Source organism: Pan paniscus, chromosome 9 (genome assembly GCF_029289425.2).
Source record: "Pan paniscus chromosome 9, NHGRI_mPanPan1-v2.0_pri, whole genome shotgun sequence".
NCBI lineage: Eukaryota > Metazoa > Chordata > Mammalia > Primates > Hominidae > Pan > Pan paniscus.
In genome coordinates, this window is record NC_073258.2 from 58032426 (window position 1) to 58104514 (window position 72089).

The following is a 72089-nucleotide window of genomic DNA, read 5'->3' on the forward strand; positions in this document are numbered from 1 at the left end:
TTTCAACTTTAGAATGATTTCCTATAGATATTCTTGGGAGTTTGGCTCAGGTGATGATATCAGTGCCCTTTTAGGTTTTGGTGCAAATTACAGAATTCTTCTTACCCCTTCTTCTCCTTTCTCTATCTCTTCAACCAATTACCAAAAATGAGGACAGTAGCATTTTGAACCAGAGTATTTGATTCTGAATCTTTTCTGATTCTATTCATTTTCCCCATGATTTAACCACAGACACCAACCTTTTTGGGCCAGCTTCTTCTTGCTATATATAATGCTATATAATAATATTCTTCCTGCTAAAATCTTCCAGTCACTGTACAGGTGGTTGAAAATGGAAATAGGAAAGTCACAGTCTCTGCCCTTAAGTGTGTATGTGTGGCAGGAGTGAGGGCAGGGTGTCAGTGAGAGACAGGACTATCTGGATTTCCTAGGCTAGGAATTCCTAAGCCTAGCTGGGGAAGGTGACTGCACCCACCTTTAAACATGGGGCTTGTATCTCAGCTCACATCCGACCAATCAGGTAGTAAAGAGATCTCACTAAAATACCAATTAGGCTAAAAAGCAGGAGGTAAAGAAATAGTCAATCATCTATTGCCTGAGAGCACAGGGGGAGGGACAATGATCAGGATATAAACCCAGGTATTAGAGCCGGCAGTGGCCACCCCCTTTGGGTCCCCTCCCATTGTATGGGAGCTCTGTTTTCACTCTATTAAATCTTGCAGCTGCACACTCTTCTGGTCCGTGTTTGTCTGGCTCGAGCTGAGATTTTGCTCACCATCCACCACTGCTGATCATCGCCGTCACAGACCCCCCACTGACTTCCACCCCTCCAGATCCGGCAGGGAATCCACTGCACTTCTGATCCAGTGAGGCACCCATTGCTGCTCCCAATAGGGCTAGAGGCTTGCCATGTTCCTGCATGGCTAAGTGCCCAGGTTCGTCCTAATCAAGCTGAACACTAGTCACTGGGTTCCATGGTTCTCTTCCATGACCCATGGCTTCTAATAGAGCTATAACACTCACCACATGGCCCAAAGTTCCATTCCTTGGAATCCATGAAGACAAGAACCCCAGGTCAGAGAACAAAAGGCTTGCCGCCATCTTGGGAGCTCTAAGAACATAGACCCGCCAGTAACACTGGGAAGGGGGTTGCCTGTGTGGTAGCAAAGCTAGACAATTAAAGAGACACATATGGTGTAGTAGAAACCAGCTAAGGCTAGCATAAAATAGACACACCACAAGAATATCTTCCATTGATACACTGAACCATATGAAACTAACGATATGTGAGCAGTTTGACATGCAAAAAATGGCAATGCAATACAGGTTCTGATAGGATTAAGCATTAGGTATTATAGAAATATAGTGGAATAGTTATATGGACCCAGGAACTGCCTTTTTAAAATTCAACTTTAGGGCTCTTTCCTGGTTAGAAAAGCAATAAATCAGGGAAGAATCTTGAAGGATGAATTTGGTTGGACAATTCTCCATTTCCACTGCCACTCTTCTTACCCAATCTACCATCATCTCTTGCCTGGGCTAGTACAAGCTTTTCCTAACTCGTCACTTACATTCTTCTCCATCTTCTTTCTACACAGTATCCAGAATGAGTGATCCTTGAAAATCTCAAATTGGATCATGTCCTTCAGCTACTTAAAACCTGTCAATGATGACCAGTTGTACTTCAAGTAAAATCCAAATCCTCTCAAGGTACCAAGGTACAAACATGATCCTGTATTCGCTACCTCTCTTACCCTTTCCACACTATTGCTCTCTCTGTCTCATTCAAAAGCTCCAGGTTTACAGGCCTTCATTTTCAACTTCTCCAGTAAGCATTTTTATATCTGTGGCTCAAGCCTCAGAGGAAGGTTTCTTCATTTAGAGAATAATAAGAAAGTCATATAAATCTCAACTCCATGTTAAAACCTTATTAAATACAACTTTTATTATTTATGCTGCACAAATAAAAAGCAAAGAAACATGGCCCTTTTATTAATCATATGGTAAGAGACCATTTTCCTTCAGGCATTTTGAATTATTGAAGATACCTCCCCTCTCTCCCCCATGTATTCTCTTTCTTCCTTTGCTTTTGGTTGTGTTGTTTTGTGTGTCCATAATTGATGTGACAAAGAGCATTTAATGAGCCCTGGTCTGGTGATCTTTTCCTGCCCCACACCACCGCCTGACATTTGTTCTAATTCGGACTTCTGCTTCTGACCTTTGCAAAGCTCTCTAGGTAATAATCTCCCAAGATAATAAGCTCCCCAGATAATATGTTCTCTAGATAATAAGTTCTATAACATCAGAGCTCACAATACATCTCCCATGGCTACCACAATTTCATGTACATCAATAAGTATTTATGGAAAACAAGTTGTGGATTCAGCTCCAACCATATATGTGTGGCCTATTAAGGTATATGAAATAAGGACCTGTCACCTAATATTTCTTACCTAATATGTTGGCAGGGGAGAAGGAAGAAACAATACAAGAATTGGCCCCAGGAAATATTTATTCTAAATCTGGCACATGCAAAACCCCGAGATAGCCATCAAGGACAAAAATCGTCACTGGGAGGTGGGAAGCCCTGAAGGAAAAGCACTAGTCTTGGTGTCAGGAGACCTATGCTTGTGTTTTCACACTGACAGGATGTGTGGATCTCAACAAGTATCTTCATCTTCTGAACCTATTTCCTCATCTATAAAAGGTCACTAACACCCATTTTGAAAAACCACATGTAGGTTAGGAGGATTCAATGTATGTGAAAGAGTTCTTCAAACTCCTAAGCACTTGCTGTGCTGATGGTAAAGGTGATAATGAGGAGGAAGGAGTGTCTGCTATGGGCAAACCACTGTCCTAAAACTTTTAAGTACATTGTTAATTAATCTGCATCAATAAGTCTACGAATTAGATTCTATCATAATCTCAATTTTAAAGATGAGGTTCAGAGAGATGACAAATTTTGCCCGATATCACACAGTCATTTTAATGGTGGAACAGAAATTTTAACCCAAATCTATCTGGCTCCATAGTTAACACTCTTAGCTACCATATTATATGGCCAATCTAACTCCCTTATCTTTGGGAAATACTTTTATTTATAGGTCAGTGACACAGAGTTACAGATCCTGGGTACAGCCTGGGTCTGTAACTTACTCAATGTATAATGCTGGGTAAGTCTTAACCTCTCTGTGCCTCATCTGTTAAATGAAGGAGTTGAACTCTAGGATCTCTCAAGTTCATTCCCTTTGAGTTCATCTAACATTATATGGTCTTCGTTCTTGTTGGTACAATAGTTTATTAGGTAATTGTTTATTAGATAATTAACAGTCCGAGTCACCTTGGCTATCTGCCAAATGAATAGAAGCACACTACAGATATTAGAGGGGATTGAAGGGAAGAGATTTCCAAGGGCTTTGGCAGGTGGAGAAGGCTTTTTGGAGAGGATAGGCCTGAACCATTTCACCATTAAAAGCACTTTTATTATTTTTCTCCATAGTCACTATATTTACAAAGATTTTATGTTTACTTAACATTGTGGCATGGTCTGGCAAAAGAGAGCATCTGCAGCCCCTCCAGGAAAGAAGAGAAATACTGTAATCCCTAGAGAGAGTCAGGCAGGAGGACAAAATTAGTGGCTGCATGCTTACTGCAGACCAGCACGGTATGAGAACAGTATTTTGTCATCAGCTGTGAGTCGGCTAAAAGTTGAAGCCAAATGTTCAAGCATTGTTAGGAGTTGAGTCTTTTCTTTGATGAAGCATATGGGAGCCTCATTCATCCACACTTTCCTTGCCTCCACATCCTTGCCATTATGGGAATGGCATATAAGCCAGTGATTCTCAATTAGAAGTGACTTTGTCCCTTATGAACTATAGGCGATATCTGAAGACAGACTAAATGCCATGACTTGGCTGGGGAGGAAGTGGGAGCTTGCTACTGATATCTAGTGGACAGAGGCCAGGAATACTTAGGGCAGGCTCCCCACCCTCCATCCCCAGCAACAGAGAATTATCTGGTCCAAAATTTCAATAGTGCTGAGGCTGAAAAACTCTGATACAAGGGAACAGCAGTTACAACAAAGAAAAAGAAAGCCAACTCACCAAGAGCAGCTGTAAATAGAAACATCTTATTTTTACTCTCTCCTCTCCTCCCTAGCATTAAAAGGAATAGAAAGGAAAGCACTTGGAATCCCCAGGCCAGCTTGTGGAAGGTTTTGGGGTAGTGTGGGTGGAGCTTTAAACTGAACATGAGATTGATTTTTAAAATAACTTTTTATTTTGAAACAGTTTAAGACTCACAAGAGTTGCAAAAATTATAGTATAAAGTCCCCATATACTCTTTAGCTAACTTCTTCCAATAATAATGTTATATAACCATAGTAAATGGCAAAAACCAGAAAAGTGACTGTGATGCAATAATACTGTTAACTCAGGTGCAGATATTATTTGGATTTCACCAGGATATACGTGCACTCTTTTTGTCTATTTGTTTTGGTATATAGTTCTGTGACATTTTATCACATGGGTAGACTCAAGTACCCATCACCATAATCAAGATACAGAACTGCTCCAAATCCACAAAGAAACTCTCTCATGTGTTACCCCTTAATAGGCGCACGCTTCCTTCAACCCCAGTCTCTAATAAACACTGATCTGCTCTTTATTACTGTAATTTAGTCATTCCAATAATTGTATATAAATATAATTTTACAGTATATTGCCCTTTGAGGTTTTGTTTACTGTTTTATTTTTCATTCAGCATAATGCACTTGAGTCATCTAAGTTGTTGTATGTATCAATAGTTTCTTCCTTATTACCGATGAATAGGAGCCCATTGTATGGATGTACCAAAGTTTATTTAACGATTTACTTGTTGAAGGATATCTGGATTGTTTCCATTTCTTGGCTGTTATAAATAAAGCTGCTATGAGCTTTTGTGTTCATCTTTTTGTGTGAACATAAGTTTTTATTTCTTTAGGAGAAATACCCAGGAATGTGATTGCTGGATCATTCATATGGTAAGTGCATATTTACCTTTATAAAAAAAAAAACACCAAACTGTCTTATAATGAGACTGTACCATTTTACATTCCCATTAACAATTCATGAGAGATCCATTTATAAGGCTGATGTTTTAAAATAAAAGCACTATGTGAAAATAACCCAAATGAGATTGTTTCAATAACTAAAATGACTTCACAGCTAAGATATCTGAGTACAATAATATTAAAGGAATCCACTGCTAACCTGGAAAGTGAGGTTTCAAAGTACACAGGAGGTAGCAGTTATTAAGGAAAATAACAATTATTGTACATCAAGCAGATTCTCCTCAGTCAAACATATTATATCATTAAATACCATTTTCTTTGAAAGGTAAATTTCTGTTTTCAGTTTTTATTTCTAAAGAATATAAGTCACTGTTATTTGGAGCTTCCAATTACCATGTGATAACACATAGCATTATCCTGAGATAAACTAATTCCAGCCAAGTGCAAAGAACCAGACTTCCTACTGAGACTAGCTGACCTAATATGAAAAATTAGTACTTTTAATAAACCTGGAAGCAACTGGATCTGTCAGTTAATGATATGGCTATAATATCCAGTAAAGGACTTAACCTTCCCAGTCTGTCATAAATTATAGCAAACAACAGTTCTTATCTCATATACTTTTTTAAATTTGATAAGGTATGCAAAACATTTAACACAATATCTGAGACATAGTGAATACTTAGCTCAATCTATGATTTGGAATGAAAATACCTACCTGTCTATTATGAAGAAGAATAAAATAACAAATGTGAAGCATGTAACCAGCAGTAGAAACATGATAAATGTGAGCTGAATATGTTGCCACCTTGAGTTTTTACTCCAGGAGGTGCACACAGTACCAAATTAAAAGGGAGTGCTGGAAAGGGGCCAGTTTAAAATTTACCTGGTTCTTTCCTCAATGCCTTTGAATTATTTGACCGTAAAGATTTCAGATGGGCTAATCATCATGCTTTCTGAGTTTTTTCATTGTAATTGTATTTAATTATTGTGATGAAAATGACACTGTTCCCCATAAATACTCTAGACCCACTCACAGTTTCTTATATTTATATTCATATATCTAGGATCTCTCAAGTTCATTCCCTTTGGGTTCATCTAACATTGTATGGTCTTCGTTCTTGTCGGTATAATAGTTTATTAGGTAATTGTTTATTAAGTAATTAACAGTCCAAGTCACCTTGGCTATCTGCCAAATGAATAGAAGCACACTACAGATACTAGAAGGGGTTGAAGGGAAGAGATTTCCAAGGGCTTTGGCAGGTGGAGAAGGCTTTTTGGAGAGGATAGCCCTGAACCATTTCACCATTAAAAGCACTTCCATTATTTTTCTCCATAGTCACTATATTTACAAAGATTTTATTTTTACTTAACAATGTGGCATGGCCTGGCAAAAGAGAGCATCTGTAGCATTATATATATATAAAATATGTGATAGTTATATTCTTTAAAAATTATTATATGTTTCTTGAATCATATTGATTTGTATACTGTTGGAAATGTTGTTCAGGAGATACAACATTTCTGCTGAATGTGTTCATTCAACATTTAACATTTCTCTTCCTGAATGTGTAGAAATATTGTGTAGGAGTGTTGTTTCCTACATAACAAACATGTAAGCTCTCTTTGTTTATTTCTTTAAGTTCTGTTCTGGTTCAAGCAATTTATGCAGTATCAACAGAAATAAATCCACAAGCATCTCATGAGCATCTATTAGAAGCTCAGCACCAACCCAAACTCTGGGAAGGAATATAGTCATCAGTCAATGAATCTCCTAGTAGGATAGTGCATTCTGGAAAGTAACCTCAGAGTAGATGGCAATATATATTTATGGCAATATAAATCAAGAAACTTAGAAAGATGCACTCCTTTGGTGTTGCAGTTATTAAGCCTTTAATGAAACTTTTAATGGCAGCATAAATGCTGAAAGGTAATTTGATAAGAAGTGTCAATAACTTTAGCATAAATTCTGAAAGGTAATTTGATAAAAGGTGTCAATCACTTTAAAAACAGTCAAACCCTTTAACGCAGCATTGCCTACTCAAGGCATTTATCCTACAGAAATAACACAAATAAATACTATCAAAAAGGGTTTCATTACAGCATTATTAACAGTGGAAACAATTGGAGATTCACATAACCAATAATAATGGTATTTCTAAATAGAGGATGGTACATACTTAATTTGGAAAATTATGTAGCCATTTAAAATTGTGTTTTTTTAAAGAATATTTTACCTAGAGAAAAATTAAGAAAAAGATGTTAAGTGGATAAAAGCAGGATACAAAACAGCAATACTATTAAATGTGTGCAGTTTTATTTCAAACATATGAATAAATGTGTGTATATTTGTAAATATGTGTGTGTGTGTGTGTGTGTGTGTGTGTGTGTGCGTCTAATGATCTCCCTAAAAGGGACAAGGCCATCAGTATGTGGTAGAATTACAGGTCATTTAAAAAAATTCTTTATATGTCCTATAGAGTCAGAAAAATATAGAAAGATGACTAATAGGTTTCTATCCTCAAAAAGAGTTAACATCCCAGCAGAAAAGATATAATTTACACATGGCATAATAAAAAAATATACAACAGAATATGAGAACTAGACTTCTGCTGTCTCATCCTCTGTTCCTCCTTTGGGAAATTACCTCTCCCTCAACGTGATTGTGTCTCTAGTAAGGCAACCTCATCAGGTAGACTTGCAATTTCCTGGGCTCAGTCACAAGTGGTGTCCACGATCCAGGCCAGCTCACCTGGTATCGCTCTTTGTCGGGCCACAGAATGAGTGAGAGTCCACCTGGGTCCCATTTTTACACTTTAGAAAAGAGAAGCTCTTTGTATGAATTTGAAGCCCAAACTTCTAGCATTGACAAGGAAGTAATATACCTGAAAATGAAGCTAACCTGGAGAAGAACCGAGTTGAACATTGAGAAAGAGAGACATTAGGACAATATCCTGAAAAAAAGTAATTTTTGCCCAATAGAACCAGCCATGCTTGAAGACATATGTAATCCTGAACTTTTCTGTTTTGTGAGCCAATAAATACCTTTTTTTATTTTCATTTTTTCAGACAGTAAATTCCATTTTCCCTTAAATCCATTTGATCTATGTTACTTGTCTTTCAACTCACATGGTCATTATTGATATAAACACATCTTTCAAAGACATAGCATGAGTTATTGAATCAGGGGAGAAACAGGTCACTTCCAGCCTGATGACTGGGAAAGGCTACTCAGAGAAGAGGCAATCCGAGCTGGACCTTGGAACAAAAGAGAGAGTAAGCATAAGGACCAAAGAAACCTGGAATTTATAGAGGTATAAATGTAAGGTATTTGGTAAGATGCTTTTACTGAAGGAGAGACTTTGTGTTGGGAAGCAGGAAGTGATGGGCTGGGGCCAACACTGTAATTATCAGGCTAGTGGGTTTAGAAATTATCCTATAAGCAATGAAATATCCATTAAAGAATTTTAGTAAGTGTGTGACCTGTTGAAAATCATCCTTCCAGAAAAATAATTAGTGTGAGAGTTATATCTAATGAAAGTATAAAATTGGCACCCTCTTCATCCTTTTCCTCCTGTAATCTCTTCCCAGGGTAATTCACTAGCTAATTTCCTAGTCTTCAGTTTTCCATACTGATTTATCCTCCATACATTGTCTGGTGGACTTTTTGAAAATATGTCTAATTGTGGCACTTAAAAAGTCAGGATGTTTCTTAATGTCCATGCTGCAACATGGATAAATCTCAAAATAATTATATTGAGGGAAAGAAACCAGACCAAAAAGGAAAAATGCATAGTATATGATTCCATTTATATAACATTCTAGAAAAAAAAATGACAGAAAGCAGATCAGTGGTTGCCTAGCAATGGGGAGAAGGTGAGGAGGAAGGGTGAGAGTGTGATTACAGGGGGATGAGAGGACTTTAGGAGGCAATGAGATAATCACTGTCTTGTGTGCTAATGGCTTCATGGGTATATACACATGTCAAATTTTGCACCTTACATATATGCAATTTAGCATTTATGGAATTGTTACACAGTTATACCTCAATACAAATAATACCTCAATAAAGCTAGTTTAAAAATAAAGTGACAATGACGATGTGGTCCAGTCTCAAAGCAGAAAGCAAAACAGTACAACTAAAGACCAGTTTTTAAAGTAGTTCAGGCTATTTTCATGTATTTTCTGAACTCCACAGCATCAGCTCTCTAAAGCACCCTTATTCTTTCTTGATCCAGCTTCTTCCAAATTCCTTTGCTGTTCCCACATCCCTTTATTCTAAATTCCTTGAAAATTTTACCTTCTACCATCAGCCATAAGGGAATAGATTCTCTATTTTTTCTAAATCATATTAAATCCAGTTCCAGACTCCAAATGTTGGCAAGAAGTTCTCAAATCAAGTATTTTTGTTATTAACCACTGCCCTTTTATTGTTTAAGGATCTCAGGGTACCAGAAGAAAAGAAATAATAGAAGATGCCTCATCTTCATTCTGTGGTCATCCTTATCACTGTTGATCGTTCTGCTACACAAGGCTATTTTTTTACCAGTTAGCATTCAGTAGTTCCTTCATTGTGCCAGGCATTAAGCTAAATGCATTTTCTTACTCCTCATAACAACCCCATAAGAAAAGACACATGGCACCCCCTTTTCCCACTCACTTGCCATCTTAGTTCGGGCTAGTCACTTACCTTCTCTGATCACCAGTTGTCTCTTGTAAAGCGAGATGTAAAACTAGGTGGCTCTTCAAACTCTGACATTGGTTTTTTTCTTTATTTACTATACATACCAATGCCAAATAAGGTGCCAGAAGAAAGAAGAAAGGTGGATTGCACACTGAAATTGGGCTCATTTTCATAGACTGAACCTACATGGACATTTACTGGCCTAAAGTAACTTTATCTCTTTCTTTTCTTTTCTTTTCTTTTTTTTTTTTTTTTTTTTTTTTTTTTTTTTGAGATGGAGTCTTGTTCTGTCACCAGGCTGGAGTGCAGTGGCACGATCTCAGCTCACTGCAACCTCCGCCTCCCGGGTTCTAGCAATTCTCCTGCCTTAGCCTCCTGAGTAGCTGGGACTACGGGTGCATGCCACCACGCCCAGCTAATTTTTGTATTTTCAGTAGAGACGGGGTTTCACCACGCTGGCCAGGATGGTCTATCTCCTGACCTCGTGATCGGCCTGCCTAGGCCTCCCAAAGTGCCGGGATTATAGGCGCAAGCCGCCGCGCCCAGCCAGTAACTTTATTTCTTGTTCAGCGTACTCAGAACAGATTAAGACTACAAGAAATCCCTGAATACACAGACACATTTAAAGTTCTTGGAGACCATCTGGTCCCTGGAAGAATTCAAGACTTGATTTCTGAGCACATAGAAGAAGTCTGAGGCTAGGCAGGTTTTTTCTGGGATCTGGCAGGGACCCAGCCAGGACATGGTGTAACACGGGCAGTGGTATTCCACGGACAGGGTGATGGGAGCAGTCTACGCTGGTAGAAAAGATGACTTTATCACTGGCTTTAACAAAATTATTTTTAAGTGGCAATCTTCAACCATATGTGCTGCTACTTCCAGCAGTCTCTTCCAGGACTGCTGATTCAGCATGGCAAACTTCCCCAAAGCATCCAAGGCCGCAGTGCCAAGTAGCAAGCATCCTATGCCCCCAAAGATACCACACAACACAATATATACCCAGCTTCAATATGGCAAGACTGGGCTCTGCCGCACGGGAAGCTCAAAGCCTCATCACAGGAAACTCATACATTGCTACTGACAGTATAAGATTATACAACCCCTATGGAGGGCCATAGAACAAAACTGCCTACATTTTCACCTTTTGACTCAGCAATTTCACATTAGAAACTTACTGGGAAGATACACGTCCTAGATATCCACACAATGAATATCATGGATATTAATTATCTGTAAAAAATAATACACTCTACGGTGCTTAGGGGTGAGGTGTCACAATGTCAGTAACGAACTCTCAAATGAATCAGAAAAAAAAATGGATGGATAGTTGAACTGAATGAATATAGATGGATGGATAGAGAGCAAAGGATGAATGGACAGAAATGAATAATGACAGAGATAAATGATTGATCGATTGACTGATAGCACATGCAATGTGAAATAAATAAAGCAAATATGGTAAAATTCTGAAAACTCATGAACCTAGATGATAGAAAGATAAGTATTCACTTCCCTATTCTTGCAACTTTAGGCTTGAAATTTTAAAAAATAAAATGCTGGGGAAAATTAAACCAAATTACTTTGTTCCTAAATGACTGAGGGACCATGGGCCAAGGACCTCATGAAACTATAGGATAAACTTACGGCATTTCCCAAAATTGAAGTGAGGCTAAACTGGATATTACTGAGCAGGAAGCAAAATAGCCATGAAGTTTTAAAATAAAACTGCATCAACCAGTCACTTGAAGCCACTTGAAGCTTGAACCCTAGAGCGTACATTTATTTTCCTTAAATATTAGAGAGTATTTAGGGGAAAATTTGAAGAAGCCATCTTCATCTCCACACCTTTTAAGCTATCTAACTCCTTGCATGAGATTTCCTCTCTTTGAACCTGATTTCTCCTTTGAGAGAAATGGCATTAACACTTATCACGCACTACTATTGTGAGAATTAAGTAAAGTGTCACATACCACTTATCACACACCCCTATTGTGAGAATTAAGTAAAATTAAGAGGTATGTAAACATGAGGGATGCATGGCAAATGCATCACAAGTGTCTCTTCTCTTCAATTTCTTTCTACCAATAGTGTACCTAAGAGACCAGCTAAAGGTCATTGGCAAACCTAAAACGATGTCCCATTCCCCGAGATATTCATTCGTGCATTATTCATTTACTTAGCAAATATTTAGCAAGGACCTAATTTTATGCCAGACTCTACAGTGATGAACAAAACAGGCAAAAATCCCTGCCCTCCTGGATGTTGGAATTTAATCCCCTGCTCTTTCCTCCACCACTCCCTGTCTCTTACTTGACTAGTTGAGCACCGTTTGGGGTGTTCCTGAGAACAGGCCTCTGTTTCTCCTCTTCCCCCATGAGATAAGGCAGCAGCTGAGACCACAGAAGTAAATGATTGCTTTGAGTTTGTGTGAAAACAAGGCCACAGTGCCCCACTTGAATCCTGCCCATGGCAGGATCACGGCTAGCCAATAGCAGGCTGTCAGCACAGCTAAAGCAGTCCTTCCTGAATGTCTGCTTTGAGACAATGAGACTCTTTTAAGCCAAGGCACCAGTAGCTAATTTGAGTGTTTTTCAAACAAACTTTGTTGAAATTATAAAGCAGCACTTCAGAACAGTCGCCCTGGGAAAAATGGGAGTGCAGTTTACACAGTGTTCATACACACAGAGCCAGGGTGTGCCTCAAGTTAAATGAACCCATCTGGGGAGCAGATCGGCCGTGATCATAATGAGCAAATCAGCCCATGATAAAAATAGTTGCACTCACACGCACTTATAATAAAGTAGATCTCAAGGAGCTCAAAGCATGTTATAAACAGATAGGTAAGTAGTGAGCCAACAGAAGAATCCCTTTATGTTCAGTCCAACATTCTATATGGTTCTGTAGCTAAGAAGAAAGGTTATGTTTTTCTCTGTGTGACACAATGGATCCAGCTGGAATAGTTCCTATGGAGAACGTAGAAAATCTTGCACTCATTATAAAATCACAATTATCATAATAATATTAGCTTGGTACAAAAGTAATTGCTGTTTTGCCATTACTTTTAATGGCATTAACACCATTACTAACCTAATAACAGATTTCTGCATTAAAACCATACTTGTACTTTCATTGTCTCTTTTGAGCCTCACAATGGCCCTTTAAGATAAGCAGAATAGGTATCATATCTAATTGAACAGAGAAAGAAACTGAAGTTGAGAGAGGGTAAGTGCCTCATATAAAGATGCACAGCTTTTTAGAAAGAAGTAGCATAAAAGAGACATGAACAGTTTTTATGCTAACACTGGCACTTTTTTGCTCTCTTTGCTATCTTCAAAAACGATCTTCTTTCTCTGTTGGTTACAGAGTCTGAATCCTCAGAACCTCAAAGTGGCATACGCTGGCATCCAAGCCTGTTGTAGAATTCTTTTTAATGATTTCCATTTTTTTACCATAAAGAGCAATGCTTTGGTTTTGAGGGTGTTACTATAGAACTGTCCATAAACTTCATCTTTTGGTTGATTTATGACATTGCGGAGCTGGAGAATGTTCATTTCTTAATTTAAAAGGAGTGAAGGAGCCTGAAGAAGACAGATTCAAAGTGGGGCAGCTGTGATTCCAAAAATCAAGCCCTTGTCCGTGGGAGAAGGAAAGATCAACGTGCTTCTTCAGTCTGTGATGAATGCTTTGATGTTCTTTCTCCCACTGCTTTTATTGAACTAATACATGTTTGTCTCTTTTTCTTGCCCATTAACTGACTGTATTCCCACTTCCTTTAGGAACACTGAATTATTCAGTTCGGAGTTCAGTGCCTGGCGATTGCACGTGCTCACTGAATATTGCTGAGGTTGAGTAATATGCTGACTCGGAGATAAATAAATGATATCAGTAGCTAATATTTACTTCTGGGACATCTAGGTATTATCTTAAGCACGATACGTGAATTAAGATATTTAATCTCTACAATGGAAAGTCTATTAGGCATTAGTATTATTAGCTTCCTCTCCATTTTAGAAATGTGAAACTGAGGCACAGGAAGGTTAAGGCACTTGTCCCAGTTCACAGCAGTAGAAGCAGCGATTCTGGATTTTGAATCCCGGAAATCTAGCTCTCTACAAAGAAACCACATGCTTAGGAATGGAGGGAGTCGGGCAGTGTGTCTTCTTTGTTTTGTTTCATTTCAGCAGCTCCTCATACAGAGAAAAGAAAGTTTTGTTCAGCTCACGTCTCCAGATTATCTAGTGTAGCCATCAGAAAATAATAAGTTCTTGTGAAAACTTCAATAAATTACATGAAGACAAGATGGTTTTTGGCAGCAGGAAAAATTTATATAATACCTCTGACCAGTTTCAGGCTGAGAAATAGGGTCACTGGGATTTTGAAGGTCAAACTGCTCTGGCCAAGGGATACTGCCTTGAGTATCTTAAGTAATTGAATACACATATTTGAGTCACAGTAATCCCTATTCTGCTGCCCTGTTGAGAGACGATGTGAAAATTGCCCAATTGTCTTAAAGATGGTGAAAAGTCCTAGAGGCACAATGCTGGCCCATGGAAGCCACTCCATATGGGTTTGGTGGATGGATTCATAAGTGAATGAATGAATCATTCACCTTCAGCCAGCAAAAGATGCCTGCTTTTCAAATAGCTCAATGTGGGATTCACATCTCAGAATCTTATCCTTAAAAGAACTTTGGTTTAAACACTTCTTTTTGTAATGGTTGTAATCTTCAGCATTACATCTGAGGCAAGGAATTTACCAAATTTTCCACCAGGAAGCATTAAAATATGAGGGAGCCAGGGGAAGGGGGTGGGGAGTGGTTATTGAGAAGGGGTCAGTTCTCTGTGATGCTAGGACATTTGTTTCTGACTTTGGGAAAAAATTGAACATAGCTAATATATCCCCATATTCCGACTGCATCCAATCTGAAAAGGAACATTTTAAAGTTGCCAAGCATACAGAGAGCTTTTGCTAGGAAAGCTCTCATTATGAATACCTTCTGAGTCTTCCAAACACTTTGCACGCAAATACCTGAGACTGCGTAACTTACAATGAACAGAAATGTATTGGCTCGCAGTTCTGGAGGCTGAAAAATCCAATATCACAGTGCCAGCATCTGGTGAGAGACTTCTTCCCATGTCATTACAGGGCAGAAGGCAATAGGATGACAGAGAGGGCTTGAGGGGACTGAACTTTCCCTTTTATAAAGGCACCAATCCCACTCGTGAGATGGAGCCCTCATAGCCTAATCACCTCTTAAAGGTCCCACCTCTAAATACTGTTACTATGGCAATTAAATTTCAACATGAATCTTGGAGGGGGCAAACATTCAAACCGTATCATCATGATATGGCAAAATGACATTCTCTTAAATTTACTTAAAGTGCCAGGCAACTCCTCTGGACAAGCCCCTGACCTGCCCTCACCAAACTTCCAACCAGATTCTTGCCCTAAAACCTCACTTATACCGGAACTCTGGAGCTGTCATGAATTTACGCCTAGGACCTGCAAATACTCGGTGTGCATATGTTGGATTTATAAAATTCCCATTCAGAAATCATAGACAGTACAGGGGATTTCTGTTAATACCACAGCACCTAAGTTAATTTAATGTAATGCTGAAATTTGTGCTCATTCTTTCCTTTTGCAGATGGGAAACTAAAGCCTAAATGAGTAATTTGCCTGATCTTCCACAGCTAATAATGGGGAAGCCAAAATATGATCTGAGCTTCAAAATCAGTTTCTTTCTTTGATTCCCTGTTTTTATTAAAGAAACTGCCTTTTACATTATAAAAGTAAAATACTAATTTGTAGAAAACTTAGAAAGTATCACAAAAAATAAAGAAAATAATATTGAATAATGTTTTAATGCAAAGAGAAATAATGCCAATATTTTGGCATATTTCCTTCCAATCATATACCATCTAGTAAATACAATTTATTGACTAATTTTTTTCTTTTTTATATGGCAAGCAGGAGTCCATGCCATTAAAAACTTCCTGTTTAGTATCTATATAATATTCGGTAATACATACTTTGTACTTTATTTTAATATCTATGTAATATTGAGTATATACAGACTTTATTATATAGTAACACAGTCTTTATTGCTAAATATTTAGATCATTATTCTGATCTTAACAATTATAAATAATATTGAAATAAATCTCCTTCTACATAAATCTTGAACTGAAAGACTGATAATTAAGTTAGTACAAATTCCCAAATGTGAGAATATATTTTTTCTATTATATGTAGCCTCTTTCCTTAAAACTAAGACCCTTCCCCCTACCACCACCCTGAAATTATTACTCCTGCTTTGTTTATAAACCACAGAGCTGTTATTACAAATGTCTAGATCAAGGTATGGGAAACAGAGTGAAAGAGCTGGAGATTTGGAATCAGAAAATCTAGATCAATGCACCAGTTCACTTCTCACTCACAAGGTGATCCTGGAATGTTACCTGTGAGGCTTTCTGTCCATGTTTTCTCATCTGGAAAATGGGGCACTAATAGCACCTCCCTCAAAAGATTGAACTGAGGCTTAAATCAGATCAAACATGAGACAACAGCTTTGTAAACCATCATGTGGTCTCACAAACATCAGTTGTGATTACCTTTACGTGTGCTGACAGATTTAAACAGCTTTCAAAGGGAAATCACAAGAGAGAAAACCAGTTTATGTTGATGTGCTTTTTTGGTAAAATAAAACCCAAACCGTTCTTTATTTTATTTTTTTATTTGTAATGTTTTTGGGTACATAGTAGGTGTCTATATTTATGGGGTACATGAGATGTTTTCATACAGGCATGCAATATGAAATAAGCACATCACGGAGAATAGGGTATCCACCCTTGCAAGCATTTATCCTTTGAGTTACAATCTAATTATCCTCTTTAAGTTATTTTAAAACGTACAATTAAGTCATTATTGACTACAGTCACCCTGTTGTGCTATCAAATAGTAGGTCTTAATCATTGTTTCTATTTTTTGTACCTATTAACCATCCCACCTCACTCCCCCAAACCCCCACTACCCTTCCCACCCTCTGGTAACCAGCCTTCTACAATCTATGTCCATGAGTTCAATTGTTTTGGTTTTCAGATCCCACAAATAAGTGAGAACATGTGATGTTTCCCTTTCTGTTCCTGGCTTATTTAACTTATTGTAATCCAAACCTTTCTTTTAAAAAAGTTTAAAAGAATTAAAAGGCCCTCGGGATAAATAATAGCTGTCCAAAGAACATTTCCCAAGTCCAAGTTGTGTCATCCTGGAGATTTTGAAAGCTTTTGCTCATATGTTGGATTAGCACATCTAAAAGTCTCTGATCACAGGCAAGTCAGAGAGGTAATGAACCCAACACGCCTTGAGGCTGTGCAAGAGAATCACCAGGACCACAGCTTAGTCCCTCCTCTCTCAGGGAGGGCCACAACATGAGGCCAGAGTGTGATTGGCCTAGGCTCTTTACTAAGGAGCATTTAATGACGAAGGAGGATGCTTCCACGAGACTAGAGAACAGAGAGAGGAGAGGTGAAAAGCAAAAGAAGGAAGGAAGGTGGCCTAGCCTTCATCAAGGCAGAAAAGATTCAGGACAGGCAAAGAAGTGAGAAGCTGGGAAGGTGCTCACTATCAGGTCTGTGAAGAGACAACTAGGCTCAGAAGTTTTCAGTGTAGGTATCATACTGCAATGGAATGAAAAGGGAGAAAGGCAGTCATTTTATGGTTCAATCAGAGGCGAGGATTAGAAATTTCAAGCATTAATCCAGAAATCCTAGGGATTCAATGACAATGAAATTTGAAGAAAAGTGTGGGGACAATGGGAGCATTGTAGGAAGGAATCAGTCATACCCGGGTGAGAAGCATCAGCCAAAAGGAAAACCCATAGTAAATGGGGAAGCTGAAGTCTATGCAAAGCAGGAGGCAAATGGGAAATGCAGCACGCCCAGGAAAAGCCTCAACGTGTACACCTGGCAGGAGATCCAGAGGCATAATCAGGAGGCCGACCAGTGGCTGGTCATCAATTGCAAGGTTTACAATGTCTCCAGCTGGGCCGACAGGCATCCAGATGGGCACCAGGTCCTCAACCACTGTGCTGGGGAAGATGCCACGGTAAGAAACTCCAAGCTTTCCCCTCAACCCTCTCCGTCTTTCCCCCGGCTGCTGGGTGGCTGAGATCTTGGCTCTCCTCCCAAAAGCATTCCACAATCACTCATCTCCTCCCAAACCAATTTTTCAGGATTCCTCTCTAGCAAAATTTTAGTAGTAAATTAAGCCTCAAGGTCTAGCTATGAGCTGCACCTGGTTTGGGATGAGTTCAGATGCTGCCAGTGAATACTATGTTTGCATATTCTGAGTTTTGTTTTGTTCTTGGTGGTTTGTTTTGCTTCATTTTGAAGCTGAGTCACTGTCGTATAAGAAGAAAATGATAAATGTGTGAGTAAAATCTAGGAAAAAAAAAGAATATCTGAACCTAAATAGAAATTTATAAGACTCTTACAAAGTTGACATTCAAAGATGTAAATAACATGCCTCACAGCCAGCAAGTAATGGTGCCAAATTTTGAAATCAGGTCGGTTTGATCCTAAAGCCTTAAATATCTGGATAGTAAAAAATAAAATAAAATTTCTACTTAATATTTGATTAAAATGTGTCTCAAAATCTTAAATGCCTTAAGGAATCTCTTTTAAAATATTCCATAAAGAAGTCAGTTTTCTCTCAATTGGGACTTTTATTTCCCACATTGTACAGACGAAGAAACAGAATTAGAGGAACTAAACAACTAACTCAAGATCAGAAATTAATGTATGACAGAATAGAAATTTAAATGCAGGCTTTTAAAAAGTATGTGGCTCCTGTTGGTTTTACAGTTTAGCATACAACTTCTTTAACTGGTTTTAAAGATCGGATTGAAAACATTATTTTGCTAAGTACCAGTCTATACATGGTACTGTACTAATAATAACAAAATTCACAAACACCTGCAAGATTTCATCTTTTGATGCCATCTGCATCTCTTTTCCTCAATTCTTACTTTTCCCCCAATTTCTCATCCCTCTTGTCTGTCTAGGTTCCTGTTCTTCCTATCTTGTTTCTACAGTCAGATGAATACCTTTCTGAGTATGCCCTGCTACAGCCCCACCACTTCTCTCAGATATACTTCTTAAACAAAGTTCAAACTTTCCTTGGAAAATAAGCATGAGCTTGTACACAGTGCCCAGAAATCAGAGAGCAGAGGGTAGAAGAAGCAAGAAGAAGAGCATTTGTGTAAGAACAACAGGAGAAAAAAAAAAAAACAAGAAGAAAATGTAAAACATACTACAGATGCCTATCTATCCCATCCCCTCATTTCTAAAACTCAGAGAAAATACAGATGAGGCTTTGCTAACACAAGTCACAGAATTAGCTCAGAGGATGTGTTCGCAAAGATGTGAGCCTTCAACCACCTTAAAAATAACTGATAGCCTCACTCAGTTTGAGGCAGCCCAGATAGATGATAAAGTTTTAATTTGCTAATGATTTTTATCTCCTAGAAGTCAGGAAAAGACCCTGAGTTTGTGTCCAATTATAGCCAACAAGGAGGAATTGATTAATATAATAGAAACCATCAGAATCTTGTGGGAAAATACCCATGCTACCTTAGGATTTACCTATGTCTAGGAAGAAAATCATAAATTGGTCAGTAACGTATCTTAGACTTTAGGAAAATAGATAAAAAATGTCCAGAGGAAAGATTCTTCTAGAGAAAATGGCTTAAGAAGAAACAGGGAGTGCTAGAACAATCCACAGTACTCCATGACTCAGAGTACAGGGAGCCTGAGCTTTGGAATAGGTTATGTGAACCTAGGAATGTTATTGGGATGTTCTGAGCCTCAGCTTCCCCAACTGCAAAATGAGGCTGACATTACCCATCTGAGTGATTTATGGCAAATAGAACCAACACATGTAAAGTGCTTGGCATTAGTGCCAGATACTTAGTAAAAGTTCATTCAATCTTATCTATTATCAGTCTTATCACCAGCATCTTTATCCTCAGAAATATAATTATTATTTCTTGTTTGTTCACCACTAGCTTAGAAATCCTGTGTGATTGGGAACAGAGGGCTATGTAATGAAGCCATCATGCTTTCCAGTGAAGGAGGGAAGATCATAAAGTCAGGAGGCATGAGATCAAATGCTCACCCTATAGCTTAAGAGACGTTTGCAGGTCGAGCCTCTGAGGGGCAAGTGTGAGCCAAAGTATTCTCACTGTGTGCCAGCCCCAGGCCCATGGCTGCACCTGCCCAGAGAAAGCACCCTTTTCTTATATACATCATAATCTTCTGTAGGTCTCCATCATCCTCATAAAAGGTGAATGATGGTATCTATGTAATCTATCCCAAAGGGTCATTAATTCATACATTCATGCAGTCAGTTATTCCAAAACTCTTGTTAGGGTTCCAGCCTCATGGGAATGAAACAGGTCTGCTTTGCATCTGGGCTCCACATTTACTAGGAATGTCCTGAGGTTCTTGAAGCCTCAGCTCCCTTATCTAGAAAATGAGGATAATAATACCTTCACCTTAGCGTTGCTGTAAAAGTCAGCAGAGATCAAATGAAGTGCTCACTGTGGTGCTTGGTACAAATTAGATACTCAAAACATAGCAGCTCTTGTATTTTATTATTACTTCAGTCTTCTGAGATGGGTTTCCATTTTCTCCAAGGAACTTTACTAAGAAAAATAAATCTATAAAACAAAATTGGTATATAAGTTCCTGTTATTGCACATATGATTTATCTGGTATTTTCAAACGATATGGTTTAAAACTAATGTCACTATGCTAATAACTAGAGTTATGGCCACATTCTTTTTATCTGTAAGAGCTCACCTAGGAAAATCCAGAAACAACCTGTAAGTACAACAAGGAGGATTGATTCTATAGATTATAATTACAATACAATAAGCTATTTTGCAATCATTAAAATTAGGATTATAAAACATATTTTTCTTCTTAGAGAAGGGTCTCACTCTGCTGCCTAGGATAGAGTGCAGTGGCATGATCATAGCCCACTACAGCCTCCAACTCTTGGGCTCAAGCGATCCTTCAGCCTCAGCCTTCCAAATAGCTAAGACCACAGGTGTATGCCATCACAGCCAGATTTTTTAAATTTTTTGTAGAGATAGGGTATCACTATGTTGCCCAGGCTGGTTTCCTAATACCTGGCCTCAAACCATCCTCCTGCCTCAGCCTCCCAAAGTGCTGAGATTACAGGTATGAACCACTGCACCTGACCTACAAAACACTTTGATGACAGTAAATATATATGAATAAATAGCTGGCCACAAATTTTGTATAAAACAACAGTATGTTCTGAGCTCCATGAAAAACATAATTGCAATCTTATGATGCATTCAGAGAGGCAGCATAATCAGAACAAAGAAAGCAGTTTTATTATCTTGTGTGCTGTTTAGCACACTCCTTATTTCTGGACACAACACTCTAATAGAGAGACTAAGAAACTGAAGTTCTTTCTCATGAGAGTCAGAGTCCAACATGATGGGAAAGAATGACAAAAGCTTATAGGAAATATGGCAGGATCCATTTCAACTCTTTGGAGGACTGGTATGTGGAAGAAGGAAGAGTTGTGTGCAGCACCAAAAGAGGGCATTCTGAATGGTTTCAGATGAGCAGAGCCAGCAGAGGCAAGGCTGGGGCAGGGGAAAGGGAGGGTGTATACGGAAATGGAGTATAAATATGATTCATGGCGTAAGCACCCCACCAGAATGGGCATCTCAGCCTGGACACTTCCTTTACTTAGCACAATATTGGCCGAAACTACATGCTAACTAGTGGTAGTGGTTATGACAGAGGAATTCACTGGCTAAGAGAAAAGGAGAAGACAGATAGAAGATGAAGAGAGAGAAGAGATAGAGGAAGAGAAAAGAGAAAGCAGAGGGAGAGAAAGGATCTTGTGTGCTGAGCTAAGGAGTTTGCATTTTATCCTTACTGCATTGCTGCCTCTCTTCCTACTATACATGAGAATGTGTCCCTAGCACAGCATCCCTCCCACCTTCATCCTCACAACACAATCACCTGGCATTTCTAAGCCGCTGGTAAAAGAAAAGTAATAATCAGTGATAATTACATCTTTCCTGCATCATCAAAACTTTTAAAATTATCTGATTCTCATGGAAATGATAGTTCTAGTTGTAAAATAGATGGAGGAGAGGAGAGAGAAAGAAGTTCAAGTGCTAAGAGATGAAAATGGGCCATGAGGAGACATTTCTGGAAGTTGAGTCTGGCAGTTAAGTGAAGGATGAAATCCAGAAGAGCCTCCCAAAATGAAGGAGGACCAGGGTGGAGTCCAGGGAACATGCTGAAGGCCCAAGCAAGGTGTTGGCTACAGGAATGGAGAAGAGGAGCTGGGTGGGAAGGATTTTTAGAAAACAGAATTTATAATATTTGAAGAGTGACTTGATAAACTAGCAGGATTGAGGAGTCTAAGCTGACTTATAGATATCGGGCTTGGGCAACTGAGTGGTGATATCTATTACAAGGAAGCCCAGGAGAATGCACAGGTTTGAAAGGAAGTGGAAGGGGAGGGGAGAGTTGATTTCATTTGGGCTGGAGCTCAGCTGAAAGCATTATAGAAAAAAATCTCAATATAAGGAAGAGTTTTCAAGAAACAAAAGTGTTCAAACAATAGAATGAGTTGCAGTGGGAATATAACCCTCTGCTTATCCCTATGGGTGAAGAGGAATCTGGTGACTTTCTGTGATCATTCCCACTCCAAAGCAGCTGTCTCCCAGGACAAGGGCAAAGATGCTTTCTCCACACAAATTGGCCTGTTCAGAACTCACTGTCCATCTGAAATTTGTAGAGACTTGCTCTAGCCATTGCCTTAGGGCAGGTGAAATCTGAGAAGGAAACAGAAGAGGAATTACCCAAAGGTGTGGGAGCAGGAGTCTTCATCTGTGGCTAGATATAGAACAGTCTCGTGAGCTTTTTTTTTTTTTTTTTTTTTTTTGCAGTGAGTACACCAAGGTCTATATTCTAGTTATCTTGTTTTATGGATAACTTGTTTTATGGATAACAACACTCTCTATGGATGGTTTCTAAATTTACGTTTGTTCCTTAGTAAACTTCTTTTGGGAAATTTCAACCCACCTCAAATGAACTAAGTGATAATCATATATAATCATGGCCACTTATTGATGTCTGACTCCAAAATCTAAGCTCTTAACCTCTAGGCTGGGTCCTCCATAGGTTTTAGAATGACTGAATAAATGAATGAAGGAATTAATGAGCTCATAGAGAGGATTAGGTAGTGTTATCTACATTTAGGAGAAATTAAGTAATTTCTGTGTGTGAAACAGCCTACTCCTCTGCTACCCTATACTATGCCTTAGTGTGAATTAGGAAAGGCACACTCTCTGGGTGATTGCAGCCCTATAGGCACAAGGTTCGGCAAATGGAGTGCCCGCTGGAAGTCAGGCCACACTTGCATCTTGGCCGAGTGCCTTTGTACAGGTCACAGCCTGTATACAACATTTAAGTTGTAAAAACAGAATTTTATCTCACACCCTCTGACTTTATATACTTTTTTCTTCCACTAGGGATCATACTGCTTTTACAGGAAAGCACATGACTCCATCTCCCACCAAATAACAGCAAAAAAATTAGCAGTTTATCCAAGGTATTTGTGAAAGCAAGGCAGTAATCACATCTTCTCCATGCTGTTACTATTTTGGAAATAATCAGTTATGAGATGAGCTACGGTATAAATTTATGAATAATTTAAATAGTAAAGATGATGATTGAGAAGGAAGCCAAAAGACTAACAGATGAAAATGTGAGATGCTGAAGTCACAAAAAGGTCAGAAAATAGAGATGCCGTGGATAGGAAGAGACAGCAGCGCTTAACACCTGTATACTTAGAGTGCCACACTTTGATTATCCTAATACCTTGTTATAGAAATGCTATATCTGTTCATTCATTCACCCTTTCCCTTATTTGTCAGGTGTCTATTGATCACATGCTATACTTTAGGCACAGTGATTGACATTAGGTATACATTAACCAATAATAGTACATGGTCCCAGTCTTTAAAAAACTCACAAACCACTAAAAAAAAGGGTGAGTACACAGATTCATTATAGTATAAGTATAGTATAGTATAGTATAGTATAGTATAGTATAGTATAGTATAGTATAGTATAGTTTAGTATAAATTTGAAAAGCTCTAGGAACAAAGTGTCGTGTGAACCCAGGAGCAATCATGAATCATTTTCCTGAGTGATTGGGGGAAGCAGTGTTTAATCTGGGCCTTGAAGGGTGAGAGGAGCTTTTAAAGAGAGAAAATGAAGGAGGTAGTCAAGGCCAAGAGAGCAGTAAGTGTAAAGCCTCAGAACTACAGAAGGCCACGGAATGCATACTGAATGGGGAGGCTCCAGTAGAGAAGATGATGCATGAAGGGTATAGAGAAGGTGAGTCTAAGGAGGCAGGTTGGAGACAGAAGCAAATGTTTTACATGACTCAACCCTATGGTGGGGACACGCCATTACCATCTGCCAAGCAGATACATACTGATTTAGCATCATCCCCAATCTGTTATCACTCCTTTCTTGGGAGGACTTTAAGAACACAAACTATATGTGTTAAGGCTGGAATGGACCTTTAGGGCTTTAAGTCTTTAGAATTGCATAACCTTGAATTCAAACCCTGGCTCTGCTATTGAGTGTGGCATTTGGGGCAAGATACATCTCCCCTCTGAAACTTAGTGTCTTGATCTGTACAATGAAAGTGACAGAACCTCACAGAACTAAAATGGTGACTATGAGTTGGCCCATAGAATGCCTTGTACACAGGACACACTTCATAAACACTGACACTACCCCTTCTGCTCTTCATTTTATCCCCTCTCCGTCTTTCAGCAGGAACACATTTGGCCCAAGAATGTTGGTAACAGGACTTGCATTATTGCAGTCTTTTCACGAAGAGAATTTCACAACTTAGTATCTAGATTCTGTTTGAAAATTCTTTCAAATAGAATATTCTACCTAAACTCCTTCCTTGTGCTGCCCCAATGATGCAGGAAAGAGTTCCACAGAGCAGGCCTGTATCTACTGTTCTGAAAATCTCTGCGGCATTCCCGTATGTGTTGTCACAGTTTTAACCTACGAACCTTCCTGGGGATTTGAAGAAACAATGAACCCAGAAGAATATTATTGTCAGTACACTGTTCCAGGACTCTAGATAGCTGCTCAGAGTACAGCGAAATTGCAATTGATTACATTCTATACTTTGATCTTGATCCATCAGGATGTCTTCCAACCTAATCTGCTCTGAAACAACAAGCAGCACATGATTTTTCAGTACGGGTCACAATGAGATATTTTAATCACCCTCTTCATCACTGAATCACTCTTCCTGGTTAGGGGACCTAAGCTTTAGTATTATAAATGTGAAAAATTTAAACACCTTTGAAACTACTTAGTCCAGCATTTCCCAAGGGACTCAGGGGGCATGTACAGAAGCAGAATGGACACTGGTGGCATTTTCTGTACAAAAGAAGCAATGGCACTTCACTGCCTGGACTGATTCTAACAGATAAAGGCCCATTTTACGTCATTGCCTCTGGAGACCCATAGGTGAAATGAGTCTAAAGAGTTGATATTGTATCCTTCTAATTAACCTTGTTCATTATAAAAATACTTCTTACTTCTATAAGTAAGCATTATTATAATACTACAATAATAAGTAGGCTCATATGTAATTCTTGGATATATCTAAAGTTGATTTACTATTTGAAGATGTAGCACTCATTATATTCATTAATATAATTCAGAGCTCACTCCACATTAGGCATTGAGGTAAAGGGAGGAAATCTCTGAATATTGAAGAGAAGGTAGGTAGTGGGTTCTTATCAGTGGAGGTATACACATACGAAATATATCTGATGTGTTTAAAACATAGTAAATGCCATTTGGCATTATTATTAATTTACTTAACCCTCATAATAACTTCATGAATTGAGCGGGTATTATCATCACCCCCATTTAGGAAAAATAATATAGAAGCGTCACAGGCAATTCAAGAGACTTGCCTACAATTACTTAGCTAGTAGGTAGCAATGCTAGAATTTGCATGTAGGAAAGCTGGCTCCAGCGTCCACTTTCGTAATCAGTATAATGCAACACCACCACTGCAGAGTAATTTGTATGGCTTCCATATATACAGTTTACAACTTTGGTAATATTTCTTCATTTTTAATTACTCCCTTCCCCAAACCATAATAGCAACAAGTCTAGCATCTCCCTCTTGGAAAATCTTTCTTCTTTCCAGAAACAATTTAAATCCCTGGAAGAGAAGACTCTCTTTCTTCCAAACATAAGCAGGATATAGGAACCATCACTGCTTCTCATAGCCACATGGAATTGCTACCTAACATGAACCTGAGGTGGAAAAATATAGTTTGTCACCTCTATTCTGTTTCTGGCTGTCACCAAGTCTCTGCACAGGCCACCATAGCATTTTTTTAATAAAGAGTGAGGAGCCTCCTTCAGTGACAAGCTTAGCCAAAGGTGTACTATTTTAGACCACCCAGGGCTCTAGGGCTGTGCTCTTATAATCTCTCATGCCTTTGCCTTAAGGAATCATCAACTTTAACCTGTCCTTCTCTAGAATTAACTAATTCAAGGGGCCTTATTCCCCTGGGCTTTGGCCAAGAACCCAGAGAGAGCCCTCAATGGAAGATATAATTTGCATAGCCAAACTTGGTTGCCGCACTGTCTCAGATAGTGTGAGCAACTTTCACATTAAGACTGATGCTGGACTTTTATAAAGATTTATCCCAACCCATAAACTCAATTATTTCTTCTGGTGATAAATAAAATAGTGATCTCATCAATGCTCCAGGATCCCCTGACTGTGTTGGTCATACCTAGAGAAGCAGTACACGTAGTAGGTGGGTCTCCAGCAGGAAACTTTCACAGAGATGGTTTTCAGGGATAATTTCGATCAATCAACTGGAAACATCAACTTGGAGTTACAAGAAAATCCTCTGCAATGAGGTCTGTGCTGATTCCCAGACTGAGCACAGGACAAGATAAGAAAAGGAACTGATCTGTGGATAAGCATGTCTCTTCAAAGCCTCTGACAGGTATCTCTGATTTACAGGATGTCTTCAGGGCCATGCATCCAGAGCTTGACATTGTGCAGTTGTACCTGAAGCCACTGCTCATTGGAGAACTTGCCCCAGGAGAGCCCAGCCAGGAAAGACACAAAAATGTGAGTGAGATGTCAGGATCCAGGGGTGTAGAAGGATGGAGACGAGGCATATTTTAAAGCCAATTAATTGTTTTCTGTGAAGGGTGGGACCACAGTAGAGTCAATGGATGGAGTCCACGTATTTCAAAACAATGCCTTTTTCTTTAGATCATGGGAACTCTTAAATCTTAGTGAATAAAAAGAATAAAATTCTTATCCCTTCATCAAACAGTAATTTCATGTCTCTAAGCACCTACCTCATGCCAGGGAACTTACCGGTATAATTTCCTTTTCATCGACTGCTTTTAATTATGTTTTATATCTATGTCTATGTTCCCAGCCCAAATATGTTGCATGAGAGGCGAGACTATGTCCACTTTTCTTATCCCTGTGTCCTGAAGACCTCCTTTCACAGGATCAACATGTAGTAGGAACTCCAAAAACAGCTACTGATTGAAAGATGTCACCGTATCCTAACTGCAGCCTTTTTACATTTGGGGAAATTATCATTCAGGGAAAACAAATTACTTTCTAAAAGTCTGACAGCTGGTGTATCAAAGAGCTGAGACTCCAAATCACTTCTCTCTGGCTCCAATCCCTTAGGTATTCCCAAGGAAAAATGCCATTCTTTCTTTAATATTTTGGCTACATGAATACTGTCTTCCAAAGGACAGAGTCTCCATAGGACTAAAAATTCACTGGGATGGTTTTACATAACGCCGAGAGGAATTTTACTTAATATTGAGTAATTCCATTTTTCGAAATTTATTTTTTGTAACAGCTTACATTTGCCTGACTCTTGAAATAATTTTTATAACGTGTGGATCGATAGACCCCTGTGAAGCAGAGAGAGCAAGGATTTTATTCTCTCTTTAAAAAATGAAGAAACAGACTCACAAAGGGAGCAGGACTAATCTGAGGACATAGAACTGGTTGCGGGCAAATCTGAGACTAATACGTAAACTCAATCTTTAGGCCCATGTTCAACCCACAGCACAGCTCTGTTCTGAAGAGTGGGTTGGTAGGATGGACAGCCTGCACTCACGCCCCAACCTTGCCATTCTCGAATTGTGTGAGTCTAGGCCAGTTCCCAAACCTCCTTTGGCTCAGTTTCTCCCCCATAAGATACCGAAAACAATGGTACCAACCTTATGAGAGTTATTGGGAAAACAATTGAAAGAAGTAAAGTCATCATTTAAAGTGCTTAGAACAAGGCCTGGAACACAGTAAATGCTCAATACATTTTACTTATTATCATAATCACGAACTGATGATGATGCTAGTAATTTTTAAACTTTCAGATATGTCCCCATCATTTGGGTCAGGTAGCTCTAGGTTAAAAAGTGAAGGTGATACAAAACTTTATTGTTTTCCCTAAATTTTTCCTGTAAGAAAAATAAAATTGCACTAACGACTGAGACCTATCAGATAATCATTATCTAAAAGAGTGTTGGTCTCTGGAGATAAAGGTCTACCATAAATTTTCTTTAATACATTTATGTGGATATTCAAGTTGCTGTATATAGAAAATTAGTATTTGAGCATAAAATTGGGTGTCAGGTGTGGGTTTGAGTTCACCACCTGTCACTGACTTGTTGACGACTTCAAGCCAGTCACTCTTCTGGGTTTTTCTGACCTCCCTCAACTCTGCAATAAATGTTTTGCAAAAGATGACCAGGCTGGAGGCACCCTAGAGATAGCAAATTAATATTAGATAAGTATTAAAATAATCTGTGGCCACAAGAATTCTAAGATTGATGGGGTTTGGGAGATGAGCCTATCCAGAACTTTTGCCAGGCAATGGGTCCTTTAAAAGTTGTATCTGTGAATTTTGAAATTTTTGGCTTCTAGAATTATTTTCATAGCTCTTTCTTTTTTTGTTTCTGACATTTCTCCTTTCTTACATCTGTACAACCCTGTTATAATTCTCATAACCTGGTCACTTTCCCAGTTGTCCTAGTTTCGAACCCATAATAGTCAATAAGCCAAGAGATATTTCTTTCCAACCTTGTGAGCTCCCCAGTATGATGCGGCAAGCTTGTAAACCAATACTAATGTTGTACATGAACACTCACACATGCACATACACACAGGGCCCTTAAACGAGACCTTTCCAACTGAGTACACACACGCTAATAAGCCCTGCCTTGTTTTGGGGGATCCACTAAGCAGCTCTCAGAAAATTCATCCTGAGAGCTAATCTAAGTGAACTATATTGTTCTACAATCTACATCTTCCGTGAAATAACCCTTTCTACACATTAAGCAACTGATGGCCTGGAAAGCACTTTGTAAATTATACCAGTATCTGGTAACACAGATCCATATAGATGACCAAGTTCCCCCAAACAAAACCAGAGCTCACTCAACACCTGAAATAATTCTGGTGGTTTACAAGGCAACAGTTAGGCGCATGTATCTCTCCCCTGCACTCTCCTCTCCTTCCCCCTCCCCTGAAAAAAATCTAATTCTGAATTCCATAACAGCTTTAGGACAGTTTACAAGTCATTATTCATCTTTCACTTCTGCAGAAAACAACAAAAAAATTTCATAAACTTTTTAAAGGTTTTATTTGCTGGTTCATTGTTTTGGGGTTTTAATTCTGGACAATTAAATGTATTAATAAAAGAGATGTATACAAAATTAATAAAATAAATTATTAATTATGTTCATCTGTATTCCCTTTCCCCTGAAAGAGCTAATTTACTCTTTGAATATTTATTTCATAGTCCCAGTTGGTGAAAGATTTCCAAGAATTGTGGAACATCGCAGGGGCTATGAACATGTTCCATGCCAACCTGGGGTTCTTCTTTCTTCACTTTGTCCAGATCTTAATTTTGGAAGTGCTGGCGTGGCTAATAGTGTATCATTTTGGCAGTGGCTGGCCTGTTACTATGTTCATTTCTTTTCTTCTCACAATTTCTCAGGCAAGCAGGTATACTAAGCCCAGGCAGCGTCCTCATAGAAAGGCTCAGAATTTCTTCTTCTCTCTTTAGATTGGTGTCAGCTGCTGCCTGACACTTCTTGGCAAGGTACTCATCAATGTCAGGCACTTACCAGCAAGTGACCAAGCTTCATTGGGCTTTGGTTCTCTCCTCTCTAAAGTGAGGATAATAATGAATGTGGAATTATTCTGAGAAGGACTAATCAGGCAAATGTGTAAAATATAAAGCACAGTGTCTGGCCTATGGTAAATGTTTAATTAGTGACAATTGCTGCTGTTTGCCCTGTTTTATGCCCACCATCTCAGTGATTGAAGTTCTGTCCTTAGCCATGCCACACACATATTTATCTTTCATTCTTTAATCAATCAACATTTATCAATGCATCAGACCATGAATTCTTCAAGGGCAGATGTGATATCCTATGTGAGAATCAGAACGTGTGAGTTCCTCCATAAATGACAAATAGCAACTGACACTTAGCAGGGCATTTGATAAATCTTTGTTGAATGAAGTATGAATCTCTGAACATAGCCTTCTATGAGCGTGATACCATGTTGTCGATACAAAGGAGAAGTCAACATGCTCCCTGCTCCTGAGAAAGAAGTCGTCTAGTGGAGGAAATAGTCCTTCACGAACAGCTTAACACACTGCCTGGCACAAATCAATGATATTAATCCCAAGAAGAGGAACAAGCATTACTGTCAGAGCAGAAAGGAGCATTTAATTCTCATTAGAATCATTGGAAAAGGTTTTGTAGAGAATTAACTGCAATGTGTTTCGAGGTTCCAGAATTCTGGATGCTGATTCTTTTCCTTAAATCCTCTTGTTTAATTTCTTGAAAAGTGACTTTTGGAAGCAAGAAAGGAAACAAATATTTGTTTAGTGCTTAGCATACGCTGGGCACTTTACATATAGGTATGTAGCACAATAACCCCGTGAGTTAGGTATTAGTGTCCCCTTCTATCAGATGAAGAACTGAAGGTGAGAGCTATCGAGTAACTTGCCCAGAGTCGTGAAGCTCGTTAGTGGTGAAGAACAGTTTAGAATTCAAATCTGTCTGACACCAAAGACCATGGTCTTTGCACTCCATACTGGAAACCTTTGAAAGTGACAAGGAGAGCATTCCAGGCTGATACAACAAAGGCATAAATGTTGGAAAGAACAGGCAGGATATGTATGGGAAATAGAAACTAATTTTGGCTGGAGGTCGAACAAGATCACCCACTTTTCCCAAATAAGGTTGTGAATCTACTATGGGACTTGTTGATTGATTTCTTGTTAGGGTCCCAATTTCTCTAACAGTAACTTCCTCTCTCCTAGGCTCAGAGCTCATTTTTGCAGCATGACGCGGGGCACCTTTCCATATTTAGGAAGTCCAAGTGGAACCACGTGGTGCATAAATTTGTGATGTGCCATCTCAAGGTATGGGACGTCAGGGAGCATGAGGGGGATTCCTGAACATGAGTCCCTAAGGAGTGGTTCCCATGTTTGTACATTGATATCAGTAAAAAATATTTATGATACCCCACAAATAAATGTAAGTGTACTAACAAGGTAGATAATATGTACTAATATATAATACAACACTATAAAATATGTGCTGAAATGAGAATTTTAAAGTAAATTTTTTGTGAGGATTTATTTAGTTCTATTTAAGAAGCTCTTACATTTTGTATTACCCTGGTAGACTCTTTGGCTAAATCCCTGGCACCCCCCTGCCCTAAGGAACCACCTCACAGAAGAAAGTGTGTGCCTTGAAAAATGAAGATGTGCATTGTGAAATCATAAGTGGGAATATTCTTAGAAGGGATTTTGGGCAAGGAGGAGGCAGCTATGAAGAAATAAAGGAAAAGATGCAAAACAGATACTAGTGAACAGAAAGACTAGTCAGGAAAAGCCAGATGGCTCTGTTCAAGAGTGGAGGATTGCAAAATCCAGACTGCTGGAAAAAGCAGGTAGTGATATGACAGCTGGTCTTATCCCCTCTTACTTGGGCTCCAGGAAGCAGGTACACTGTCCTATGCACCACTGCAGTGCAGCACCTAGGAGAGTGCTTGGTGCATGGTGGCGGGGGGGAGCCTTCAATAAGCTTTTGTTGAAGGAAGGAATGAAAGAAAGAAAGAAAGAATGAGTGAATGAATGAACCAGTTAACAGTGCAGGACTTCCAAGCGTGGCTTCCAGGCCTGGCTCTGACAGTGCTCATTGTGAGGTCTTTAGTAAATCACATTCTATCTCTGGTCCTCAGTGTTCCCATCAGTAGTACTAGGAGTTAAACTAGATCTCTGCTTTTCTAGAACTTTCTAGGGTTTGGTGACTATGTACTGTGGCCTAGAAGGGAAGCAAATGTCTCTGAGCCTTCCACCAAACCAAATCCTTGCATTCAAACCGGGATCCCTTAGGAAAAACCTATGGGCACTGACTCAGAGCCTATTAGTTCTTCCCTAACACAGTGATTTTATATGTATATCTCCTTCTGGTTATCTGCTTCCCCAGCCCGTAGTGGCTTGGAAGTAGCCAACTAATAAAAGCATGAAGACAATGCTGGAGTCAGTCCCACAGAGAGCAGTGAGCAGTAACTACCTACAGCAAACAATAAGGAAACACAGATGGGGACTCACATTGTGTGAGCCTGACAAGTGCCAGGTTCGGAATTTGCCCCATTAGGCTATTTTCTCAAGTAATTCTAATGACGTGAGGACATAGCACTCCTAGTTTTCAGTTGAAATTCATGTTCAGAGGGGTTAAGCATTTAAGCCAATGGACATAAACTGGTCAGTGGAGAATTCATAGCATAGCACTAAATAATGCAGGCACTAGAGCAGAGCTGCTCAATGCTGGCTATCATTTGAAGCCACCTAAAGAAGTTATTTTTTAAAGTCCTAATGCTTAAGTACCATCTCTAGATATTCTAAATTCATCCCCAGTAGAGTTTAGACATCAGTATTTTTGGAAAGTTCCCCAGGTGATTCTAACCTACAAAAATGAACCTGCCTTCTGTGAGAATTCAGGCACTCATGAGCTGAGTCACTTTGAACAAATTACTTAATGATTTTGAACCTCAGTTTCTTCAACTGTAAAATGATGATAGATGATGGCTTCAACCTGATAAGGATGTTGTTAGGATTATACGCAATACTCATGTGTCATGCTCAACAAAGTGTCTGGCATACAGGAAATGCTTAATAATTGTTAATTGTTACTAATACTAGGAACAGTCTTTCCATAATCAAAATGAAGACTCAGAATCAATAAGAAAAATATTTAATCGTTGAAGTATTAAGAAGATGGAAATAAATCACATCATCACTGAGTTGCAAGGTACCTGGAATCATCTACTTTTATCTACCCTCTCTCCCACTGAGCAGTTTGAGCCTTAAGTCAATCAGATAACACAGAGTTGGATTTCGATTCATATTGGAGATGTGTCCCCCAAAATAGTTAGAATGAATAATAAGTTGTTATTTCATGTGATAGGTCACATTTGACCAGAAAATTCCTATGGGCATTCTATTCCACCCTCTCTTCACCAGTGTAAGATAGATTAGTCTGTTTCTGGATTCACTCAGAGATACTTAGCACAGAATAAAAGCAGAGGCAGTTTCTTCTGCTATTGTGAGTTTCAGGTAATAGACCATCCCATTTTTCCTCCTCTGTTCTGAGGAGTCAGAGGAAAGGTAAGACTCATCTGCCCTGGAGGTAGCTGGCAGTTGATTCAGTGCCAGTATGTGAAATATTTCAGATCAGCCCCACCCATGCTGGCACTTTAAAAAAAAAAAAATCACTGCTTTCCCATTGATCCTGATTTGTACACAGCTATTTCTATGTAAGTTGTGTCTCCAGAAACAATTTTGCACTAGTCAAAATGAATATAACCTTGATGACTTGTGAACTGAGTAAGAACATGGGAAATGGCTCTAAAAGCAAATCAAGTGTACTCTGCCTTTTTTTGCAGACAAAAACAGTGACTCATGAGCAAAATGAACATTGGCTTCAACTATGTGCAGGAGAGAAAACTACCTGTGGAAAGGCAAGGTGGGCAGGGAGGATGTGACAAAGAAAATTATAATATAAACAGCAACATCCCCGCCTTAGACATGCATCACAATTTTAAAGTTTAAAATTTAACTTCATGTCAATTACCTCCCCCCACCACCTCCTGGAAAAGACACCAATATGGAGATTCTTTAGAATTTTCATTCACCAACTGTGCAAAAATGTATATGTTCTGGTCTTTCCAGTGTTTGTACAATAAAAGAGCACTTCCCAAAATAAACCATGAAATGTTTGCATACATTTTGGACTACTGTGCAATACTAAAAACAAAGTGGACTCCTTGTAGCATATTTTTCATATTCATCAGTATGTGCATATAAAAAAACTAAGAGTCAAGTCTCATTATAGGGATAGTGGGACAGAACATTTGAAATTAAGATCTTCCTAGAAAATCTGGCCTATACTGATTCCATGATGACATCCTAAAACATTTTATTTTGGTAAGGAAAAGGAAAGTGTCAAGCATGTTATTTTCTGCAATCCTCTAAGAAGCCTCATCCATTTTACAGATGAGGAAATTGCTCAAGGTCACATACCTAAATAGATGGCCAAGCAGGGATTAAATTTAGGTAGGTTTCATTCCAAAGCCTGGGTTCATTCTTTTTTTTTTTAATACCCTAAGTTCTAGGGTACATGTGCACAATGTGCATGTTTGAAACATAGATATACATGTGCCATGATGGTTTGCTGCAACCATCAACTCATTATTTACATTAGGTATTTCTCCTAATGCTATTCCTCCCCCAGCCCCGCACCCCGCAACAGGCCCCAATGTGTGATATTCCCCGCCCTTTCTCTACCGCACTGAGAATAGACCTAATGTGGAAATGAGGAATGACAGGGTTGTTCCTGCCTAGAATTTGGCGAAGGGGCAGCCTATTTGGCATGCCGCTGATAATCCTCTCTTGCCTGTGGAGTACTTTCTTTCCCTTGTCTCTGGAAATAGTGGCTTCCAGAAAGATGGGCCAAGGGAAGACATTTATTTGGATCACACCCATAATTACTCTGACCATTATTCTAAGCTTTACCTGTTAAGATCTGCTTCCCGTCATATCATGGATCCAAACCGGACTCCCACATTACTACTCACCACAGATAGTCATTGGCTAAAAGAGTACAGTCAGCTGGCAGAAGAATCCAAACATTGGTTCTCAGGGGACTTAATTGAAAAGGAGAATCTCTCCTTATCATATTGTCCTTGTTCAGTTGTCTACTGCTCCCATTAGATTATATGTTTCCTAAGTGTGGAAACCCCATTTTATCATGTTTATATTTATGTTCCAAATGCCTAGCTCAGTAAGTATCTGACACCTAGGACATAATTCAAAATAAATAATGAATGTGTGAATAAATACACAATTGCAAGATTAAGTAGGTCATATGCAATTTAAAAAATCTTTTATCATTTTATTTTGTTTTTATTTATAATCGACACATAGTAATTGTATGTATTTATGAGCTACACTATGATGTTTCAATACATATGTACGTTGTGTAATGATCAAGTCAAGGTTATTAGGATATTCATCACTTTAAACATTTATCGTTTCTTTGTTGTAACATTCAATATCCTCTCTTCTAGCTATCTTGAAATATATAATACCTGATTGTTAGCTACAGTCACCCTACTGCAGTGGTCCTCAATCTTTCTGGCACCAGGGACTGGTTTCATGGAAGATAATTTTCCCATGGACCAGTGGATGGGGTGTGGTTTCAGGAGATTCAAGCACATTACATTTATTGTGCACTTTATTTCTATTATTATTACACTGTAATAATGAAATAATTATACAATTTACCATAATGTAGAATCAGTGGGAGCTCTGAGCTTGTTTTCCTGCAACTACTGGGTCCCATCTGGGGTGATGGGAGACAGTGACAGATCATCAGGCATTAGATTCTCATAAGGAGCATGTAACCTAGATCCCTCACATGTGCAGTTTACAATAGGATTTGTGCTCCTATGAGAATCTAATGCTGCAGCTGATCTCACAGGAGGCAGAGCTCAGGCTGTAATGAGAATGATGGGGAGTAGCTGTAAACATAGATGAAGCTTCCCTTGCTCGCCTGCCACTCACCTTCTGCTATGCAGCCCAGTTCCTAACAGGCCACAGACTGGCACTGGTTCGTGGCCCGGGGGCTGGGGACCCTTGCCCTATGTGTAATAGAACACCAAACCCATTTTTCCTGTCTAGCTGTAACTTTATACCCATCATATGCAATTTGATGGAAGAAACACAGAGCACTGATGGGGCCCTTGAAGGGGGGACAGAAATTGTTAAGTATAGTTTGTGACATGTTGAGGCTTGAGTATCATGAAATATCCAAATATATATATATATACACACACACACACATACACACACACACATACATACACACACATACACATATATATATCACATATATATCACATATATATCATATATATATGATATTTCATGATACTCAAGCTCAATGTGTCACAAACTACACTTAACAATTTCTGTCCCCCCCTTCTGGGTGGGGGGTAGAGAGAGAGAGAGAGATCTAAATATATATATATATATTTGGAAAGTCCCCATTCAGGCATAAGATTCAGGATAGAGAGTCAGGCTGGAGGACTGCAAGTTTAGGGAGTGTTAACTGGGGATGCGATGGGGGTTGCTAAGAAACAACTGCAAAGAAGACTATGGAAAGACAATGCTAATGCTTACAGGTTTTCAAACAAAGAGCCATCCCCTTCTACTATAGATGTATGATATCCAGACCAGCATTCTCCAACAGAAATATAATGCACCATATTAAAATGACATATGCATTTTAAATTTTTCAATAGTCATATTTAAAAGGTAAGTTTATTACTCCATATATATTCAAAACAGTATTATTTCAACATGTAATCAATGTAAAAATTATTGATGAAATATTTTACATTCCTTTTTTCATACTGAATCTTCAAAATCCAGTAAGTATTTTATACTTACAGCTTGTCTTTATTCAGTCGCTTTTCAAGTGCTCAATAGCCACATGTGCTAATGGCTATTGCATTGGACAGAGCGGACTAGAACATGTATAGACTGCTTGCTAAGCTATGTGAAATATGCAATAAAAACTACTACTGCTGCTCATTCTTCTGTAAATGATTAACATAAAGGAGGAAAAACTGAATATGCCAACATTTTACATACGTCACCTCATAACTCCCCAGACCACCCACGGAGGTAAATGTCCTTATGTTATTTACCGGAGATAGAACTGAGCCTCAAAGAGGTTGGGTGATTTGCCGAAACCATGCAGCAGTATTTATACATCCAGCATAGGTAACTAGGTTGATATGCCTCCAAATTCTTTGCTCTATTAAAATTTCAGACTTTCTATGATTAAAAAAGAAAAAAAACACAAAAACCTAATCAGAGGTGACTCAAGATTGGCATGTGCTAAAATCTTTTTATTCTCATTTATTTTTGTATGACAGCATTGAAGCCAGGACATGCAAGGATCTGAGCCAAGACCCCCAGGGAGATCACTTCAGATCCATGATTCTTTGAAACACTTTTCCCCAGAACTAATTAAAGTCTCGGAGCTAAGTCTTCTTTATATGTAAAATAGAAAAAATACTCTCTGCCCCAGCTACCTTCAGATTTATTTTAATGAAGATCAAATAAGAGAAGGATGGGAAAACATTTGTTTTCAACCAGCTTTTACGATTTTCCTTACCAAGACTTTTAGCCTAAAGTTGTGTTTCTGGATCAGAGAATTATTTCTTTGTAAGCTATGAGCGCCTCTGTCCGATGAGTCATGCTGTGGCTCAGCAGTGGAGGCAAGCTAGAGAAACTCAAATATCTTATTTTGACTTTGGGGATGCATGCAGAAAACTCTGACAGTGAAGGGTATTTCAGGAAAGAATTATTTCAAGTAACGAGCCCTCTCTTCTCCTCAGGGCCTGTCAGCAGACCGGTGGAATTACTGGCACTTTGAACAACACGTAAAGCCGAACATCTACCCCAAAGACCCAGATATTGACACGGGCCCACTTTTTCTCCTTGGAGATTCACAACCTGTCAAGGTACACTTAGAAATCTTGAGCACCGAGGAAATGTTCCTGGAAGTGGTTCCTGGAAAGGCCTACAGCCTTGCCTTGGAAAGATCAAGCTGGAAATTCTGGCTTCACACACAATCTGAGAACATCTCTCCTTCTTTTAGGTTCAAAATACAGATTTGAAATAACTGAATCTGGGGCTGTAAGAATACAAGGCGATTTAGAGCCGTAACCATTAAGTCTATGACCTTACAGATCATCCAGTCCAACCTCCCACGGCAGGAAATATGGAAATCCACGTTACTCTGAGCAATCCCAGTGACAGATGGGTCCCTGCCCAGTGCCTGTCATTTCCTCTGAGGCAACACAAGCCAATGTTAGATCGTGGAACCAGATGACTGGAGTTGCAATGACTGTCTGAGGTTTAAACAGGGCATGGAGAAACATTCACTGAGAGAATATAGGTCAATATATTCAATAAGCACTAGGTCACATACGTTCACATAGCTAGTTATCTCAACTAATTCTAGCCCAGTTAGAAAAGACTATGCTGTTATATTTAGTTCATGTTCATTTTGGTGCATTTACACATGAACTACAGCCCAAATGCCATGGAAGAGATCTAGAGGTCTCACCTCTAATTTGAGCTTCTTAAACAACAGAAAAAAGGAGGGGGAAAACCATCTTCAGAATTTCTCAGTTAATTATTACTTTTTAAAACTCCAACTTATTTCTGAGGGCTCTGTTCTGTTCCATTGATCTATATCTCTGTTTTGGTACCAGTACCATGCTGTTTTGGTTACTGTAGCCTTGTAGTATAGTTTGAAGTCAGGTAGTGTGATGCCTCCAGCTTTGTTCTTTTGGCTTAGAATTGACTTGGCGATGCGGGCTCTTTTTTGGTTCCATATGAACTTTAAAGTAGTTTTTTCCAATTCTGTGAAGAAAGTCATTGGTAGCTTGATGGGGATGGCATTGAATCTGTAAACTACCTTGGGCAGTATGGCCATTTTCACGATATTGATTCTTCCTACCCATGAGCATGGAATGTTCTTCCATTTGTTTGTATCCTCTTTTATTTCTTTGAGCAGTGGTTTGTAGTTCTCCTTGAAGAGGTCCTTCACATCCCTTGTAAGCTGGATTCCTAGGTATTTTATTCTCTTTGAAGCAATTGTGAATGGGAGTTCACTCATGATTTGGCTCTCTGTTTGTCTGTTGTTGGTGTATAAGAATGCTTGTGATTTTTGCACGTTGATTTTGTATCCTGAGACTTTGCTGAAGTTGCTTATCAGCTTAAGGAGATTTTGGGCTGAGACAATGGGGTTTTCTAGATATACAATCATGTCGTCTGCAAACAGGGACAATTTGACTTCCTCTTTTCCTAATTGAATACCCTTTATTTCCTACTCCTGCCTAATTGCCCTGGCCAGAACTTCCAACACTATGTTGAATAGGAGTGGTGAGAGAGGGCATCCCTGTCTTGTGCCAGTTTTCAAAGGGAATGCTTCCAGTTTTTGCCCATTCAGTATGATATTGGCTATGGGTTTGTCATAGATAGCTCTTATCATTTTGAAATACGTCCCATCAATACCTAATTTATTGAGAGTTTTTAGCATGAAGGGTTGTCGAATTTTGTCAAAGGCTTTTTCTGCATCTATTGAGATAATCATGAGCCCTCAGAAATAACGCCGCATACCTACAACTATCTGATCTTTGACAAACCTGAGAAAAACAAGCAATGGGGAAAGGATTCCCTATTTAATAAATGGTGCTGGGAAAACTGGCTAGCCATATGTAGAAAGCTGAAACTGGATCCCTTCCTTACACCTTATACAAAAATCAATTCAAGATGGATTAAAGATTTAAACGTTAGACCTAAAACCATAAAAACCCTAGAAGAAAACCTAGGCATTACCATTCAGGACATAGGCATGGGCAAGGACTTCATGTCTAAAACACCAAAAGCAATGGCAACAAAAGACAAAATTGACAAATGGGATCTAATTAAAATAAAGAGCTTCTGCACAGCAAAAGAAACTACCATCAGAGTGAACAGGCAACCTACAAAATGGGAGAAAATTTTCGCAACCTACTCATCTGACAAAGGGCTAATATCCAGAATCTACAATGAACTCAAACAAATTTACAAGAAAAAAACAAACAACCCCATCAAAAAGTGGGCGAAGGACATGAACAGACACTTCTCAAAAGAAGACATTTATGCATCCAAAAAACACATGAAAAAATGCTCATCATCACTGGCCATCAGAGAAATGCAAATCAAAACCACTATGAGATACCATCTCACACCAGTTAGAATGGCGATCATTAAAAAGTCAGGAAACTACAGGTGCTGGAGAGTATGTGGAGAAACAGGAACACTTTTACACTGTTGGTGGGACTGTAAACTAGTTCAACCATTGTGGAAGTCAGTGTGGCGATTCCTCAGGGATCTAGAACTAGAAATACCATTTGACCTTTGGGTATATACTGGGTATATACCCAAATGACTATAAATCATGCTGCTATAAAGACACATGCACACGTATGTTTATTGCGGCATTATTCACAATAGCAAAGACTTGGAACCAACCCAAATGTCCAACAATGATACACTGGATTAAGAATATGTGGCACATATACACCATGGAATACTATGCAGCCATAAAAAATGATGAGTTCATGTCCTTTGTAGGGACATGGATGAAATTGGAAATCATCATTCTCAGTAAACTATCGCAAGAACAAAAAACCAAACACCGCATATTCTCACTCACAGGTGGGAATTGAACAATGAGATCACATGGACACAGGAAGGAGAATATCACACTCTGGGGACTGTGGTGGGGTCGGGGGAGGGATAGCACTGGGAGATATACCTAATGCTAGATGACGAGTTAGTGGGTGCAGCGCACCAGCATGGCACATGTATACATATGTAACTAACCTGCACAATGTGCACATGTACCCTAAAACTTAAAGTATAATAAAAAAAAAAAACTCCAACTTAAAACCATCATGTAAAGGACAATGTCAATTACCGAGATTTTTAGGAGGGAGTATTTCTTAAGCATAGGAGATATAAGGATAACCAAAGAAAAGTGCCTCCCCTCAAATGAAGTACCTGAGAGTCAGGTACTTGGGAAGAGTTTGCTATCTCCTAGAAAAACTAGGAGTTTTATAAAAATAAAATGGTACAGCCTTCTCAGTTGTTGCCTGTCTGGTACATTAACCAAAACTTGTGCAACTTTTTGAAAGTAGTTTTTTTCATCTTTGGGAGACTCACCCTTTTCCCTAGCTGAAATAGAAAACAAGGTCTCTTGCTTTGAAAAAATTCTTGGTGCTGTGATCACAAATCAGTTGCTTTTGACAATGATTCCACAAGCACATTGGACTTCCCTGATGTTTGTGGGTTTCTATGATCATCATTAGAATTCTGAAGTATTGATTTCTCCAATTGTCCTCTCATATCTCCCCTTCCCCCTAGAGAGCAAGGGAGTTTATCTCAGGAAAGTTCATGAAGCAGCTTGAGTTCAGACATGCCTTCTATAGAGCTATTTTCAGCACACATGCTACCTCTTCACAAACAATAGAGGCTACCTCTCCAAGTTCTGAAGCTGCTCCTGGGACATCCCTAAAACCTTAGAGTTCTATATAACATAATTTCAAAGCCACTGCAGAAGACATTACTTACAATTATTTATTTAAACTCTAAAATTCAGTAGTTTCACATCAAAAACATTTCTAATCAGCCCTGGGCTTTTCCTTTCTTCCTTCTTTACTGTCTGCCTTTCTAATACTTTATTCAAATGTTAAGTTTCTTCAGCAAGCATTTATATTCTTCTATGTCCTGTGCTTATATGCTGGAAGACCGAATCCTCCTTTAAGGTGATACTCAAAATCTGTCCATTACTGTTTGTCCACTCCCACGCACTTCCAACTAGTCCCTTTACCGTGTTTCCTGTTCCTAAAATATTTAAAGGTTTAGGAATAACTGCAAATAGCTATTATTACTTTATCACTATGATATTTTTTGTAATTTTTGACAATAAGAGAAGGAAGGACCAACTATACAATCCAAATACAAGAAGAAATCTATTCATAGGAGGAAAGATATCAAAGGAAAGGAGAAAGCAAGAGTCAAACACTGCCCAGAGTTGTAACTGAAGGGCAAAAATACAGAGTGAGTATGAATTATCATTCGTTCGTTAATTCCTTCAATAAACATTTATTGAGTGTCTGCCAGATACTAGAGATATAATCATTACTTCTATCCTCCTTTCAAAGCATTTGCTTTGTGCCCTGAATATATGCCAGATTAACTAAGGAGACTCCTAGAAAATGAATCAAATTTTCAGTAGTGAATGTAATATTATAATTATATTATTATACTGTAATTATATAATGTATAATAGATATTATATGTGCTGTCATCATGTGCTAAAATAATAAATGATAGTGTGATTTCCATGATGAGAACACAAAGAAGAAAGATGAGACAGACAGGAGAGGCCACAACTATATCTTCTATCATATTACCATTTAGTATCTTTCGGATGAATGAATTTAAAAGAAAATTCTTGACTGTGATGAATGAATCATACATCTGTTGGATGAATGAATGAATATGGAGCAGAATCCTAAATGCCATAGTTGAAGAAGCACAAGAAAAACTCTGAAATGTCCCATTTCAGTGACCATTCCACCTCACATAAAAAGAAAAAAATTCAAAATGATTCCCATAAGAACAAAAAAAGATCACAATTCCTACAGTCAAATGGAATATTCCATTTGTGCCAGAATTACCCACATATAATTGAAGCAAAAAGATGCCACAATATTTCCTCCCATCCTGGTTCTGGTTCTTCTAGTTCCTCAGACTTGAAAGCCGATGAACACTGATCAGATGGCTCTTCCCATAAAGATTTTAGACATACACACATGCATGTGCACACACACACATACACACACACACATACACATGCACATGCATCCTCGAGTGTGATGACCAGAAGTATGGTCTCTTATTTTAGTTTTATTATCTCTCTATTCAGTACAGCAAGAAGAAAATCAAATACATCAACTATGAAAAGCAGCACCTGTACTTCTACAAAGGTGAGTCTCCCAGAGCCACATTCCTTGTATCCCATTTACTTGAAGCAAGTACTTGTCAAGGGAGAAGGCCGATTGGAATGCTCTCACAGAGACCAGCCCATGTCCTATTGCTACTGAGCAAAGCAGAATGTCTTATTTATACTCACTGGGGTGGAAATCGGCAAAGGGAAATGGAAAAGTAAACAGCCTTTTTAAAGGGCACCTCATCATTCTGAGAGTTGGATGGGGAAGGAAGGAGATACCCAACGAGGGAGGGAAGGCAGGCTGCCAGTCAAGGGGCCTGCATCTAGGACTGTCATTCTGGAAAGACCAAACATCTATCAAGAGAAAAGAATAATGGTGTTTGTGTAGGAAGGAAGTAGACATGGGGAAATAAATCTGAAGCATTTGCAGTGTGACACCGGAAATGGAGAGGCAGGGGAATAAAGGGCATGTGCAGTGCTCTTGTGTGGAAGAAAGCTGTCTGCTCCCATGACCTGCATACAGCTGTGGGAAGGCATGAGACATATATATCTGAGTGTGGGCATGTGGGTCAAGTTTGAAGGAAAATAAAGGTAGCTGAGTAAATCTGATACCAGTAAAAGAACATCATAAGCAAAGAGCCTTTGCTCTTAACCAGTATCAAACTCATAGCAGCTCACAAAAAAAAGAAACCCCCAAATCTGCCCAACTAAAACATACATCTGGGGGTTAAACCAAAATCAGGGAAGGAACCAAACATTTCCTGTAGTCCAGTTGTTCTCAACCCGAGCAATTTTGCCTCCCAGAGGCAGTCTAAAGACATTTTTTTGGTTATCGCAACAGAGGAAGGGGGAACGTATTGGCAGTCAGTGGATAGAAGCCAGGGATGCTGCTAAACATTCCGCGATGCAAAGGACAGCCCCTCATAAAAATAATCATCTCACCCAAATTGCCAGCAGTGCTGGGGTTGAGAAACACAGTTGCAGATGATCTGATTTGCCCACGTGTAGGCCACACACCTATCATGCCAGAGGAGGACAGCAGGGGGCAAATTTTTTGAAGTGTGAGATTGACCATCACTGCTGGCTCCTCCACAGTTGGAATTCAGCCTCCCCCATCCTGCACTCTCACCTGCCCCGCTTCTCTTGCATAACCTGAAAGAGGAATGAGGACATTGGTGCCCCATTTTTATTTATTTTTATTTATTTATTTTTTAATTATTATTATTATACTTTAAGTTTTAGGGTATATGTGCACAACGTGCAGGTTTGTTACATATGTATACATGTGCCATGTGCTGCACCCATTAACTCATCATTTAGCATTAGGTATCTCTCCTAATGTTATCCCTCCCCCCTACCCCCACCCCACAACAGTCCCCGGTGTGTGATGTTCCTCTTCCTGCGTCCATGTGTTCTCATTGGCACCCCATTTTTAAAAGGTAGCCGATTCCCAGCCTAACTAGATGTGTGTTTGCATAAGAAAATGCTGTTGGACTTTCTTCTGTGAACTTTCCTGAGAAACATGTGTTTACCTCCCCTGTCTGTAGTGGGGCAATATGCCCTTCCCTTATGAGAAATGAGGGAATGGTGTGAATTCACTGCAAAATGCCCACCTCACAAACCACACTGTCACCACCAAGAGCTGTTTTATTGTGGCCTTTCCCGGCAAATGCTAGCTTAACATCTCGGGTGCAAATGAGTCATACTCAAACTGTCAAAAAGAAACAAAACCAGACATTTGTTAAAGGCAGCAAGACAAATTATATTCAGGCAATTGCACTAGGGGAGAGAGACTTCACCATAAACTGAGCTTAATTCTCCTGACGCAAAAGTGAGAGAGAGGCTTTTAAATGCTGGAACATACTAAAGGAAAAGTACTGAAAGACACTGGGAGATGGGGTAGCGGGTGGAGGAGTTGGTTGATAAGATTTGTCCAGGCTGTCTGTGTCTGCTAACTGGTACTTATCAAAGTTTGGCTCCTATCCTCCCAAATAGACTGACAGATAACAGCCCCAGCCTTCTTGATGGCTAGATTTCAAAGGGATTGTTACCAGGCCCCTGAGAAATACATTTCTGGAGTATAGAAGCTACATCTCAAAGGAAGACACAAAGGATTTACAATTGTCAGTGTCCTAAAGTAAATGCTCCAAGAAAAAGGGGTGTCAGGTGCCTATAGTCAGATACTGGCCAGAATAAACAGTAAATTATTTTGGCAGCATTGAGCTTTCTCAGGTAAAAACATCAAGGATGCTGGGATTACCCCAGAGAGATGGCCTTGAGCTTTGAGAAACTATGCTAGTGTTTGTTCAAGTTTCTTAGTTTGGAGAGTGGATGAAATCATTTGTGCTGAGAGTCTGCAATTCTCGTAGGCCAAGGTTGAGGCCTAGTCAAGAAGAGGGCTCAGAGGATCCTAACTAAAGTTCGACCAGGGAGACAGCCTTTGTCAAAAGCCAAAGGATGTCCTTAAGGATCCTCTGTGCCTGGGAAGCCTCAATGATGCTGGGAGAGAGGCAGGTAAATAACTCTGACCAGGAAATGAGTATACCTTCTTTATCACTGACACCTCAACACACTGTAATGGGGCTAAATCCCAAAGATCCAGGGAGACTGAAGGACTCCAAGTACCTTGAAAAAACTTGAAAGCTGATAGCAGAAGCTCTTCAGGGATGCTTTCATCAAAAATGACTCAAATCTCCCAAGCTTTCCTCGCTTCTTTGAGGCAGCTTGAACCTGGAACTACTGACCAAATTCCTAGCCAAGCCTTTTAGACTTGAAATGCCCAGTGCAGTCCAGGATGAAGCTGTGGATCTCCACCTTGCATCTTTCCTTGGGGCCAGCATTCCAGGAATGCTGCATTAAGGAGATAGACTCCTGCTGACTTGCATTGGGGTCACATTTTTTAATTAAATATATTTACTGGATTTATTAAATAAATGTATTAAGTACATTATAAAAATACAACACAGTAATTACAAAACAGATGCTGGATCATCCTAATACCAAAAACTGGCAGAGACACAACAAAAAAAGAAAATTTTAGGACAATATCCCTGATGAACATCAGTGCGAAAATCCTTAGTAAAATACTGGCAAACCAAATCCAGCAGCACATCCAAAAGCTTATCCACCAAGATCAAGTCGGGATTCAAGGCTGGTTCAACATATGCAAATAAATAAATGTAATCCATCACATAAACAGAACCAATGACAAAAACCACGATTGTCTCAATAGTTGCAGAAAAGGCCTTTGATAAAATTCAACACTGCTTTATGCTAAAAACTCTCAATAATCTAGGTATTGATGGAAAGTATCTCAAAATAATAAGAGCTATTTATGACAAACCCACAGCCAATATCAATTTGAATGGGCAAAAGCTGGAAGTATTCCCGTTGAAAATTGGCACAAGACAACCTCTCTCACCACTCCTATTCAACATAGTATTGAAAGTTTCTGGCCAGGGCAATCAAGCGAAAGAAGGAATTCAAATTGGAAGAGAGGAAGTCAAAGTGTCTCTGTTTGAACATGACATGATTGTATATTTAGAAAACCCCATCATTTCAGCCCAAAATCTCCTTAAGCTGATCAGCAACTTCAGCAGTCTCAGGATACAAAATCAATGTACAAAAACCACAAGCATTCCTATACACCAATAACAGACAAACAGAAAGCCAAATCATGAGTGAACTTCCATTCACAATTGCTACAAAGATAATAAAATACCTAGGAATACAACTTACAAGGAACGTGAAGGATCATTTCAAGGAGAACTACAAAGCACTGCTCAAGGAAATAAAAGAGGACACAAACAAGTGTAAAAATATACCATGCTCATGAATAGGAAGAATCAATATCATGAAAATGGCCATACTGCCCAAAGTAATTTACAGATTCAACGGTATCATCATCAAGCTACCATTGACTTTCTTCACAAAATTAGAAAAAACTACTTTAAATTTTAAAAAAGCCCATATAGCCAAGACAATCCTCAGCAAAAAGAACAAAACTGAAGGCATCACACTACCTGACTTCAAACTATACTACAAGTATACCAAACTATACTATGGTAACCAAAACAGCATGGTACTGGTATGAAAACAGAGATATAGACCAATGGGACAGAACCGAGGCCTCAAAAATAATGCCACACATCTACAACTTTCTGATATTTGACAAACCTGACAAAAACAAGCAATGGGGAAATGATTCCCTATTTAATAAACGGTGTTGGGAAAACTGTCTAGCCATATGAAGAAAACTGAAACTGGACCCCTTCCTTACACCTTATACAAACATTAACTCAAGATGGATTAAAGACTTAAATGTAAGACCTAAAACCATAAAAACCCTAGAAGAAAACCTAGGCAATACCATTCAGGACATACCTAGGCAATACCATTTAGGACATAGGCATGGGCAAGGACTTCATGTCGAAAACACCAAAAGCAATGGCGACAAAAGCCAAAATTGACAAATGGGATCTAATTAAACTAAAGGGCTTCTGTACAGCAAAAGAAACTATCATCAGAGTGAAGAGGCAACCTACAGAATGGGAGAAAAATTTTGTAATCTATCCATCTGACAAGGGTCTAATATCCAGAATCTACAAGGAACTTAAACAAATTTACAAGAAAAAAACAAACAACCCCACCAAAAATTGGGCAAATGATATGAACAGACACTTCTCAAAAGAAGACATTTATGTGGCCAACAAACATATGAAAAAAAAAGCTCATCATCACTGGTCATTAGAGAAATGCAAATCAAAACCACAATATGATACCATCTCATGCCGGTTAGAATGACAATCATTAAAAAAGCAGGAAACAACAGATGCTGGAGAGGATGTGGAGAAATAGAAATGCTTTTATACTGTCGTTGGGAGTGTAAATTAGTTCAATCATTGTGGAAGACGGTGTGGTGATTCCTTAAGAATCTAGAACCAGAAATACCATTTGACCCAGCAATCCCATTACTGGGTATCTACCCAAAGGATTATATATCATTCTACTGTAAAGACACATGCACACATATGTTTATTGCAACACTATTCACAATAGCAAAGACTTGGAACCAACCCAAAAGCCCATTAATATTAGACTGGATAAAGAAAATGTGTCACATATTTACTGTGGAATACTATGCAGCCATAAAAAAGGATGAGTTCATGTCCTTTGCAGGCACATGGGTGAAGCTGAAAACCATCATTCTCAGCAAACTAACAGAGGAACAGAAAACCAAATACTGCATGTTCTCACTCATAAGTGGGAGATGAACAATGAGAACACATGGACACAGGAAGACGAACATCACATACCAGGGGCTGTTGGTGGGTTGGGGGTTAGGGGAGGGATAACATTAGGAGAACAACCTAATGTAGATGATGGGTTGATGGGTGCAGCAAACAACCATGGCACGTGTATACCTATGTAACAAGCCTTCACGTTCTGTACATGTATCCCAGAACTTAAAGTATAATTTTTAAAAAAAGATGCTGGAAAATATTTAGAGCAATGGGAAGATGGTCATTATATGTTTTCTTTTTAAAGATAGTGTAAAAAACAGTACTACAGGTAGCATAATACCAATTTTTAGAACATATGTTAATATACCTATATTCAAAATATTTATGGTAATATCTGGGTAGTAAGATTACTGGTGATTTTCCTTTTTTTTTTTTTTACTTTTATTTTAGTTTCAAGGGTACATGTGCAGGTTTGTTATACAGATAAATTGTGTGTCTCGGGAGGCATCACTACTCACAATAGCTAAGACATGGAATCAGCCTAAATGCATATCAGTGGTAGACTGCTTAGATAAAATGTGGTACGTATACACCATGGAATACTACACATCCATTCAAAAGAATAAGATAATGTCCTTTGAAGCAACATGGATGGAGATGGAGGCCATTATCCTAGGTGAACTAACGCAGGAACAGAAAACCAAACACTGCATGTTCTCACTTCTAAGTGGGAGCTAAACATTAAATACACATGAACACATTCTGTTTATTTATTCAGCATCATTTTTTGTTCTATTTCAGTTTGGCTCCCACTCTTCATGCCAGTATATCTCAAACTGCCACCCATGCAAGCGATGTACCTCCGAAGATATTGGGTGGTGAGTAATGTGGCTCATTCTCCGAAACTAGACCAAGTAGAAGAGGGAAAATGAAAATGCTGTGTCCTCTCCAGATACAGCTTCCTTGAATAACAGGGCATAAGATTTAGCCAGAACATGAAGGGATCCCAGGCCAATGAAGAGGAAATGAAATCATGTTCAGGGTGTATAACTTTCAAGTGCTTTTCTCTGCAGGACATCGCCTGGGTTAGCAGCTTTTACATCTGATATTTCATCACGTTTGGCCTTTACTATGGAATCTTCGGGACCATGTTGCTCATATATTTGGTCAAGTAAGAATACTATTTTATTCCAGTAATCCAGAAGATCCTCATCCTTTCCCTATCAGAGCTATTTGTCATTAGCTTTAAGAGAGATTAGATTATGACATCATGCCCCATTTCTTGCAGCTGAGGTGTTTTTAAGCAAATGTGAAAAAAAAAGTTGAAATAGTTGAATAAGACGAGCTCTTTGCAAAAAAAATTTGCCCAATCTCCATTTTTTACCCACTTCCTGGATTCCTAATTGAAGCATTTCGGTTGAACCCTAAGTCCTTAAAACTGTAATCTAGGTAGACATAGTAATCCCCACCAAAGAATGACAGGGAAGGATTTTTTTTAAGTTCTTTTATGACTAGAGGTTTTCCCAAAGCAAAACGACTTCCAACGCATTTTTGCTCGAATAGTCCTCTCCAATTTTCCAATGTAATCCTCCCTCATTCTGTTGCCACATTATTCTAAGTCCTAAATAATTGAATAATTGTAGCTACTATGCATCAGACACTTTGTTAAAGGCTTTACATGCATTATCTTATTTGATTTAATCCTCACGCAACTCTGCAGTGTAGATAGTATCATGGTCATTTTTCTGCTAAAGGAACTGAAGTTTAAGGAGATTAAATCATATGCCCAAGGGCATGTAAGAGCAAGTAAGAGCCAAGGCCAATGCCAAAACAGAACTTGAATCCACCTCTTATCTGAGGACAAAGCCTAGGCTGTCAACCAGTTTGCATATGCCCTTAAATTTCCCTAGTGGTTTTGATCTTTGCACTAGAGCTACAGAAAACTTTAGAGGCTCTGCTCCTATACATTTGGCAGTCATGTGGCTGAATGCTTAGAGTGTCATCTCTTGATATAAAGATCTTTCAAATAAGAAAAAGAAAGACCACCATTTTACTGGAAACTTTGAGTCTCTTTCATTTCCTCCAATGATCAACCAGCTCTACCAGGGGTTATGCAAGCCCAGTACTTGCTACTGAAACACCCCAAACAGTCATCACTCCCTCCTTTTATTCCTCCAAAAGGTTTCTTGAAAGTCCTTGGATTGTATATGTTACCCAGATGAGCCACGTAACAATGAGAATGAGCACAGAGGAGAACCGGGACTGGCTCACCACTCAGGTAATGATGGAGTTCCTGGGGGAGAATCTTTCAAACCACACTGACTTAGAACCAGGTCCCTCCCTTGACATGGGGATTATGGGGATTATAATTCAAGAAGAGATTTGAGTAGGAACACAGGCAAACTGTATCAATGGACAATTTGATGGGAAGAGGGCTAGGAAATGGGTGCTAGTTGACTTGTTGGGGAAGAAATTATAGGGGTGTGGAAAATGTTCCCAGTCCACCTTTGGGTGGGGCCACAGGACCCATCGAGTCATGAGTCATGCATGGGTCCAAGTGGGGACAGTCTGAAAAACATCTCAAAAAATTAATCTTAGGTTCTATAATAGTGATATTATCTACAAGCACAATTGGGAAAGTCACAAATCCTGTCACCTCTGGCCACATGACTCCTGAGCAGTAAAGAATTATAGAAACTATGCCTCCATCTTAGCAGAATTCAGGCCCCTCTCACAATCCTAACATTATGGCCTTTTTTTAGTTACACAAAAGCAGTTTAGTTTTGGGAACGGCTACTGTCATCCTTTCTTTAAGGTTAAACTACAAAATAAGTTCCTCCCAAAGGTAGCTTAGCCTACACCCAGGAATTACAAAGGACAGCTTGGAGATCAGAAGCAAGATGTAGTCAACTATGTCAGATTTTTCTTACTGTCATAATTTTGCAAAGGTGGTTTCAAATATTTTCTTTGTTTGACACTTGGGCTCATTTATAACTAATATAAGCTTTTTCTTTGCAGGTCTTGGCCACCTGTAATACTGAATAGTCCCTTTTCAATGACTGATTCACTGGGCACCTGAACTTCCAAATCGAGCACCAGTGAGTAACAAGAATAGTCCTTAGTAGAGCAAGTGCAGTCACTTATAACACCCCCAAATATAATCCAGATCAGGCCCTAGGCTCAAGGTCTCAGAGGGGAAAAAATGAAAGAGCATTTTCTACAGGCTGCTATCTTTCTATTAGCAATGATGGGGAAGGAAGGAAGGAAGGAAGGAGAGAGAGAGAGAAAGAGAAAGTAAAAAAGAAAAAGAAAGAAAGAAAGAGAGAGAGAGAGAAAGAAAAAGAAAGAAAGAAAGAAAGAAAGGAAGAAAGAAAGAAAAAAGAAAGAAAGAAAGAAAGAGAAAGAAAGATTGATTGTGAGTAACTAGAGTGAGATCTTGGAAAAGTGCCACTGATTCCATTTTCAGATACCTGCAGGCTTGAGAAGTGGGTAACCAAGTTGTGTTGAAATTTAATTTAAATGTCTATATCTCTTTAGATCTGAAGTTACAAAATAATCAATGATAAAACCCATTCCCTGATGCAATATTCAAATGGTATTGGCAATACTTTACCAATGAGTCAGTTAGGTGGCCATAAAATAAAGAGAAAATGATAACACTTGGAGAGTCAATCTCCAGAATATTTAAGGGAGAGACTGTCCACATCCTCTTTACCTAAGCCATGTTTAGGATAGTCAGAGAAGGAAAGAGCTCTTATACCTGCTCATATAATTTTCTCATCCTTTCCTTCAAGTTATTCCTTAAAAACCTCAGCCAAACAAAAAAAGACTATTATTCACATTTTATCAAAGACGAAGTTAAAACCCAAGAAAGTCACCTGGGTGATTAGTGGAAAACCTTAGATAAAAACCCGTATCTCCTCACTCCTTATTCCTATCCCAGGACTTTTTCCTATATGCCATGACTAGAACTTATTGAATATTCATCTCTTCGTGGGATAGGAGTTAGATGGTGTTTGGGAACCTCCGCCTAGTCTCTTTGCTAAAACATAACAAGAGTCACCTTTATTCCAGTTCCCAACAAGTTCCTGATCTTCATCTGAGACCACCTCAGCCTGGACCTTATTGTCCATATCGTTATCAGCATTTTGGGCAAAGCCATTCAACAAGTCTCTAGGAAGTTCCAAACTTTCCCACATTTTCCTGCCTTATTCTGAGCCATCCAAACTGTTCCAACCTCTGCCTGTTACCCAGTTCCAAAGTCGTTTCCACATTTTGAGGTATCTTTTCAGCAACATCCCACTTCTGGTTCCAATTTACTGTATTAGTCTGTTTTCACACTGCTGATAAAGTCATACCCGAGACTGGGAAGACAATGGGGCTTAATTGGACTTACAGTTCCAAATGGCTGGGGAGGCCTCAGAATCATGGCGAGAGGCAAAATGCACTTCTTACATGGCAGTGGCAAGAGAAAATGAGGAAGAAGCAAAAGCAGAAACCCTTGATAAACCCATCATATCTCGTGAGACTTATTCACTATCATGAGAATAGCATGGGGAAGACTGGCCCCCATGACTCAATTAACTTCCTTTGGGTCCCTCCCACAACACGTGGGAATCTGGGAGATATAATTCAAGTTGAGATTTGGGTGGGGGCACAGCCAAACCATATCAGATGGATAGAGAGAAAGAGAGAGACAAAGACAGAGACAGAGAAGGAGGACAGGGGTATCTTCAGCTCCCCTAGGTAATTCAAAGTGATAGACAATCCATACCTTCATCTGAACTGGCCAAATATAAACATATTCGATGAAGATAACATTTATTCTGTTAGCATTTCCCAAACATTCACCACCCACCTGGCTTGCAGAGGTGTTAAGAGATAAGCGTATTTTGGAAGGAGTTTTTGAACTTCCCAGAACAGCAGTATTGTGCAAAGTCAAGGTTGGGCCTGCATTGCTGATATAGTTTTATTTGGTAACAGAAGGGAGAAAACTCAGAGTTTTTCTTTAGGTCTAAATTTTATATCTCTTGTGTGTTTCTCCAGTCTGTTCCCCACAATGCCACGCCATAATTATCACAAAGTGGCGCCTCTGGTGAGGTCACTGTGTGCCAAGCACGGATTGCACTATGTGAATAAACCCATGTTGAGGGCATTTGGAGATATTGTCAGGTAATAACATAATTTCTCTCGGCTCACAGCTCTCATTTGTATTTACTGCCACTCCCCAGACTATTCAGTGGCTTGTGAATCATTCATATAACAACCATTTATTAAGGGTCACCTGTGTGCTCAGCATGGATACATGGCACCATAGGGAACCGTATCAACAACAACAAAATAATAATAATACTGACCTTTTACCTATAGGTACAGCTTAGCGAAAATGCTTTACTGTCCTACTAAATTTCAAATTTCTTAAAGTCAAGGCTGTATATTATTGCCTTTTTATCCCCCACAGAGCTTCCTACAAATGTTAGAATTTAAGTAGTGGGAGACACTGTCAGATCATCTGGTCCAGTGTTGCAAATTTAGAGGCCTGCAGGGTTCAGTGGGGTATAAATGTGCAGCTCAGGCTAGGGTGATTAATTAAGAGTAGTGAGGCATGCAGAAACTGAAAATCCATACTCATCCTTAGGCATTCATCTACAATTTCCTAAAGAATGTTGTGCTGGTTAAATTAACAACCAGTAACCTGGGTTTAATAAATTTCTCTTTAGTTTAGGGTTGAAAAAAAACAATCTTAAATGAGACCAACAAGGCCAGGCCTGATCTGATCTGATCCCTGACCAGTGCTCCAGCTCCAGACTCTCTACCACACTCCTCCTCTTTCTCTGTCCTCCAGATAATTTCCTCCAGAAATTAATGCAATTAGCCTACCTTAAGTTGCTGTGAAACTCCCTTCCCTAGTTATCTTATCCTTTTGCCACTTTTTCTTCTGCCTGGAATGTTCCTCCAAACCTCCACCTCCCCTGACATCATCTTGTCATTTGCCATTCTTTCTCCAAGGCTCAACTCAAATGCCTTTTCCTCATGTCTATCTCCTCTGACCCCCAAAACTAAATTAGTCGCATGCTCTTGCAGCACCTGCTTCTCTTCATTTGTGAAGTTTATCACAATTGTATTCAAATAACATATTGGGTAATAAATTATTTAATATGTGTCTCCCAAGCTAGACCTGGAATTTCATGTGGACAGGACTCACATCCACCCTACTCATTGCTGTCCCACCAGAGCCTAGAAAAATGCCCTCTATATTATAAAATAGGGTTGACAGGTAAATATAGGATGGGTGGATTTACAGATATATAGGCTCAGAAAAGAATAAAATGAAAGAAAATCTCAATGTTCTCCATAAAGAAAAGGTGAATTCACCTGCTAAAAACAATTTAGTCAAGAGAATTGATCCACAGAGGATGACATTTATCAGTTATAGCTGGAAATGACATTGTTCTGAACCAGGAAGAGGAGCAAATTCCATGTAGGAGCTTTCTTAACATTACAGTCTCACCTCCTGATGATCTTGTTTATTCCTTTCACAGAGCCTTGAAGAAATCTGCGGCCCTCTGGGCGGATGCTTACTATGAAACATGTTGCCGAATGTCAGCCTTGACACACATGTAATTGCATCTCTGATGAGGGTTGGTGCATGTGCAGGAGCTCTTCCCTGCTTAACTGGGAATTAGTTATCACCACTGGTATACCTGACTGTGCTGTTCTAGGAATATGAATCCCAAGCACATGTGATAACCCCTTCTCTGAAAGTCTTCTCTGCAAATAAGAACCTAGGAAACACAAGATGACATTGACCAGGGTGACAAAAGGGAAATGGAGCCCAACATTTTTGTTTTTTCATTAGTACCTTAAACTCAGTCCTCCCAATAGACTTTAGTCAGATCATCTCAGTCAAGGGCCAGAAGTACAAGAACCAGGCAAAAGTTTTATGGATGAAGTGGACATAGGGAGAAGTCAGCCAAAAGAGAGCCATCTAACAGGGTACTTTGGAAATTAGTGCAATTGCTCTTAGAAAAGAATCATATGATTAAGAATTTCCTGTTGAAGCACAAACGCTTTTTACTTATTTCTTTTCAGATGTGTGAACTTCTTTTTCTTTAAAAAAACTGAGTATAATTAACAATAAAATTTCTTCAAATATTTCAAAATTGACTTCAGATCTTCATTATTGTAACTGCACATGTGTCATCAATGCATATACACATTTTCTTTCCAAGTGGAAAAAATAAAAAGTCTATGAAATATCTTAAAAGAACTTCCTACATCTAGTCCTAATAGCAACAGATCAAACAGGTTAATGTTCTGTATTTAAAGATGTGTTGTGTTTCACTAAAGAATAGACTGTGTTTTAAGTATAAGATTTTGTTGCCTACTCCCTACCCACCATGCAGAACTACTGTACCTTGTAATTGAGTTACCCTGATGAAAGAAAGAGTTTTGTTTTCTCTGATGGAAACCCCAGGCATTGACAAGGCAGTTTTCAAGTTTGACACCAAGGTAAGCATGTCTTAGAACCAGAGGGCTTTCTCTCTCACAAGAGAGTTTTAGTGCTAGAAGGATAAGTGGATACTCTTAGTAACATACTGATCTCTAGTGTCTATACTTTTATTCAAGTTTACCTTAGCTGCAGAAAGCACAATAGTGCAAGCTTGCTTCCCCAGCTCCAAGCAAATCGGCGCTACTGGATTATCTGTTGCCTGAAATTCTACCAGTATACATTCATTCCCTTACTTCAAGCTCTGCGAAATACTCTTTTAGCTTTGTTTGTTTCTCAATTAAACCCCTACTGGAAAATAACACATTAAATCACTCATAGCTCCTGGGGACTTAGCCACACATGTCAAAGTTAAGAAAACAAAAACTGGTTGTCTGGGAGGAAGTGGCATTATTAAAATGATAATGGCTAATATCAAATAGGAAAGTTGGGGAGGAGATGAAAAGAATAAAAAGCTATTTTGACTTCAAGACTCTTCATAATAGTCAGGCAAGTGCCCATTTTCCTCCTGCTGGTGGATTCTAGATGATTTATCCTGCCTCAATTCAGGGTTACAAGTGGGAGTGGGCTCAATGGTTCGCTTTTTCTGTCTCCCCTGGTCCAAACCAGAGACTCTCAAGCACTGCTTGTTCTCCTGATTACTTAGAAATAGCAACCCGACTCTCCTTAGGCAAATTTACTATCTCAAACATGTTCCCCACTCAGTGTTATAAATAGCCCACTTTGTAAATATCCAAACAGACTTGGTTACTGTGTAATCTGAAGAAAGTTGGGAGATTTAGACAGATTATATAAGGAAACATGAAATCAATTCAAAAAAGGTGCTTGGGCCAGGCTCACATCTGTAATCTCAACACTTGGGAGGCCAAGGCAGGAGGATCTCTTGAGCCCAGGAGTTCAATACCAGCCTGGGCAACATAGAGATTTTTTGAGCAACTAGAGTTTTGTTTTTTTTAGAGATTCTGTCTCTAAAATAAATAAATAAATACATAAAATTCATAATTCAAAAAAGGTGCTAGACCATCCGATTCTGGGCTCTTCTTTGCTGGGAGGTTTTTGATTACTGCTTCACTCTCCTTAATCATTATTGACCTGTTCAGATTTTCTTTCTTCATGATTCAGTCTTGGTAGGTTGTATGTTTCTAGAAATTTATCCATATATTCTAGGTTACTCAATTCGTTTGTGCATAGTTGTTCACAGTAGGCTCTTATGATCCTTTGTATTTCTATGGTTTACAAAAATGTGCAAACTAAACAATGTGTTGTTTAAGGATTCATAAATATGTAGTAACATGATAAAGAGAAGCAAGAGAATAGTAAACACAAAAATGAGGATCATAGTGGGGGAAAGGTGCTAGGTAAGAATGAAAATGTATAAGTGAGGTAAATTTTAATTTGCTTAGTAGGTTGTTAGTTAATGAAAATCATCATTTTTCTGAACTCACTATCTCAAGTGATGTCTCTCTCTCACCCTGTGGTGACTGGCATTTGCATTTGGTGAGGCATTAGGCATATTTTTATTGCTTGTTCAATATACTTTCCAGAGGAGGAGAACCAAAGCCTACTGCTTTCACGGCTTTGAATACCACTGAGCACTGAGTTAAATTCAGATGACTGATCCTGCAGGTCATTTTATTTCTAACCTTCAGGCTATAGGGCTCTGCTTTATGGGCATAGAAATGAAAATGGCTTCATCAACCAAGCTCATGTCTCTTTAAACTAAATAACTCCTGGCAGTTATGTTATAGCCCTATCTGAAACTCTTCAATGGATTCCCATGACTCTTGGAATAAAGTCCAAACCCCAAGACTGCCCCATGGCCACTACCCCACCTTGTACCACTCTGGCTCTTGCTATCTCTGTTTCAGCCCACTGGATCTCTTCAAGTCTTCACACTCTTTTCTGCCGCAGGCTCTTTGCTCCTGATCCCAATGGCTGAGCCATTTTGTCAACTCCCTGCCCTCACTCCATCTCACCTGGTCAATCCGCCACTCACTTTCAGATCTCAGCACTATTATCACATCTCGGCATAGCTTTATCCACAATCCCAGAGTGCTTCCTCGCTAAGTCAAGCCTTCCTGTGATACACTCTGTAGCAATTACCATGGGTATAATTTTACATTAATTTATAAGGTGTGTTAATTTCTTTGTCTCCCTCTCTAGCCTGCAATATTCATGAAGCAAGGATTTCTTGACATGTTAGAGACACTCAGTAAAGATGTGCAAAATGGAGGAAGAAATGAATGGATGGATGGATGCTAATTCTAAGGGACTACAGCAAAAAAAGTCCTCCTTGGCCTCTCTCATGGAAATCCATCCTTTTGTTTAACAACTCACCAAAAGAAACTTCTCCTGCTCCTTCATTTTTTATGTCTGTACCTTAAGCTTATACTATATACCTAGAAAAACATTTAAAGTTCTCTTATTGCAAGAATTTTCTGATTCCAAAAATATGTTTATGTAATTTCTTCCAACTAGATAGATAAATTTTATTAAATATATGAGAATAATTCCATATTCTAATTTTGAATTGTTTTAATTTTATCATGGTAAAAACACTTATTGTGAGCCGGGCATGGTGGCTCACGCCTGCAATCCCAGTACTTTGGGAGGCTGAGGGGGGCGGATCACGAGATCAGGAGATCGAGACCATCCTGGCTAACATGGTGAAACCCGTCTCTACTAAAAATACAAAAAAAAAAAAAAAAAAAAAATTAGCCAGGTGTGGTGGTGGACGCCTGTAGTCCCAGCTACTCGGAAGGCTGAGGCAGGAGAATGGCCTGAACCCAGGAGGCGGAGCTTGCAGTGAGCCGAGGTCGCACCACTGCACTCCGGCCTGGGAGACAGAGCCAGACTCCGTCTCAAAAAAAAAAAACAAAAACAAAACAAAACAAAAAACTTATTATGACATCTATCCTATTAACATTTTTAAGTGTACAATACAGTATTGTTTTCTATAAGCACAATATTGTGAAGTCTATCTCTAGAACTTATTTATCTTGCATAACTGAAATTTTATACCTGTTGATTGGTACTTCCCATTTTCCCCTTCCTCCAGTCCCTGGCAACCATCATTCTATTTTTTGTTTCTATGAGTTTAACTATTTTAGATACCTCATGTAAATAGAGTCCTAGAGTATTTGTTCTTCTGTGACTGGCTTATTTCACTTAGCATCATGTCTTTAAGTTTAATTTATGTTGTTGCTATTACAGGATTTCCTCTTTCTTAAGACTGAATAATATTCCATTGTATGTATACACCACATCTTTAATTCATTTACCCATTGATGGACATTTAGATTCTTTCCTCATTGTGGCTATTGTGAATGATGTTGCAATGAACATCAGAATGCTAATATATCTTTGAGATTCTGATTTCAATTTTTTTGATAAATATCCAGAAGTAGGATTGCTAGATAAAATTCTTTAATTATAAGGATCTACCATCAATAAGTACTGATATATGCCCTTTATGGGCATTATTGCATTTAATCCTCAAAACAGGCCCATTGGGCATAGGTGCTATAATTAACCTCATTTTTTAGATATAAAACCTGAGGCTTAGGGAGGCCAAGCAATTTGCCTGATGTTGCAGGTAGAAATTGGTGGAGTGGAGTTTCAGCCCCAGGGATCTCTAACTCCACAGTCAATGCTCTTTAATTCCCATGCCAGGAAATCCAAAGTAAAAGGAAGTGGCATAATTTCCAGCCAGGGAAAATTCATCTTCTTTACAGCTATCTTCATATGGCTTTCCCTGATCCGATTTTCTCTAAAGCTTTACTCTTCTTGGAAGAATTAGGTAGGAAGAATTTGTCTGCATTTTTAGTTGGACATCAAGTAAGAGTGCCTGGATTAGAAGTCAGAAATCTAGACTCTAATTTCATTTTATTAACTTAGTATCCTACAGTGAACTTGGCCGTGTCACTTCCACGCTTCATACCTCAATCCCCACATTTATATAGGTGCGATGCATAATATTTCCTGGCCTATGTGCATCATAGGATGATTGTGACAATTACATGAAGTAAGACAAATGCAATGGTTTTATAAACTGGCAACACCAATTCACATTCTAGTTACTGATATTCTTGTAATGAGGGTTCTTCCCATCCTAGATCCACAAAAAGCATGAAAGGCCACAGAGTCACCGAGACCTACAGGATGGAAAGACACTGAATCATTTTAACAACGACAGGGTACCTTTCCCCAGAGGCTTATGAGAGGCGTATGACTCACAAGTGAAAAAATGATTTCTCCTGTTGCAACAAGTAACATCCATGAGTCATCTTCCACCTCTGACTGTAATTAATCCCCTGGTACCAGCCTGCAGATATCAGAGGCTGTGGGGCAGGTAGCAGGAAGCCAAGATTCTAGTTATCCAAACTTCTGATTAACCATGTGAGTGCAAAATTCTTATTGTTGGAAATCTTACCAATGGCATATAATATAATATTTGTTGCCTAGTCAGTGTAAATAAAGGAAGGTTTTATCTGCTTTCTTGCTAGTCAGAGACACTTCTGGCACAATCCTAAAAGTGCAGAATGCATAGGAAATTAAACTTGAGCTCTATTGAAGGCAGGGATATACTCAGTTATATTTTCTTTCCCAGAACTGTTTATGAAAGTTTGAAAATACAGCAATGTTGAAATAATTTTATAGTGGATATCTATATGGCCATCACTTGATTTCAACATTACTATTTCAGTAAATTTCCTCCATCCCGTGTCTATTCATCTACCCATCTCTCAATATATCAATTAATCCACTTTATTTTTATGCACTTCAAGTAAATTTCCTGAGGGTACTTTTAAAACTAAACATCAAATAATTCAGACAACAAAGTATCTTTTTCCTCTTCAATAAAGAATTGATACAAATTCAGAACACTAACAGGAAAATTCTAGACTTAAACTTGACACTTGACCAACTGGACCTCATAACCATCTACGGAATATTCCACCCAGCAACCACAGAATCACGCAATGTATCTTTATAACAAACTGTACATGTACCCCAGAATCTAAAATAGAAGTTGAAAAACAAATTGGCAAAAATTGTGTAGCAGCCGCATCTCTAAGAAAACATAATGTAGTTATCATTTCTGAAAAATCAATTATTAACTCCCCACAGAATAGACCTTCTCATATATAGAGAGCTATCATATATAGATATATGTAGATATCTATATATATTCTCATATATACTTATCTCTCATATCAGAGACATATCTAGAGAGAAATATCTATGTATCTATCTAGAGATATATAAATAGAAAAATAGATGTCTATATATAAAAATATATAGAGATATATAGATATAACAGAGAGATATATGAGATATATATATATATAACTTCATGATCCTTCATATATATCTTTATTATTCTCTTTCATTTGCAACATTAATTGAGCACTTACCATTTATCAGGCATTGACCTAGGTGATGTGAATGAAGAGTCAGAAGCCCTACCTCTAGGAGTTTATATTCTAGTGCAGAAGGCAGTCAATAAACAAGTAAATGGAAGAAAAAACAAGATGATTACATTTAAAGAAAATAAATAGGATGAGGTGAGAGAGAATGATAAGCAGGGGACTAGATTAGTTCAGGGGGTCAGGCAGAAGGGAATCTGAGAATATTGAAGGAGCCTGCCATGACATCCTGAGAAGCAGAATCATCAAAGGCAAGTGCAAAGGCCCTGAGGCAGGAGCAAATTTCTGTTCGGACAGCAGAGTAGGAGGCCTATGTGACTGTAGAACTGTTTGCAATGTGGTTTCCTCACTATCACTTAAATTTCATTCCTCCATAAGTATGGTTGGCCTTGGCTTTTTGACAGCATTCGAAATAATTTCCTATTACTTATATAAGCATAGTTTTCTCTGGACACTCATCCCAGATTTAAATTACCAGGTTAATATTCCCTTTATAAGCTTTTGTGCCCCGTGCACCTCACTGATACAAATGATCTCTGCCTGTGCCACTCACGAGACTGAAAACTCCACGAGAGCAGTGATTCTGTATGCTGTTATTCACCATTTCATCCCTAGCAATGTATCCCTAGCAATCAAATCCTTAGCATTTTATCCTAACAATGGACTGGGGTCCACTGTTTGGCATAGAGACATAGAGTGGATGTTCAATAAATATTTTAGTAATGATTAGTTTGTTAGTTAATTAGAGCAATGATGGATAAGCCTAGAAAGTTAAACTGAGCTTGTATTGGGAAAAAAAATCTAAAATTCTAGCTGAAAAGTTTGTGCTTGGTTTAGTAGACCAGATGGGTCCATAGAGAAGAATGCAAAGAAACCTGACATGAGATCCTGATGGGCAAGATCATGAGAGGCAAGTGCAAAGGCCTGTGAGCCAAGGAGTAGTTTAATTGGAATTGAGCTCTGGAAAAACCTAACTTAAAACCACACAAAGGAAAGACTGGAAGAGTGAATAGCGTGGAGGTGGAGAGATCAATGAAGTTCCTATTGTGAAACCTGGGTGAGAGATAATGAGTTTGGCTGATAATAAAAATATGCAATGTAAGGGAATACACAGAGACACATTGTGGATACTGGATCCATAGAATATGGTAAGTAATTAAACATTCAGGGGAACCCAAAGACACCCCAAAGTTTGGATTGTAGGTGGCAGCAAAGTAGAGGAGGAAGAAAAGTAGAATGTGAAGCAAAAGCGAAGGGCTGCTCTTAAGCACCTTGAGTTTATGGTATGAAAAGAAAACCTAAATGAAGATGTCTAGCAGATAATTGGAAAAAATGTCCTTCTGGATTTTTTTTTTATACTTTAGGTTTTAGGGTACATGTGCACAATGTGCAGGTTAGTTACATATGTATACATGTGCCATGCTGGTGTGCTGCACCCATTAACTCGTCATTTAGCATTAGATATATCTCCTAATGCTATCCCTCCCCCCTCCCCCCACCCCACAACAGTCCCCAGAGTGTGATGTTCCCCTTCCTGTGTCCATGTGTTCTCATTGTTCAATTCCCACCTATGAGTGAGAACATGCAGTGTTTGGTTTTTTGTCCTTGCGATAGTTTACTGAGAACGATGATTTCCAATTTCATCCATGTCCCTACAAAGGACATGAACTCATCATTTTTTATGGCTGCATAGTATTCCATGGTGTATATGTGCCACATTTTCTTAATCCAGTCTATCATTGTTGGACATTTGGGTTGGTTCCAAGTCTTTGCTATTGTGAATAGTGCCGCATTAAACATACGTGTGCATGTGTCTTTATAGCAGCATGATTTATAGTCGTTTGGGTATATACCCAGCAATGGGATGGCTGGGTCAAATGGTATTTCTAGTTCTAGATCCCTGAGGATCTTAAAAGGAAAATAAGGACAAAAGATACCAACTTGAGCATACTCCCTGAAGAGTTCACTGAGGAAAATAGTAGAGAAAGAGACTTGATTTGACAGAGAATCTTAAAGCTGTTTTCACAGCAGAAGAGAGATAAGAAAGCAGGACCAGTAGTGATAAAAAAGGATTAACCGAGACCTAGCAGGAAACATAAGACAGTGTATGATGCAGAAGGTGGGAGAGGAGAAAGTTTAGAGGTATGGCTAATAAACAAAGACACATCCTGAGAGAAGGCATTGTAGATGCAAGCCCATTTAATTTCATGTTTGACCAACTTTGTTCAGTTTGAAAAAATTGAGTTGGGTTTATACCAAGAAGGAACTAAACATCCAGGCTGACGAATGTATAGTGGATATGTTGCTACTATATCCTAAAAGGATTATTTTGCTAATGTTTGAAAGCTTCTCATCATTTTAAAAAACACAGAGAGAGATCTTAATTTGCACACTGCAAAAACAAGTTTTATGAAATAGCACAAACATAAAATTGTAAAGTTTATGTGAAACATTAAGGGTAAATGGAATAGGATCCCCTTCTCCCTAATGACCACCTGGAAACAATGGCTGGCCCAGGCCCCTCTTGACTCAACTGAGAGAGGAGGGGATCAATATTTCAGTAAATTAGGATCTCCCAGGATGCGGGTTGCAAAGTTCTGGTCTATACCACTGAAAGGGCACATGTCCAGATTTTCCTGCTAATCCTACAGGCACAGATAATATTCGGCCAGTTAACCTGCATCAGTTGTTAAAATACTGAGATACTACCATGTCAGTCAGTAAATAGCCACTACCCTAAATCCTACAATTCCTGCCAACCTAATCCTTTTGCCAAGAGGCCCTGACCCTCACCCCAGCCTGCGACCAAATGGGGGTGGGTGGTAGTTGAAAAGCTTACTTACAAATAAAGAAATAGCTTATTTACAAAGTAAGAAGAAAGCTTATTCACAGAAGACAAATATGCTGTCCAAAACAAAATTCAAACTCTAGGCTTCAAATTAGTTGAGTCTGACTACCTCAACATGGCCTATTTTAAACCTCCCAATTAAGAAAAACAATCAAAGCCACAATATGTCACAACATAGTGACAAAAACAATACATATGAGGCCCTTTAAATTTGTCCAAATTATTGCAAAAATCTGAATGTCCAAATTATTGCAAAAATATGAATGTAAGATAAATAAATGCATTGCCTTAAAAAGCCTCTTATGACTCAGGCTATTTTTTCTACCCTATATTCCCATATTTGTTACATTTTATGGCACTTAAAAAAACACTTATTTCTATCATTAGCTACCCTCTTTATACCGCATCTGACTCCTTGCCTAGGAAAAAGGGAACTCTTGCAATTATTTTCTATTTCTATCTTCGATAAAGATAATTTAGAAATAGGTGGACCTAAAAGCCTAGCCAGTGATCATTTATTTGCAAAAGGCATACCATTCATTTTGTTCAGGTGAATAACTTTAAACTACAGAAACTCAATGGGAATTCAAAGGGAGGTCATGAAACCTTTGAGTCAAGAAGAGAAATTGTTTGCAGAAAAGCTTTAGTACACAGGTTGTACATCGCATCTTAATGGTGTAAATGGAATAAAGAAAACAATTTGTGGTCATTTCTATAACCTACCACACCACGGTAGATTTCTACTCAGAGTAAATTGTTTTTCAACTGACACCCAGATCAGGATATAATTCATTCTACCATAGCTGTGTAAATGAAAAACACTCAAATGAAATCTCTGTTAAGAGAAGGATGACTTTTCCACTCATTATTGTATTCCCAGTATCTGTTAATTGTCAGGAATTTATTAGGTGGTAATTAAAATAGCTGTTTAATTAGTGAACAAGGTCTGCACATGGAAAATTCGAATGTTATCTACTAATGACAAAACTTACTAGCTACATTTCATTACAGCAAACTGTTTAGCAGTCCATGTTTTATAAAGACTTCCTAGGTCCAGTAATTGTATCCAAAACATTACAACAGAAGCTCAAATCTCCAACCAAAACTTGAAGTCAACGATTAGCAAAGATGGCTAACTTTATTTATTTTATTTTATTTTATTTATTGTATTTTATTTTTTGAGATGGAGCCTTGCCCTGTCACCCAGGCAGGAGTGCAATGGCCCGATCTCGGCTCACTGCAACCTCTGCCTCACAGGTTCAAGCGATTCTTCAGCCTCAGCCTCCCAAGTAGCTGGAATTACAGGCACGCACCACCCCATCTGGCTAATTTTTGTATTTTCAGTAGAGACAGCGTTTCAACATGTTGGCCAGGCTGGTCTTGAACTCCTGACCTCAGGAGATCCGCCCACCTTGTCCTCCCAAAATACTGGGATTACAGGCAGGAGCCACCATGCCCAGCCTCGGCTAACTTTATTTTTTTTCTATTATACTTTAAGTTCTAGGGTACATGTGCACAATGTGCAGGTTTGTTACATAAGTACTCATGTGCCATGTTGGTGTCCTGCACCCATTAACTCGTCATTTACATTAGGTATATCTCCTAATGCTTTCCCTCCCTACTTCTCCCACTCCATGACAGGCCCCGGTGTGTGATATTCCCCTTCCTGTGTCCAAGTGTTCTCATTGTTCAGTTCCCACCTATGAGTAAGAACATGCAGTGTTTGGTTTTTTGTTCTTGTGATAGTTTGCTGAGAATGATGGTTTCCAGCTTCATCCATTTCCCTACAAAGGACATGAACTCATCACTTTTTATGGCTGCATAGTATTCCATGGTGTATATGTGCCACATTTTCTTAATCCAGTCTATCATTGTTGGACATTTGGGTTGGCTCCAAGTCTTTGCTACTGTGAATAGTGCTGCAATAAACATACGTGTGCATGTGTCTTTATAGCAGCATGATTTATAATCCTCTGAGTATATACCCAGTAATGGGATGGCTGGGTCAAATGGTATTTCTAGTTCTAGATCCCTGAGGAATTGCCACACTGTCTTCCACAATGGTTGAACTAGTTTACAGTCCCACCAACAGTGTAAAAGTGTTCCTATTTCTCCACATCCTCTCCAGCACCTGTTGTTTCCTGATTTTTTAATGATCACCATTCTAACTGGTTTGAGATGGTATCTCATTGTGGTTTTGATTTGTATTTCTCTGACGGCCAGTGACGATGGGCATTTTTTCATGTGTCTGTTGGCTGCATAAATGTCTCCTTTTGAAAAGTGTCTGTTCATATCCTTTGCCTACTTTTTGATGGGGTTGTTTGTTTTTTTCTTGTAAATTTGTTTGAGTTCATTGTAGATTCTGGATATTAGCCCTTTGTCAGATGAGTAGGTTGCAAAAATTTTCTCCCATTTTGTAGGTTGCCTGTTCACTCTGATTGTAGTTTCTTTTGCTGTGCAGAAGCTCTTTAGTTTAATTAGATCCCATTCATCAATTTTGGCTTTTGTTGCCATTGCTTTTTGTGTTTTAGACATGAAGTCCTTGCCCATGCCTATGTCCTGAATAGTGTTGCCTAGGTTTTCTTCTAGGGTTTTTGTGGTTTTAGGTCTAACATTTAAGTCTTTAATCCATCTTAAATTAATTTTTGTATAAGGTGTAAGGGAGGGATCCAGTTTCAGCTTTCTACATATGGCTAGCCAGTTTTCCCAGCACCATTTATTAAATAGGGAATCCTTTCCCTGTTGCTTGTTTTTCTCAAGTTTGTCAAAGATCAGATAGTTGTAGATATGCAGCGTTATTTCTGAGGGCTCTGTTCTGTTCCATTGATCTATATCTCTGTTTTGGTACCAGTACCATGCTGTTTTGGTTACTGTAGCCTTGTAGTATAGTTTGAAGTCAGGTAGTGTGATGCCTCCAGCTTTGTTCTTTTGGCTCAGGATTGATTGGTGATGCGGGCTCTTTTTTGGTTCCATATGAACTTTAAAGTCGTTTTTTCCAATTCTTTGAAGAAAGTCATTGGTAGCTTGATGGGGATGGCATTGAATCTATAAATTACCTTGGGCAGTATGGCCATTTTCACAATATTGATTCTTCCTACCCATGAGCATGGAATGTTCTTCCATTTGTTTGTATCCTCTTTTATTTCATTGAGCAGTGGTTTGTAGGTCTCCTTGAAGAGGTCCTTCACATCCCTTGTAAGTTGGATTCCTAGGTATTTTATTCTCTTTGAAGCAATTATGACTGGGAGTTCACTCATGATTTGGCTCTCTGTTTGTCTGTTGCTGGTGTATAAGAATGCTTGTGATTTTTGCACATTGATTTTGTATCCTGAGACTTTGCTGAAGTTGCTTATCAGCTTAAGGAGATTTTGGGCTGAGACAATGGGGTTTTCTAGATATACAGTCATGTCATCTGCAAACAGGGACAATTTGACTTCCTCTTTTCCTAATTGAATACCCTTTATTTCCCTCTCCTGCCTAATTGCCCTGGCCAGAACTTCCAACACTATGTTGAATAGGAGTGGTGAGAGAGGGCATCCCTGTCTTGTGCCAGTTTTCAAAGGGAATGCTTCCAGTTTTTGCCCATTCAGTATGATATTGGCTGTGGGTTTGTCATAGATAGCTCTTATTATTTTGAGATACGTCCCATCAATACCTGATTTATTGAGAGTTTTTAGCATGAAGGGTTGTTGAATTTTGTCAAAGGCCTTTTCTGCATCTTTTGAGATAATCATGTGGCTTTTGTCTTGGTTCTGTTTATATGCTGGATTACATTTATTGATTTGCATATATTGAACCAGCCTTGCATCCCAGGGATGAAGCCCACTTGGTCATGGTGGATAAGCTTTTTGATGTGCTGCTGGATTCGGTTTTCCAGGATTTTATTGAGGATTTTTGCATCAATGTTCATCAAGGATATTGGTCTAAAATTCTCATTTTTGGTTGTGTCTCTGCCCGGCTTTGGTATCAGGATGATGCTGGCCTCATACAATGAATTAGGGAGGATTCCCTCTTTTTCTATTGATTGGAATCATTTCACAAGTAATGGTACCAGTTCCTCCTTGTACCTCTGGTAGAATTCGGCTGTGAATCCATCTGGTCCTGGACTCTTTTTGGTTGGTAAGCTATTGATTATTGCCACAATTTCAGATCCTGTTTTTGGTCTATTCAGAGATTCAACTTCTTCCTGGTTTAGTCTTTGGAGAGTGTATGTGTCGAGGAATTTGTCCATTTCTTCTAGATTTTCTAGTTTATTTACATAGAGGTGTTTGTAGTATTCTCCGATGGTAGATTGTATTTCTGTGGGATCGGTGCTGATATCCCCTTTATCATTTTTTATTGTGTCTATTTGATTCTTCTCTCTTTTTTTCTTTATTAGTCTTGCTAGCAGTCTATCTATTTTGTTGATCCTTTCAAAAAACCAGCTCCTGGATTCGTTAATTTTTTGAAGGGTTTTTTGTGTCTCTATTTCCTTCAGTTCTGCTCTGATCTTAGTTATTTCTTGCCTTCTGCTAGCTTTTGAATGTGTTTGCTCTTGCTTTTCTAGTTCTTTTAATTGTGATGTTAGGGTGTCAATTTTGGATCTTTTCTGCTTTCTCTTGTGGGCATTTAGTGCTATAAATTTCCCTCTACACACTGCTTTGAATGTGTCCCAGAGATTCTGCTATGTTGCGTCTTTGTTCTCGTTGGTTTCAAAGAACATCTTTATTTCTGCCTTCATTTTGTTATGTACCCAGTAGTCATTCAGGAGCAGGTTGTTCAGTTTCCATGTAGTTGAGCGGTTTTGAGTGAGATTCTTAATCCTGAGTTCTAGTTTGATTGCACTGTGGTCTGAGAGATAGTTTGTTATAATTTCTGTTCTTTTACATTTGCTGAGGAGAGCTTTACCTCCAAGTATGTGGTCAATTTTGGAATAGGTGTGGTGTGGTGCTGAAAAAAATATATATTCTGTTGATTTGGGGTGGAGAGTTCTGTAGATGTCTATTAGGTCTGCTTGGTGCAGAGCTGAGTTCAATTCCTGGGTATCCTTGTTGACTTTCTGTCTCGTTGATCTGTCTAATGTTGACAATGGGGTGTTAAAATCTCCCATTATTAATGTGTGGGAGTCTAAGTCTCTTTGTAGGTCACTCAGGACTTACTTTATGAATCTTGGTGCTCCTGTATTGGGTGCATATATATTTAGGATATTTAGCTCTTCTTGTTGAATTGATCCCTTTACCATTAAATAATGGCCTTCTTTGTCTCTTTTGATCTTTGTTGGTTTAAAGTCTGTTTTATCAGAGACTAGGATTGCAACCCCTGCCTTTTTTTGTTTTCCATTTGCTTGGTAGATCTTCCTCCATCCTTTTATTTTGAACCTATGTGTGTCTCTGCACGTGAGATGGGTTTCCTGAATACAGCACACTGATGGGTCTTGACTCTTTATCCAATTTGCCAGTCTGTGTCTTTTAATTGGAGCATTTAGTCCATTTACATTTAAAGATAATATTGTTATGTGTGTATTTGATCCTATCATTATGATGCTATTTTGCTCATTAGTTGATGCAGTTTCTTCCTAGTCTCGATGGTCTTTACATTTTGGCATGATTTTCAGCAGTTGGTACCAGTTGTTCCTTTCCATGTTTAGTGCTTCCTTCAGGAGCTCTTTTAGGGCAGGCCTGGTGGTGACAAAATCTCTCAGCATTTGCTTGTCTGTAAAGTATTTTATTTCTCCTTCACTTATGAAGCTTGGTTTAGCTGGATATGAAATTCTGGGTTAAAAATTCTTCTCTTTAAGAATGTTGAATATTGGCCCCCACTCTCTTCTGGCTTGTAGAGTTTCTGCCGAGAGATCTGCTGTTAGTCTGATGGGCTTCCTTTTGTGGGTAACCCGACCTTTCTCTCTGGCTGCCCTTAACATTTTTTCCTGCATTTCAACTTTGGTGAATCTGACAATTATGTGTCTTGGTGTTGCTCTTCTCGAGGAGTATCTTTGTGGCATTCTCTGTATTTCCTGAATCTGAATGTTGGCCTGCCTTGCTAGATTGGGGAAGTTCTCCTGGATAATATCCTGCAGAGTGTTTTCCAACTTGGTTCCATTCTCCCCGTCACTTTCAGGTACACCAATCAGATGTAGATTTGGTCTTTTCACATAGTCCCATATTTCTTGGAGGCTTTGCTCATTTCTTTTTATTCTTTTTTCTCTAAACTCCCCTTCTCGCTTCATTTCATTCATTTCATCTTCCATCACTGATACCCTTTCTTCCAGTTGATCGCATCAGCTCCTGAGGCTTCTGCATTCTTCACGTAATTCTTGAGCCTTGGTTTTCAGCTCCATCAGCTCCTTTAAGCACTTCTCTGTATTGGTTATTCTAGTTATACATTCTTCTAAATTTTTTTCAAAGTTTTCAACTTCTTTGCCTTTGGTTTGAATGTCCTCCCATAGCTCGGAGTAATTTGATCATCTGAAGCCTTCTTCTCTCAGCTCGTCAAAGTCATTTTCCATCCAGCTTTGTTCCGTTGCTGGTGAGGAACTGCGTTCCTTTGGAGGAGGAGAAGCGCTCTGCTTTTTAGAGTTTCCAGTTTTTCTGCTGTGTTTTTTCCCCATCTTTGTGGTTTTATCTACTTTTGGTCTTTGATGATGGTGATGTACAGATGGGTTTTTGGTGTGGATGTCCTTTCTGTTTGTTAGTTTTTCTTCTAAAAGACAGGACCCTCAGCTGCAGGTCTGTTGGAGTACCCGGCCGTGTGAGGCGTCAGTCTGCCCCTGCTGGGGGGTGCCTCCCAGTTAGGCTGCTCAGGGGTCAGGGGTCAGGGACCCACTTGAGGAGGCAGTCTGCCCGTTCTCAGATCTCCAGCTGCGTCCTGGGAGAACCACTGCTCTCTTCAAAGCTGTCAGACAGGGACATTTAAGTCTGCAGAGGTTACTGCTGTCTTTTTGTTTGTCTGTGCCCTGCCCCCAGAGGTGGAGCCTGCAGAGGCAGGCAGGCCTCCTTGAGCTGTGGTGGGCTCCACCCAGTTCGAGCTTCCTGGCTGCTTTGTTTACCTAAGCAAGCCTGGGCAATGGCGGGCGCCCCTCCCCCAGCCTCACTGCCGCCTTGCAGTTTGATCTCAGACTGCTGTGCTAGCAATCAGTGAGACTCCGTGGGCGTAGGACCCTCTGAGCCAGGTGTGGGATATAATCTCCTGGTGCGCCATTTTTTTAAGCCAGTCAGAAAAGCGCAGTATTCGTGTGGGAGTGACCCGATTTTCCAGGTGCCATCTGTCACCATTTTCTTTGACTAGGAAAGGGAACTCCCTAACCCCTTGCGCTTCCTGAGTGAGGCAATGCCTCGCCCTGCTTTGGCTCGCACACGGTGCGCTGCACCCACTGACCTGCGCCCACTGTCTTGCACTCCCTAGTGAGATGAACCCGGTACGTCAGATGGAAATGCAGAATCACCCATCTTCTGCGTCGCTCACGCTGGGAGCTGTAGACCAGAGCTGTTTTACTTCCAACTATGTGGTCAATTTTGGAATAGGCGTGGTGTGGTGCTGAGAAAAATGTACATTCTGTTGACTTGGAGAGGAGAGTTCTGTAGATGTCTATTAGGTCTGCTTGGTGCAGAGCTGAATTCAATTCCTGGATATCCTTGTTAAATTTCTGTCTTGTTGATATGTCTAACATTGACAATGGGGTGTTAAAGTCTCCCATTATTGTTGTGTGGGCATCTAAGTCTCTTTGTAGGTCTCTAAGGACTTGCTATATGAGTCTGGGTGCTCCTGTATTGCGTGCATATATTTTTAGGGTAGTTAACTCTTCTTGTTGAATGGATCCCTTTACCATTATGTAATGGCCTTCTTTGTCTCTTTTGATCTTTGTTGGTTTAAAGTCTGTTTTATCAGAGACTAGGATTGCAACCTCTGCCTCTTTTTGTTTTCCATTTGCTTGGTAGATCTTCCTCCATCCCTTTGTTTTGAGCCTATGTGTGTCTCTGCACATGAGATGGGTTTCCTGAATACAGCACAC

General features: G+C 39.1%; 1 protein-coding gene across 1 annotated transcript; it reads left to right on the forward strand.

The window, feature by feature from the left end:
• Nucleotides 1-17519: 17519 nt before the first annotated feature.
• Nucleotides 17520-54939, forward strand: LOC100973917 (putative fatty acid desaturase 2-like protein FADS2B). Its single transcript, XM_034934152.3, is given in 12 exon segments — nucleotides 17520-17840; nucleotides 26889-26999; nucleotides 29707-29912; nucleotides 31251-31344; nucleotides 37899-38024; nucleotides 43049-43109; nucleotides 49117-49193; nucleotides 49374-49486; nucleotides 50497-50593; nucleotides 51334-51413; nucleotides 53362-53487; nucleotides 54858-54939. Coding segments are annotated over 12 exon segments (1494 nt in total).
• Nucleotides 54940-72089: the final 17150 nt, after the last annotated feature.